Source organism: Phaethon aethereus, assembly GCF_964289735.1.
Source record: "Phaethon aethereus genome assembly, chromosome: 2".
Taxonomy (NCBI): Eukaryota; Metazoa; Chordata; class Aves; order Phaethontiformes; family Phaethontidae; genus Phaethon; species Phaethon aethereus.
Window position 1 is genome coordinate 165591825 of NC_138582.1, and position 72089 is coordinate 165663913.

Sequence of the window (72089 nt, forward strand, 5' to 3'; positions counted from 1 at the left end):
TTTGGGGAAGAAAGAGAATTTTTGGATACAGGGAACCACATTAATCATAGGATAACTATATTGGTATTTGCAAATTGAGAAACTGTTGTGTACTTTGAGCAAAAAGTAATTTAATCTGATTATATTAAAAATAATTCATTACCTTTTTAAATATACGGGAATGCTTTCTCATTAAATGATTTTTTTAAAGTTATGCTCATGTGGAAATTAAGATCTTTAATATATCAGGTATCAAGAACTTTCTTTAAAGAACAACAGGAAATGACTAATACAAATATACAATGAAACCATTTGGTCATTTACACAAAGGAATCTTCTTCAGCTCTTTAATGGACTAATGCATGCTGAATTGTAATGGGGCTAATTTGCTCAACACCTACTTAAGGAGAAAATGCCGGGGTGCCTGATTTTTCCCCTCTCTTGGGTCTGAAAAAGCAATATATTGCCTACATGAAAGCATCTGTGACACTTTGATAGATACAGTGATCTGCAGCCAATGCATAATTGGACGATGCTAAGAGAAGTGTCTGAAATTGCCTCTCAGAGGACATGCTTTAGAGATCTATCAAATTCAACAAACAGAATGGAAAAAATCTAGGATTTGTTTCATCACTCATCTCACCCTCATCTTTTAAAGCTAGAATTTAAATAAAACTAGAGCTTTATTTTTAACTAAAACTAGAGCTTTGAATCTGTGGAAATAAGAACACATGATTGGAAGGTCAAAGGGATCTTCTCCTGCTATTAAAATAAGTTATGTTCTAAGCATCTGCTCTTTGTCAGCCACAAGTATTTTTTTGTCATAATAATAAAAAGGTCAGAGGAAGTAATAATCTGAAATAACATTAATAACATCAATATCTCACCTGTGTTACTCATCCAAATATTTCTTGCAACATGTGAGTTTCATTATCCTCCAAAAGAGAAAAGTCAAGCAATCTGTCTACTGCAGTTGGTACTTGTAACATATCATAAACACACACGTGTATTTCCTCATATAAATGCATAAATTTGGTTGGTTTTTTTTCCAAGTAAATCAAATGTCCTGTAACTGGGGCCACACTTGTACGTTATTTTATAAGCACTTTCATTCTTACTTACAAGAATACACATTTTTTTCTAGGTACCAGACATAAAGCACATACAGCACAAGATTTTTAGACGCTGGTTTAATTCTCAGATCTCAACCGTAACATTTTTATCATGCAGTTTCTTGCGACACATAAAATATAAAGAAATTAAAGTTGAAAAGGAAAAAAGGTGGGAAGAGAAAAGGTGAGAGGGAAAAGGAAGGAAGTGCTTGTATTTATCTACAAGTTTCATACAGCATTCTACTCAGTTACTGCAACTGGATTCAGTTTCTGTTTTCAGTGAGGGAGGTTGACTTTTGACATAAAGGATCTTTTCCTTTGCAAACAGAATCATCAGTACATAATAGCAGAACTGGTGCATCCGGTAGAGATTACTTTTTAAGGTAGCAAAACCCAACATTTTTCACACAAAAAAAGGCCTTATAGCAACCATTACTTTGGTATGTTAAAGCTTTTGTTTGTGAGATGTTTGGCTATAAACACTCTTCAGCTTAAAATCCAAGAAAAAGCTAAAGAGATAGTATTAATAGCTGGGTTTGATTACGTCCGTAAATCTTAAAACCATTGGGATTTATGGGAACATGCGAGCATGCTTCCACTCTTCACTCACAACACTGGGCAACTGTAGGACTATCTTTGTTTCTTAGCTGGGGTACATACACACATATCGTCCCATTGCTAAGTGTCTGGGACGGGCAGACCTTCTGATAAGATTTCTGGGGATTTATTTCTCTTCCTGGAGCCTGAGGCCAGCCAGAGACTTTTATCTCTACTTCAACTTTGCATTGAGTAGGACTGGCAGCAGCAAAAGGCCGGTAGCATTATAAACCCATTAAATACCTTCCTGCTCTTCAACACCATAGAACGATGGAGTAAGACGAAAGCCTTACAAGAAGGATGGAATGACATCTGGTTACGTAGCAAAGAAGTTTTACTAAATCACCGTCAGAAGCCAGAACATGTCTTGTGAGGAAATACTCCACAGACATTTACAGTGACCCTCTTTGCTTAAATCTATGAAATAAGGGCACTGTTTAAGCAGTGGCCACAGTCAGCTTTGAACTGTTGCATTTTCTGGTGAGAAATGGCTCGTTGGACAGTGTGCACAGCTATAATGTCAGTGGGGCAATGATGTGGCACTTGGAACCGAAAGCCTCTGCCAATCAAGGCCAGTGTTTTCTCCGTTACTACAGCTGGATGTAGTATTCAAACCCACTGATCAGCATCATCAAACCAGGAAATACGGAGATAGACAGATTTCACTTCTTATATATTATTCATGGCATGCTATGAAGCATTATGAAGTTAATTTAATTGCACTGCAATTAAAATACCTGTTTTTGTATACATAGATAAACATACACAATTTATAACCTTAAATGAAGATGGCTGTTGTCACTGTCTCTGTAATCATTAAGATGAGCGAATAGGTTCTAAAATTGTCATTTTTTCTTTTACCAAAAGCCTTCCTCTAAATGTGTGCTAATTTATATTCCTGACTGCGGATAATAGCAGAAAGAAGAGCAGCCGTGCCTGGTTGGCAGGGTCCAATACTCTCTGACCAGATTCTTTTTGGGGGGCGTGATGTTTCATATAAAATTTACTTATTTGAGGATATTTGATGTTACATGGGATTTTTGATTTAGCAGCATACATAATATGCTGAAATCACAGTACTAATGTAAGGTTACACTTAGCAAAACATAGTAATTGCAATACACAGTTCAATCACGATACAGAATCACAGAATCACTAGGTTGGAAAGGACCTTTAAGATCATCAAGTCCAACCATTAATCCAGCGCCACCATGTCCTGGATCAGCGCCACCATGTCCAAGTAAATCAAATAAGTAGGGTGGACGTAATGAACGTAAGCACAAGTTTTATATTGAATGGCATGTCAGAGAGCCTGAGAAGTGAGTGATGGGCACTACATACGCGTAGGGAGGAACTGGGTGCCATTCTCCGAAGGTGCTGTGGTAGGGGCTTGTTGCTGCTGTTTGGATTAATACTTACTGTAATTTCATTGGAAAGGGGGAGAAATTTTCTACAAGTGCTGTTCAGAAGCGGGGGGAAGCAGCAGCTGGAAGTATTTTGGTGAATTTCTGTGTACAGGAAGTGGAGAATCTGTCTTCTTACACAAACAGGATTTCTGTCTGCAGCTGTTACAAGCTTCACTAGTAACAGCAGCAAAAACGTATCAAGTGAAGAACAAAAGGATAACTTTCTATTTGTTTCATTATGTCTGTGTTATTGCTCCAGCCATAGCCACACAAAAAAATAGGTAATTGAAGTAGTGGCGTGAAATCTTTGCTGGTAAATTCTGCGGAGAATGCTGAGACTGGTAGCATAGTAGGACCACTATTAAAATACTATATCCAGTTCTACTCTCTTCATTTCAATGAAGGGTATGAATATATAAAAGAAAATTTACATAAGAGCTGACCTTTCTAGTGACTACTTTAATTTATCTTTGGGGACAAGTTTTACCCAATGTTTGGGCATCAAGGTAGGGTGGCTGTTGTCTTAAGTCTACTTTGAATCTCTAACCTTCGAATGCTCCTGCGTAAGTCCATCTTCCCTGGAACCTGGCGAGAAAAGGAAACTGCACTGCATTCAACCTGCCCAGAACTCTAGGAGCTCTGCACTAAGGGAACGACTATTATCAAAATCAGCTTGGCCTGTCTTGCCTTAGCTCCATGGAAGCACGAAGCAGATAACTGCAACGGATTTGCCCAACAGCTATATTTTCCTGAGGGGTTGCCAAAACATCTCTATTGCTCTTTCAAAAGTCACTGTAGATCAATAAAACCACTTACTAAGTTGATGCCTTCACGTATTTTCCCTGGAATTGGCAAAGAGCCTAAACTTGTGCTACCCCATTCAGCTCAGTATCTTTATCCAAATATTTATAATGGATGGGGGTACTGAAGAAACTCTCAGAAAGACATCTGACATGATGTTGTAGAAGTTACAGAGGACTCATCATTTGGTTCCCAGGGGTGGACAGACAAGAAATCTCGTGTTAATTTGCACTAATTTGTCACTCTACTGTACAGACAGACTAGAACTGCATACCCAAAATAATACTGATTGGTATAGACTCAGACTCCCAGATAATACAAATGGCTGTTGATTAATGTGGATAGGTCCTGCTTAGCATAATATTTAAGTTTGAAAAGCATGTGGCTACTGTCATGGAGTCATAGAGTAATTTTGATTGGAAGGGACCTCTAAAGCTCAATTAACCCAACTCAAGGCAGATACACCCTCAAAGGTAGATTCAAGTTTGGAGCCAGACCAGTAATGTTCTGAATTTCTCCAAGTACAGAGATGCCATAACATCTCTTGGTGATTCATTCCAAAGTTTATCTACCCTCACTGTGGATTTTTTTCCTAATGTCTAATCAGAATTTCCCTTATTGGAACTTGTGCCTGTTGACTCCTACCTGTATCACTGTGTACATCTGAGTTTGGCTCACACTTCTCTACAACCACCCATTGGGTAGTTGAAGTCAAAAGTAAGTTCCACACTTTCACCTTTTCTTCTTAAGACTGAACAAATCAATCTTTCAGCTTTTCCTCATGTGTCACGTGCTCCAGCATCTTGATGGCTCTCTACTGCACTTCCTCCAATATGGGTCTTTTTTTGAGGAACCCAAAACTGGACAATACTCCAGTTGCATTAATTTGCAACAAACGTGCAATTTGATTCTTAATCATTTATAACTATTTATAACTACCACCACTCCAGTAGAGCACTGGAAAGCTGTGGTTGAATCAGTAAACCTGAGATAAACTGGGACAGTATGTGCCCATTTAAAGCAAAACTTAGACTATTTTGTTGCCAGATTGAGGAAGAAAGTAGAAATTTTCTTTCTATTCAAAGTATCAGAAATACTGGACATTTTGTTTTCTAGTGTAAATTGATCAAACAATTTGCTAGGAACTGCTTATGTATTTCTTAGAAATATAGACATCTTAAGGTACTGGTGGAGTCTTTTTTTATGATATAGTTTTCACTTCTGGAACTAAAACCTTCTGTTTGTTATGTGGGCAGGAAAAGCATAATGGGTGCTCTTTTCAACCTTCCTAGATTTAGCAGGCGATATGCGATTGCCAGTGATTCCTGAAGTGTGTATTCAATATACCAGAGTCTCCTTTCTCATCCACAGTTCATCTCTTCTCCCCATCCATTTCCATTCTCTTTTCCTGAACTCCTATTTCCTGTTCATGGTTTCTTTTGTACCAGTCGCTTGCAAACAATCAATCTGACGTTTTAGTTGTACCATTTCTTGTTCTTCTAATCTCTCTCATTTCAGGCTATCCTTTTCTTGCTAGAAATTGATGACACTTAGGGATACCAAGGGGAAGGATCGTTATGCTATAATTTGGTTAGTCATCACAGCTGTGTTTTCTTATTTTTATCTTGCATCCGTGATGAGATACTGTAATAAATGAATTGGCTAATGGGATTACTGATACTCCATTCCTAATTTCCTGTTAAGTTTCTGTATCATTGTTGGTACTGGTGAAATAAAAGCTGGGCAATGACTTTTTTATAATGCTACTAAAAATATTTATAATTATGAATTTGTGAATTCAGCAATTGTTGACCTACTAAAACTGAAAAGAGTTACCCAAACCTAGGAATAACTGAAGAAACCATCTGATTCATTCAGATAGAAGAAGAAAGAAGGGAGAGATGGCAGAAAGTCAAGTAGTTCCTTCCACACCATTATCTACACGTAAGAGCCAAGTTAGTTAACATGCACACAAGTTTTGGCTTGCACAGGCAGTTGTTGCATGGGCTTGCACACAGACTTAGTAGGCAATACGTTAAGCTCATGTTAAAAAGTAAAAAGGAAGAAGGCTGGGAAACCACAGAGAAGGCTCACTGGAGTGAGACCTGCCTAAAGCATGGTGATCTGACCAGCCAGGACAACCTGCCTATGAAGTAGGTCTTAGTAACTACAATATATCTATTCAGGTCTATCTCCAAGGCAACTCCAAAGCAGAAGGGAACCGATAGCTGAAATGGATGTTCCTGATAGGCGGATAATCTGGGGTAGGGTCTAGGTTGCTCATACTGAAGGCAGTCTGTGTTCTGAGGCGCAGAAGAGATGGGCAGCTCTGCATGTGCCAGGCCCATTTTATTGTTCATCTCTGAAGCAACTGGCAGAACCTTTCCTTGGCAGGTAAGACACAGAGAGCTCAGAAAGTAAGCCTGTAAAGTCTGCTGAAGCAAGTCTAAGTCAGACTTGCTATTAGCTGGTGGTAATTAACAATAGTATTTAAACACAGTTCCTCCATCTTTGTAACTTTTTCCATAAATATTGAAAAATTTGTTCTACTCAGCTTCAGCGTAATATGATAGATCTCCTCTCCATCACTTCTAGTAACAATCCTGGCCTCTGCCTAAAGCTGCTACAGTTGTTGGGTGTGCTATTCTTATGGGAACATTGACTCTAAATATGAGTTAGAAAAGCATATTTTGGCATGTCTTCTTGCATAATGTAAGTTGCTGGGCTTTCTCAAGTTGAGACAGAATGTTTGCCTCACTTTGGAAAGTGATACTGCAGATGACATACTTGTCAAGCACAATAACCTTTGGCAGGTTCAGGGAAAAGCTGCCATGATGAGATTCTTGATTTTGGTAAATTTCTTTTCTAATAACTTAACTACAAACCAGGCCTCTTTGAGTCCTGAGAAACACTATGGATAGGGCCAACATCGCCACCTTAGCAGTAACTGAAGAGCTCCAGAAGGTAAAAGGACAGTTTCCACAAGGCCATTACGGAGCCTGTTCTCAGGGCCACAGGGCTATCACAAAAGTAGGAGAAAACTCATAATTACCAGTGGTCAGTCGCTAACTATTTCTACACAGCAAAGTGATAAATGGAGTTCTGCACCACCACTAAGGAGGCAATGTTGCTGTGTATCATATTGCTGGTCCTCAGTTCACTAGTAGCTTTACATGCACAGTGTTTCCCAGCTGGGGGTGTGTGTGTGTCCAATATTCCTTTGGTTTTGCTGTTCTTTTCATAAAGAGGAATATTATTCCACTGTGTTCCAAGCATGCCTGCCCACTTCTCATGAAGTTCACATATGTCCAGGCAGTTTTACCTGGAGGATTCACAGTTCCAGATGCCAGAATTGTCAAAAACTCCCACCTGTTCACTGCTATTAACTCATCACCATATACAGTCTTCTTAAAGAAACCCTACATTGCCTCAATAGCTGCACTGGCCTTTAAGCAATCCCAGCATGAAGCAGCAGCAACAGTTGGATCTGACCATTCTCCTTTCAACCCTGCAGTAGTGTGCTAAGGCTATTTTAATTCTTAAGCAGTACTACAATATTGGTCAGAGTTTTAAATTTGCACTGTGGTGACTCCACATGCGTTTGTATGTTTCCGAGATAAAATAATCACTAAGGATGTCTTCATGCCAGGTGTGATTTTGTCCAAAATTGCTGCCCCTACAATGGAAATAAAGTGTTCACCGTTGAAGTATTTCTAATTATGGACCAGGGCACAGCACCTGCTGTTGCACTGAAAAAACATAATTTTAAATTGTAAAGATCATATTACTTTTTACTTAAATGGCATCTTGTTACATATTATTAGGGTTTAAAATTCTCTCATATGGCTTTTCCAGTCTTTCCTTCTTTTCCAACATGCAAGAACAAAGCACTCTTACCTCTTTCCTAATAAACATTTCCTGCAACAGTGCTGTAGAGATATGCTTGAAACTACCCCAGTGGAAGATCCGAGCACACAAGAGAACATTTTTTTTCCACAATCATTAAGGTGTGTCAATCTGTCGTGTAAAAAAACAGAACAAGTCAGTGAACGAGCACCAACTGAGAACTGTGGCTAGCTTGAGAGCCCAGGACAGAAAAAAGAGAGTTATGACATTATTTTCTAAGTTATTTACAATTAATGTAATACCTCCGTGACAAGTTCAACATCTGTTTCACTTAAGACCGGCCATATACTAAAACGCAGTAAATGCTGCCACCTAATGGTATCTGATCGTTGAATAAAAGTTGTCAGCTCATCCCAGCTCACACCGAACAGAATAAATAGTGTCACCTCAAAAGCACCACTAAGCACCGTAGGCACAAAAGCAACCCAAGCCGGACAGGAGGTCTCGGGCAGACCCACCAAGTATCTCTGCATCCCGCTGCCCGGTGCTGCCCACACCGAGTGCACATTTCCGAGTTATCCATCCCAAGGGGGCTGCAGACCTACTTTGTCAACCTTACGTGGAACAGGAGCTGGTTTTGGAAGTAATAAAGCTAGCTCAAACCACACTGTACCTGAACTCTAATTCTCAGTTTTCACGTGCCTTGATTTGTCCTACAAATAGCTTACATTTGACTATATCTGTCATATTTTAATAGTATTTAACAAGGGAAATGACAGTAAAAATTGAGTAATTACCTTATTGTTCCTGCTATTCTTGGCCTGAAAATGTTAAATCTTTTCTGATTCCCTGTAAAAGGTAAAACATTTTCAGGTTTCTTGTGCTAATAATAGGTAGCTGGTTTTGGAAAATTGTATTACTGTGGTTCTACCCCTCTAATAATAGATTATGTCTTGTAATAAACTGAAACTGAAGATACTTCTTACAAAACAGACAAAAATGCATTAAGCATCTGAACTCTTTATTGAAGAATCTAAAACAGTCCTATTTCAGTAGTAGTTCTGAGGCCACCGTGACGCTTCAAATGACCAACCTGAACTGCGAAAAACCCAAAAAAGTAACATTAATACACATTGATCATATTTTTTTTCAGAACCAATGAAATAAATACTTCCTCTAACTTTAATAAATGTTGTCTCATAAGATATACCATGGACTCCTTTTCACATTGCTAAGTAATACTTTCTATGACATTTGGATGAAGTACAATGACGAAATTTTATGTACAATAATTCTTATGATTTTCTGGAAACAATTCCTCTTGCATAACATCCTTTGATTTTGGTAACTATTATTATCACAATTTTCATACACTGAATGACACAAAGAACAGATTATATACAACCTTCAAGCACAGACACCTGAGGATGATGTGCTAAATCCATTTAGGTGCATGCGTAAAGACACTTCAACAGTTCTTAAACATAAACAAACCCATCCAAAGGCAGTAGGAGGAAAATAGTCCCCAAAAAACATAGAAATTAGTGGCTGATTATACTCAAGTGTCTCCAGTGAGTTCTTTTACAGAGAATGCAGTAATTATTTCATTTTGCTACAATAACCAATTTTTCAAAACCAGGCTTTTATACATTGTTCTACAGCCTTATGTGCTTATAAATCATATTACAGTTGAACTGATATTTTACAGATTTCCTCTATAAACACAGAAATGTGAAGTAATACAAAAAATGGCAGGTATAAATATTAACTCACCTACTCTAGTAGCTGAGGAAAAAAAATTCATGGTTTGATAATATTTATGACATCGTTGTTCAAATCTTAATTGTTTTAAGGAGCATTTGTAAAATTGAACAATCACAATACTTAGAGGCTGCCATCATTATTCTAAATTTAGGTTGTTATGCTCTGGAATCAAAATATTTTCTCCATGTGAAAATAATATCAGTTTAACTAAAAATTCTGCAGCCTGGGGCAACCTTAAGTGTCGATGTTATTGCTATCTGTTTCAGCAATGCCATCATAAAATAAAGGGAGAGACACGGAAGATGTAGTCCTAGTATCTAGCTTCCTACCATTATTTTCATTAAGCATTGATGCAATAAGACAATCCTTCTCATGTGTTCCTTCTTCAAAGACAGCACTGTTATGTTTATGACAGTATAGGAAAGATTTATTTTTAAAAGAACGCTGCATCAAATACCTCCTGAAGGCCCTTTGAATTATAAGAGCTGATACCTCCTCTTGTTTTCTTTTAAGGGTACTAGTAATTGGCTTGTAAGAAACTTTAGATGGATTGGCAACCATAAATTTTTCTTCCATTTGTAATTCAAGACCATCCAAATCTCCAGATTCTCCCAAGACCCTTTTAGTAAAAGCAAGCAAGATATCCAAGCAGTGGATCTTATCTCCACTAACTATAGGGAGGTCCATGGATATAAGCTGAATTTTATTAGGCTTTGGAATGCGTAAGGGTTCTGTCAGAGCATCTGCAAAGTCTGAAAGAGCAGAATATTCAATAAACTGTGTTGCTTGAGGATCAAATTTTCCCCAGGTCTCATAAAACATATCAAAGTCATCCTCACAAAGAGGATCTGTGCTTTCTTCAGTGGCAACACTAAAGTTCTCTAGAATGACAGCTATGTACATATTTACAACAATGAGAAATGATATAATTATATAGCTTACAAAAAATAAAATACCAACCTCCTTATTTGTGCAATTTTCTTTCTGTGTATCTGTTAAATTTAAGTTGGGAGCACATGAATCAGATCCTTTTAACAGAGGGACCAAAAGACCATCCCACCCAGCTGATGTTGTAATTTGGAAGAGACAGAGAATGCTACTATCAAAGGTTTGAAAGTTGAAAAGGTTATCAATCCCACCTTCCCAGCCAAGACAGGCAAAGTTTGTCATGCCCACAATGGCATAAATGAACATAACCAGAAAAAGCAAAAGACCAATGTTGAACAGTGCAGGAAGAGACATCAGTAATGCAAAAAGAAGAGTTCGAATTCCTCTAGCTTTTCGAATTAATCTCAGGATTCGGCCAATTCTTGCCAAACGAAAAATTCTCAGAAGTGTAGGAGAGATGAAAGTTCGAAAGCCTTCAGAAAGTCCAATACCTTTGAAATGAAAAAGAAAACAAAAAGTTGTTAAGCCATACCAGTGAAATTCTCTACTTATGTCCATTTTGTTATATTCTATGCTTCAGGTGTTGAAAGTAACATTGATCATGTTACATCACTTTCAACAAAAACATTATCATCAGTACTGTAACTGCTTACAAAAGAGCTTAGGAAAAGAAAGACAAATTGTAACATCTTTAAATACTAAAATGGTATCAAGATTATGTATAGTTTGGAAACTGCATTCTCCCAGATTTCTCTAATTTGGGATGAAATAATTACGCATTGCTCAAGTACTTAAAAAATCCTTTTAAATCCATTCAGCTCCTGTGCTGGAAGCTATGGGGCTTATCTCCTAGCTGTTGTCTGATTGTTGCTTCTTCTACAGCAGGAAGTCTCGCAGTAGCCACATGCTAAATGTGAGACTTCCATTAATGCTTGGTACTTGAATGAGATTAGAGAAGAGCAGGCAGAAAATAAAGAAAAACTGACTTCCAGTATCCACCATCCATCACACCTCATTCTATGATCCTACTGTCAGAGTAATGATACAGTAGTAATGTAAATTATTACAAACAGAAGACTTAAGAAGTTAGCATTGTTCTGGTTTGCATAGGCTAGCAAAGGGGTACTGTGCCTAGGGATGAATCAGAAAACACAGATCAGTTTTTCTTTCACGTCCTTTATTCTATGACATAACCTGAGCCTGAGTAGGAAGCACAGACCAAATAAAATGTATGAGAAACTAAAGCTATATATGAACCTTTGTAGAAGAAACAATAAGCATCTAGTCTTATTTGAAAAGCAAAACAAAACCAAGCCAGTTTTAATAAGACTTTTCACATTCACAAATAGTGGCCCAGATTTAGAATGGTGCTGAGCAATTAAATTTTCTTGAGCTTTCTAAATCAGCCCTCAGGATCTGCCTTCTTAGAATAAAAGCCTAGAAAATGACATAAATCTTTCCCATTTTTCATACAAATGTATTTTTATCCTGAGTTTACTTTTAGTGTGAAAACAACAATTAACATGATTACATTAAATCAAAAGCATAAAAATATTAAGACAACAGTTTAAGTACAATAACTTAGAAAAGATGTACTGCATTAAATTCCTATTCTGTTAATTACTCAATAAAACTCATACTTTAAAAAAATTTTGAAAAGTACCCATTTACCTTTTAGTACTCTGCAAAAATATAAGGGAGAACAGAAATACACCCTTTTAGAAGGAATCACTTAGCATATAGTTTGAAAAAGTACAATGGATCTGGAATGTGTTTGTAAGAAACTTCATACTGAAATTTGGCTTAGTATTGGTAAGACACATTACCTGCTCTAATAACGATTGATACTTACTAACTAGTGAAAGGACCATAACAGCTAAATCAAATATGTTCCAGCCACTGGTGAAGAAGTAATGTCTTAAGGCTAGTATTTTTATGACACATTCCCCAGTAAATATCGCCACAAAAAAGAAGTTGATTTTATTAAGGACATCCTTGATTCTGTTCTCACTACTTTCTGCCATCATAATGACCATATTTAGACAGATGAAAGTCACCACGGTAATGTCAAATGCTTTGTGTGATACTATATCAAACAGTAATCCTTGGAACACATTCTGTGGAGAGAATGAGAAGAACTGCTTAATGCTACTTCTAAGACCCAGGCTACATTCAAATATTCATCAGTAATTTGTGCTTGGAAAGAGAATTTAAGAGAATATAAATTATAAGCAGCAACTAGAAGCATTTTTAAGTGATTTCTTTAGACCGTCAAAGAAAACACTCAGTACTTGACTAAGTATTTTCAGGTATCATACAACCACATATCCTTCAAGCAAAATTATACAGCAGGAAAACATTCAGAGTTTTTGTGATTGCTCTTTTAATAGAAATACTTATTGAAGCAGACATTTTAGGATAAGCAATTCTAATTTAAATGTCATAAGCAAGAAAAACTCAGAACAGTTACTATGTGAAGCCAGGCCTGGAATTAAATTTAATAAACTATAAGAAATAAAGCATAAGGTTGTTTAAAAGTAAGTAACAGCCATGGGGCATGTACGACTCACTATGTATTCTCACCTGCAGTAATCCAATCTAGTTGCAGAAGCAGTATCATGCAGCTTAAGTAACCAACATCATGTTATGAATATCAAATACTTAACATGAACCTTTATAAATAGGTTGCACATTTGAATAGGTAATAAATAGGCTGTACATTTTCTTAATTAATACACATAAAGAAAGACTGCATTAGATGGAATTAAGAAAAAGAGAGTAAAATGTAAATACTATATTGAAAGAGGAAGATGATGGGCCCTAACAGGAAGTTTATTTCTAGATGCCTGGCTACTGAGTTTAAATATCGTCACCACCTTTATATTTTCTATCATATTCTACTTAGGATGGTCTCACCAATGGTCTTGGGATGGCTTTTTGAGGTTTCTTGGATCCAAGTTTTTTTAGGGCATTATAGTACTTTTTCTGTTCCTCAGTCAAAAACAGATCTTTTCCACCTAAGTAAAGGGAAAGAATACTGTTGCTCAGCTGAAGTTTAAGCAGTCAACTAAATAAACACCAGCAAGTTTATGTAAAAAAAAAAGTAAGTTAGAGCTGTCATGAGCGGTATCTAAGAGTGCAGAAACAAAATATGTCTTCACCATTTCTCCTTTTCCCCAGGTTCCTTGAAAAGATGTACTGCAAAATGCTGATCAGGGTTTGATTGTGAAAGCGTAGTCTAGGTAGTGTTCCCAAGTCAGCTTCCTCAACTGTGAGAGCCTTTCTGAAGTCTAACAAATCTACTTCATATTTTAAAAATGACATAAGACTCATAAACAAGTAAAATACTTTCCATTTACATTTTTGGGAAAGGTAGAAACAGAAGTATATTGCTGTAAATGGGGGATTATGAATAAGCACTTTGGAAGCACGTTCTAGGGGAGGATCCTGATAATGAATTTCTGGTGCTCATCTTATTACCATCTACACCACCTGTATTAGCAATCGCTTTGAACCAGGTATTCAGGAGAAGTCATTCATCATAAAAGCATTTTGTAAAACAAACCGGTAACAATGTTCAGTAGGGCATCTGCACTTTGAATCACTCAAACAACAGCTCTGAAAATTCAATTTAACTTCACTATATGGCATCTCAATGAAAATCCCCAAGAAGCAGCAAATGGAAAAAAAAGAAAAGCCTACTTACAGCATGTACTGAGAAACGAAAAAAGTGTTACATCCACATCAACTTCTAGTAAGTGTTCAGGCTCATAACCTACTTCACCAGTGTTGTTTCTGTCTGTTGGGGTTATTATAACTTGGACTTTGTTATAAAAGGAAATTATTATAATGAAGTTGGACTGTTGTTCCTCAACCCCTACATATCCCTTCTCTGTTCAAATGCAGAGAGGAGAAGAATTTCTTCTTGTGGGCCTTATTACTACCTGTCTCTACAAGGGCCGTAATTCTTTGACACGTTGTGTAGAAGTCAGCCTATGGAAATAATACATGGCTCCTGCAGAGATTCTGTCTTCCGAATGTGAATACTGCAATTGTTAACCTCTTGTCGGGGGTCTGCTTTTGTGGTGTTTTTTTAATGAGCAAGATGTTTATTTAAGACTTCCAAGTGGATTAATTGACTCAATTTCCCTTGATATTCTGGATGCTTTAAGCCCCTAAATGAATCAGGGAGAGAACTCAATTATAAGATTGGCACAAAGAACCTGAAGTATACCAGGGAAGGTTGACTTGATTTTTTGGGGTTGTTGAATTTTCCATTCTAAGAAATTTTCTCAGGAGAGTGGAATTCTTGTCTTCTGCTTTGAAGATTACTTTAGGTCAAAAGCATCCATTTTGCCTTCCATTTCTTACTGAATAAAAAGAACAGGGAATCTAACAACTATGAGGAGAAAAGTGGAAGCAGTCAGTGCTTCATGAGCTTTAAGAAGCCTTTAAATTTCTAGATGGCCTCTTCCTCGGGCCATGGCTTGGATCTCAATGCAGAAATTTTTAAAAAACCCAGTAAATTAATCTATAGGGTTACTTTATTGATAACAGGATTTTTCAAATGTAGATAGTTTTAGAAGAAGTTCTGAATAACAATATCTTTTCAAGTTTCTTTACCAGGAAAGTAGTGGTTACTTCTTCCATGAGCAGTAGTGCTCCTTGATTATCCTTATCACATTTGTTAGGTGTTTACTTTCAGCAAAAAGGGTTATTCTGTTCTCCAAAGTAAATCTTCAAAGCAGAGGAATATAATTCCACTCTCCTGTAGCAAAGTCTATGTAACTTTTTTTGGTTTCTCTTTTCTAGAGCTACCCAATCCTTCCTCCTCGTCCTCCTACTTAGAACAAATAAAGTGAAAATTACCATGAAAATAGATTTTTCAGGCAAATTACTAAAAGCTTTGAGGAAAAGGGGACTCCTGTTTTCAAAACTTGGTATCCAAATACTATTTTTTTATTTCTCTGGTCAAATAGTAATCTGAAAATGTTAGACGTCTGGATGTCAAACTAGCGTTCACTTAATCAAATTAGAATTACAAGGGACCCTGAATTAGCTCACACAGTACTTATCTTTTTCCTTTGTTGGTTAAAATTGCTGATAACCACTCCAATAAAAAGGTTCAGCATGAAGAAAGATCCAAAAATAATGAAAATCACAAAATACATGTACATGGCTAAGAATGCTTCAAACTTCGGCTGTTCATCTATCTGTTAAAAAAAAAAAAAACCCAGAAAAATAGCATCAGTAGAAATCAGATAAACACAGCCTTATAATTTCCTATTTACAATAGAAAATCATCTTATTGTCAGGAAGGATAAATGATTTCTACATATGTAAACGTTTATTTAGATGTACAGGTAGAACAACTGTCTTGTTCTGTCTTGTTATTGTTTGTAAAGATAATTACAAAGAAAGATGTAAAGCCAAATCCAGCTCTAGCAAATTCTTAAGTAAGAGATAAACAGTTCCAATCGGAAGTGATACTGTGAAAGCCTAGATTAGAAAAACAGCTCAGACTAAACGTAATGGTGAACTGCATCCCCTCGAATGCTATCCCAGACAAGAAGCAGTTTGAAAAAGCCAGCTCACTACGATCAGACCTACAAGGAACGATCTTTTTAATTAGCAGTTATTTCACTACATTCAAGAGTACAGCGCTTGAATGAATATGGAAAATGCAAATTAAATTAAACATAGAAAAGTTAAAACACACTGTACTAGTGAGAAAGTGAGAAACAGCACATGGAAATGGGGAAGAAATAGTAAGGATAAATACAGGGAAGAAAACCTCCAGAAAAAGCTGCTAAAGATGGATGCCATTTGAATGCTACTGTACACATTTAAAAAAGAAGGAAATTTGCTTCAGATGCACAGTCCCTCCCAGACCTTCTGAAGTCTGTTCCCAAAACAGACTTGTCCAAATCTTCCAACATCCTACCCTCTGCGTTCTTGATATACTAGTTTTTTATGTGGTGTCACTCTATTTTGACCAGTTTTCTTTTGTCTCTGCTGCAGATATTTGGTACTCCAAGGATTATTGTTTCACAGCGTAGTTTGATGCATTCTTCTGCTTGTATTTCTGACTTCATATTACAAAGATGAAAAACAAATTGTATGGATAGAAAAGGAAAGAAGGAAACGGAAAAGAACTAAAATTTCATTTTAATGACATACCTTACGTGAATCCACTGCTGCATACATAATATCCATCCAACCTTTAAAAGTTGCCTGCAAAAATGCATTATTAAGGTTATTATCACTAAAAAAAAAAAAAAAAAAGAATTAGGTAGAGCTAATATGTGTTAAGCGTTGTGGAAAAGTGAGCAGTGTGCTATAAAAATGTGCCATCACTTCTAAAGATCTGCTTGGAAGTATGATTCACTGAAGTTTAGTAAAGAGAAAAAAATCTCCTGAAAATAAAAATTGCCATGAATCCTGTGAAACGTGTTTTGATGTTAACTCTTGTTAAAATAAAACTTTTGTAAATTCTCTGTTTTTTGAAAAAGCGGTAAAAGCTTCAGCTTAGCTAACAAATATATCGGAAAAGGATAAAAACAATTTCTAAGAAAACAGCAGACAATTCCTTCCTGTAATTTTTAGCAACTCTGCAGAATCACAGAGCACTTAGGAGGATGCAGGGCAAAGAATTTCATTCAGAAAAGATAGAGGGATAACAGACACTTTGAAAAATGCCTTTCTCTTCAATAAATTAGCATCCCAATACTTCACGACTTACGCAATAAAAGAAAATACAGTAATAGAAATAAACTGCATCATGTTTTTTCTTTCACATCCACTCTGAACTAAGTTTTACTAAAGAAAATGAGAATAACTTTAAATCAGGTAACATGCAGACTATTTCAGGCTTGGTATGTTAATCAAAATCAAAACAAAATTGAAAAGCCATGAAACACAGTGCTTGATTTTAACACAATGTTGCATATGCTAAAGTGTCCTTTAGGAGGAACTGAGCAGCTTATGGATAAGAAAAATATTTATGTAAACTAAAAAAATCCCCAATTTCAGTGAGATAAACAGAAGCACAGTGGTGTCCCATGGTTGGGCTGCTCAACACATTTCCTTGAAGAAAACAAAACTGAGCTTGTTTTTATAGAACTTACCACTTGCAGAAGAGCCAAGTATCCCATCCCAACATTATCAAAGTTTACATCACTATTTGTCCATGTTCCATTATAGAAAGTACAATTATCTTTGTTATCAATTAGACTGATATTTCCTTTCTTGAGTATGCATTTTGAAAATTTTTTCCCAAGTAATTTTACCCCTGCAATGTTAAACAGGAGCCAGAAGACAATACAGACGAGCAAAACGTTCAAGATTGAGGGGATAGCTCCCAAGAGTGCATTCACAACAACCTTAAACAAATAAATGAAAAGAATGAATTATTCACATTCAATAGAACACCTTCCCAGAAAACAACTTATTTGTTGTTCTTCTGTACCTATTGCAGATTCTCATCCGTAAAACTAGTAGATGACAAATGTAAAGCCAGCCTTCAGCCCAACTTCAAGCTTATCTTAACATGTAATTCTGTGGTATCTATCTTGCCTTTTTGAGGAAGGAAGTAAAACAGATGGCAACAAGAATTATCCTTGGATAAAAGATGTATATAAAATAAAATTCTAAGTTTGCAGTAGCCTTGGGATCTAAAAATCAGGTATGGGGAAATGGTTGTATGATCTGCATTTACTACAATATCATAAATAACCCTCTTTATCTTGGAGGAGTTTTGTAAGAGAACAACAGCTTGCACTCCATAACAAAATGAACCTCACTCCATGACCCCGGGCAACTGACTGCACACAGTACATAAAGCAGAGGTCTGGCTTCCAGAAGACTGAGTTGTTTTGGTCAGCAGTCTTCCTTCATTTAGGCTTGCTTGAGGACAAGGTGAATGCAAACCCATGATGAGCGGTAAGCCTCTTCCAGAAATGGTACCAGTGAAAACAGGATTCCAGCTTTTGGTGCCTATGCTGGTAAAGTCAAGGGACCTGACACAAGCAGTGAAAAGAACTCTCTATTTGTGGATCCAGCACACTGATGCTGACAGGCAGGACCACACCTGTTGCCAGTGGGAATTTGAGGACTATTATTGATTTCTTTTCACCATATTTCACCACTCTGTGGTGGGACATAGTGAAAACCTCTCTGGAAATGATTCATTGCTATCATTATGAGAAAATTCAGAGCCTTTTAGCCTGGCCTTGGATAATATCTGTATACTAGAAACACAGAGAATGAAGCATGTTGGAAGGGACCTCTGAAGATCAGCTGTTCCAACACAGACCAAGTTGCTTGTTGTCTTGTCCAGTCAAGTTCTGAATTTTTCCAAGGGTGGATTCAATAACCTCACTGGACAATCTATTGCAATGCTGTACACCCACACTGTCATCTTTTTTTCCCAGGTAGCTAATTGCAACAGCCCTCACAGCCAACTCTCTCATTTTCTCACTGTGGGCCCACCAGAAAACATTAGTTCCATTTCTTGCATAAGGTCCCATTAAGTAAAGACAACAATTCGATCCCTTACCTAGTTAGAACCCAGTCAGATCCTCCCTTTAACCTTCTCTTCTCCAGACAGAACAAGTTCCATTCTCTCAACCTCTCCTCTCCAGTCCCCTGACCACCTTGGTGGCACTTTGCTGGACACTCTCCAGTATGTTAGTATCTCTCTTACACTGGGGAGTCCCAAACTAGACATAATGCTCCAGGTTCAGTCTCACAGGTGCCAGAAACAGAACAGTGAATTGCCTCAATGTGCTGGCCAGACTCATGCTAATACAGCCCAATATGTGGCAGATCTTCTTTATTGCTCTGCTGACTAATGCTTAACATGCTGTCCACCCCAGGTCCTTTTCTGCAAAGCTGCTCATTTCTCAGTGAGCCACAGTTATGTGTGGTTATTCTGGCTCAGGTGCAAGACTTTGCCTTTGCTTTTGCTGAACTTCCCGAGGTTTCTGCAGCCCGTATCTCCAGTCTATTAAGCTCTTATTGCAGAGCAGCCTTGCCCCCAGTGTATTAACTGCTCACCCCCAATTTCGTATAATCTGTAAACTTGCTGAGGACATTTCTACCGCGTTCTTCTGGTTGTTAATTAAGCCATTAAGCAGCACTGGTCCCAGGACTGACCTCTGAGCCACTAGTAACGAGCTGCCAGTAGAACTTCATCCTGATGATCTCTGCACATTGAACCTTGCAGTTCAGCCAATTTTCTGCCTAGCTTATAGTTCACCTATCCAAACCAGATAAAACCAGTATCTGAGACCACAGACGGCTCTTCCCTCCCTCAGCCATCTCATCACAGAAGACAATCAGGTTTGAGAGGCAAAAATTGCCCTTCCTACATTCATGCTGGCTGTTTCTAACTGATTCCTTCTTGTCCTTCATGGCTTCCAGGAGTATTTGCTCCATATCCATCCTGGGGCCTGAAGTTAGTGTCTCATCACATTCTGTGATCTAACACAGGTCAGATGATATGTATTATACAATTTTTTACTTCTCCCCACTGACTTTAAAGATTCCAGATAATTTTAAAAGCTGCTCTGAGACAACTGAGTTAGAAGAATCCCCTCTCCTATTAAGAAAATTCCACCCTATTTAAGTTTGAAAGGATTGTTATCCTTAAGATTGACCCTGGAGAATCCAAAATGTGGCACATGAGCCTATTTAGGTAACTGTCAAGATGAGTTGATATAAGCAAAGCAGTCTAAAGAAAGGGAATTATGAAAAGGAATTACAAAACATGAATAGCTTCCAATGGAACAATCAGTTAATGAATCTATTTTTCCAGGTCCCAATTTCTTCCCTCAGGCAATAAGAAAAAATTAAGGACGGACTGTGGTCATTACATTTCTTATGCCATGAAGATTGATAAACTACAGCTTTCACAGTACAGGTTTCTTCCTCACATTATATTTTGTTTTCTGTAATAACTATATATATAGCTTCTTTACTATTTACAAGTAATTAAAAATGGTTCCTATTTTTTTTCAAGCATATTCATTTTTTTCAGAAGAATTTGTCAAATACTGGATGAAATTTTTCCACATCTAAGATAGACCAAAGAATGGGTTTCACAAAAGTACAAGTCTAAAAAAAATCTTGTTTAGTTTGTTTTGCAAATTGCACTGAAACTGGAAACATGGAAAAATGTTCCAGGTTCACATTACTATACATAATAATTCCTTGTGGTAGCTCATTATAATTAAATTTCCTTATTTCATTTGTATTCATAAACTTCTGTGAAAGTGTTAGTTATTATTTCAAAATAACAACCATAAGATCTAAGTAGGCAATCTGAACCATCCTAATGCCATCAAGTCACATTGTGGCTATCAATGACTATATGTTCAGAAGGGACAGGTGAGGAAGGAAGGGCAGAGGCATTGCCCTCTACGTCAAGAAAGGGATAGAGTGAGAAGAGCTGTCTCTGAGGAATAGACAAAAGCAGGTCAAAAGCTTATGGGTAAGAATCAGGGACCAAGGCAACAAAGGGAACCTTGAGATTGGTGTCTACTGTAGGCCACCCAACCAAGGGGAGTTTATTGATGAAGCCGCCTCACTCCAGCTACAGGAAGCATCACACTTGCAGGCTCTTGTCCTGCTGGGGGACTTCAACCACCCCAACATCTGCTGGAAAAGTAGCACGGTGAGCTGTAGGCCATCCAGCAGACTCCTGGAGTGCATGGAGGATAACTTCCTATGCCAGGTAATAGACAGCCCTACCAGATGGGATGCCATACTGGACCTGTTGGTCACCAATGCATGTGAACTAATTGGTGACATCAAGATTGGAGGCAGCCTGGGCTGCAGTGTTCATGCACTGGTGGAGTTTGCAGTCCTGAAGGATATGAGGCAAGCAAAGAATAAAGTCAGGACCTTGAATTTTAGGAAAGCAAAATTCCAGCTCTTCAGGGAGTTAATCAATAGGACAACCTGGGAAACTGCCCTCGGGGACAAGGGAGGAGAACAGAGCCAGCAGATCTTTAAGGACACTTTCCACAGAGTGCAAGAGCTCTTGATCCCCAGGTGTAAAAAATCAGGAAAGGAAGGCAAGAGACCAGTATGACTGAGTGGAAACCTCGTAGGCAAACTAAAGGACAAGAAAGAAAGGCATAGGCAGTGGAAGCAAGGACAGGTATCCTAGGATGGGTACAGGGATGCTGCCCAGTTCTGTAGGGATAAGGTCAGGAAGGCCAAGAGGCAACTGGAACTAAACTTGGCAAGGCATGCAAAGAATAATAAGCAGGGCTTCTATAGGTATGTCAGCCAGAAAAGGAAGGCCATAGAAAGCATACCCGCCCTTGATGAGCAAAACTGGCAAACTGGTAACAACCAATGAGAAGGCTGAGAACTGAAAGACTTCTTTGCCTCAGCCTTCACTGGCAGTGTCCCTTCCCACACCTCTCAAGGGGATGGCCTGCAAGATGGGGGCCAGAGGAGCAAGTCCTTCCCACTGTAAGAGAAGATCAGTTTTGAGACCACCCAAGGAACCAGCACATGCACAAGTCTATGGGATCTGTAAGATGCATCCCAGAGTCCTGAGGAAATTGGCTGATGTAGTTTCCAAGCCACTCTCCATGATCTTTTAAAAGTCCTGGCAGTCAGGTGAAGTGCCCAGAGGCTGGAAAAAGGGAAACATTGCACCCATTTTTAAAAAGGGTAACAAGGAGGACCCTGGGAGCTACTGACCTGTCAGTCTTACCTCTGTGCCTGGGAAGATCATGGAACAGATCCTCCTAGAAGCTATGCTAAGGCACATGGAGGACAGAGAGGTGATTTGAAACAGACAGTGTGGCTTCACCAAGGGCATGTCCTGCCTGACCAAACTAGTGGCCTTCTATGACGGAGTGACCACATCAGTGGACAAGGGAAGAGCTACAGATGTCGTCTATCTGGACTTCTGTAAGGCCTTTGACACAGTCCCCCACAACATCCTTCTCTCTAAATTGGAGAGAGATGGATTTGATGGGTGGAGTGTTGAATGGATGAGGAATCGGTTGGATGGTGGCATCCAGAGGGTAGTAGTCAACGGTACAAAGTCCAAATGGAGACTGGTCATGAGTGGTGTCCCTCAGGAGTCTGTATTGGGACCAGTACTCTTTAATATCTTCATCAATTACATGGACAGTAGGATCGAGTGCACCCTCAGCAAGTTTGCAGATGACACCAAGCTGAGTGGTGTGGTTGACACGACTGAGGGACACGATGGCATCCAGAGGGACCTGGACAAGTTCAAGGAATGGGCCCATGTGAACCTCATGAGGTTCAACAAGGCCAAGTGCAGGGTCCTGCACCTGGGTCAGGGCAACCCCCAGTATCAATACAGTCTGGAGGATGAAGGGATGGAGAGCAGCCCTGCCGAGAAGGTCTTGGGGGCACTGGTGGATGAAAAGCTGGACATGAGCTGGCAATGTGTGCTCGCGGCCCAGAAGGCCAACCGTGTCCTGGGTTGCATCCAAAGCAGTGTGGTCAGCAGGTCGAGGGAGGGGATTCTGCCCCTCTGCCCCGCTCTGGGGAGACCCCCCTGCAGTGCTGCGTCCAGCTCTGGAACCCTCAGCACAGGAAAGACATAGACCTGTTGGAGAGGGTCCAGAGGAGGCCACAAAAATGATCAGATGGGTGGAATGCCTCTCCTCCAAGGACAGGCTGAGAGAGTTGGGGTTGTTCAGTTGGAAGAAGAGAAGGCTCTGGGGAGACCTTATTGCAGTTGGCCAGGACTTAAAGGGGGCTTATAGGAAAGACAGGGACAGACTTTTTAGCAGGGCCTGTTGCGATAGGACAAGGGGTAATGGTTTTAAACTAAAAGAGGGCAGATTTAGACTAGATACAAGGAAGACATTTTTGACAATGAAGGTGGTGAGACACTGGCCCAGGTTTCCCAGAGAGGTGGTAGATGCCCCATCCCTGGAAACATTCCAGGTCAGGTTCGACAGGGCTCTGAGCTACCTGCTCTACTTGAAGATGTCCCTGCTCATTGCAGGGGGGTTGGACTAGATGGCCTTTAAAGGTCCCTTCCAACCCAAAGATTCTATGATTCTAAGTCCCAAAATAGAGATTCAACTTGTAATTTTCACAAAAACTTCAAGTGCAGCTGTTACAAATAGGCACATACACCCCCAAAATCCTTACCTTTATTCCTTCAAATCTTGACAAGGCTCGTAGAGGCCTCAATGCTCTAAGAGTCCTGAGAGATTTCAGGGCACTCCCAGAAGAACAAGGTGATGTGTCTTTGGAAACAGTACTTAGTCCCCAGGAAACAAATGACAGCTGTGTTCATTGAATTGAAACTGAGATTATTAAATGGTATACAAATGTATTTTATTTGTGTCAGTAGACAATGACAGGCTGAATGTTACAGTATCTGTGACCAGTAAATCAAATGAAAATATACATTCACAGTTACCGTAATATAATTTTACTTAATTGTTTCCTAATATTTTTTAAATAATGGAATTCTTTCATTCTAATTTGAAACGTTTTCTTTTTTTTTTTTCAAAAACACTTCATATAATTTGAGTTTTTGAGTGCTGGTATAACAACCAAATTGGTAACTATGGTAATTTCATACACTACAAAACCAGAAATGATTATTCAAATAATATATTCCCATTTTCTGCATAGTTATTCTCAGAAGTGTATACAGTAATTCCTTATCATAACTTAAGATGGTGATGTTTAAACAAAAAGTATTTTTAAAAAGATACCCGGTCTTCATTTTAAATTTTGATGAAACAAAATTAAGTGAAAACATTGGAAAATTGTTTCAATAATTAGGGGTGTTTTTCACTGTTCATGATTTGCCTCTTCTTTCCTGTTTGATTTTATTGTTTCATTGCCTAGCCATTGTTATTTTCATGCTTTTGTTCTGTTCTTGACAGCACTGCTATTAATATCACAGAACCGTAATTGCTAAAGCCATGCTACATATTCTTCGTAAATAGTCATATTATCAGACTTTTCTGTTGAAACTTCCTAGTACTTCACAACTTTCAATGCTAACTATTCAGAGGCTATCAAACAGCTACTTTGACATTATCAGATGTTGGATATTTAGATATCCTTATTTTAAAGTATTTAACTTCAGTATCTACCTGGTGTATTGTTAACAAGCAAAAATATTTCATTTTTATACGGCAATATTATATTATTTAACTTTGTCTGAATTCAGAATAAATATATATATATTGAACACCACACTTCCTCCATGTCACTATTGATGATTTCAACATATTTCTTTATAGCTGTATAAAGGATTGCTAGGATTTCTTTGTTGCAAAGCAAAACATACTTTCCTGTGTCTTTAACTATCTGGTAAATGATTTTTCAACTCCATTTAAGGAAGCAACTCTACTTTTTTTCTGTTTCTAAATGGAGCTGCCAGCAGCCTCACATTTTTCTATCACCTTTATTAATTTATTTTAGTTTTATTTCTGATCACTAATTGCACTCTCTCTCTACACTCGAAAAGGTTTTTATAATCAACACAGTCCTCAATGACAATGATACCTAGTAAAATTTTCTTAAGCAACTTCTGATTACTACTTACAATTTCCATTTAAATTTGTCCTAAAGTCTCTCTTAATTGCAATTTTTTTCAGCTTTTGAAAACTGTCTTTTACACTTGTGTTTATTCATAATCAGATTTTACATGTAGTTCTCTGTATAGAAAATATCAAAATTTAAAATGTAAGACAAGCTGAATATAATACTTACACATACAATGATGAAGTCAAGCCAACACCAGGCATTTGTGAAATAACTGTGCAAACCATAAGCTACCCATTTCAGAAGCATCTCCATAAAAAAGATGTAGGTAAATATTTTATCAGCATACTCTAGGAGCATTTTCACTTTTTTTCTCTTCTGCAGGTGAATATCTTCAAATGCCTGGAATATCAGAATTTAGTTTTAAAACAGTTCAGTAGCTTTATGGAAAATTATTTTAAAATTGCACAAGAATATACAGTTTGGCTTGTTATAACCATTTCATATAAATTATGGGCAACCACCACTTAGTTTTATACTTAGAAGTAAAAACCTGAATTGTAAAATAAGTACAATCGCATTTTCAGGTTGGTTGAAAAACCACATACTTTCAGTTGTTTATGCTCAACACTTCTTCAGAAAAATATCTGATGAGGGTCAACTGTGGCTACCAAAAATCTTGGCTTCCCAAGTTAGTGGATAATTTTGAAGGTGTTAGTCTAAAATTCTTCATAATAAAGCTTGAATTAAACACATTAACCGCTGTCTTTCAGACCTAGAACTTCCAAAGGAGTAATCTTTAGTCAGTCTGCAGAGTTGTAAGACAGATATGAAAATACAGGACAAATACCTTATGTGGAACTGTTCATTCCTGGAGTTTCACATTTTTGCACCTAAACCTTGACATTACTTCGATGTCAGCAAGGGTTTAGGAAATGTTTTATTGATTGCTATAGTTTATGTCATTGTTAGCTTGTCTTTAAAATAAATTAGCAACGCAGCAAATATATTAAGTTTTTGATACTGCCAATCTATTCCCAATTCCTTTTAACACCTTGCATTATTTCCTCACCAATACCTTGACAGATATGGTAATATCTGGCAATATCTTTATTCTTCCTTTCATCCATCTCTCTCCTACCTTATAGCTCCATCTCCACTTAATTTCTCTTTTTCTGCCAACATTTCTAATGATCTATCCATTTTCACCACCACTATTTCCCCCTTACAAATCCATGTCTGTCATTACCTTTACTTAAAATTTTTGCTACTTATATAGATATATCAGAAGCCACCATATACCACACCCTTTCCAAAACCCTACGATTCCTAGATACAAATTACTCAATCTCCTCGTCTCCTTCTCTTTCACACTCTGTCTCAAGAGCTCAGTCTGTCTCTAGAGCACATCAGGGCATTTAACAACTTCCCTTTCTCTTATCCTCATTCAAACCTGTGTCCCCTTCTCTGACATGCTAACTTTCTGTCTGATTTCTTGCCATGAGATAAGTAAAAAAGTTGAAATGAGAAGTTTAAGAGTCTGTCCTCTCAAGAAGAATACACCATCTCACATTCTTGGGATGCTGGAACACAACATCTTCATTTTATAGAAGAGCAAATGAAGCACAGAGATATCAACTCATTTGCCCAAAGTCACATGGCTGTACTTTGTGACAAAGGTCAGGAACTGAACAGAGGGTGTCAAAACTTTAACCCATACCCAGTTTCAATCTAGATCAGCTCTTCACTTAACAGCTCCTTACCTGACTGTGAAATCTCATATTTTGCTATTATTTTTTAATAAGTTCATTAACAGTCAACACTTTCTAAAGAAATAGCAGGCTGTGTTACATGGGAGATTGACCCAGATGGCCCACAGACCTTTGGTTCAGGGGAGTATGGTAGCAAAGACACTTCAATGGTTTTGCAAGGATTAGCTCAGCTACAGTGGGCTTTAACAGTTACAAGTTACCACCAGTCACATTAAACCATTAAATGATTCTTACAGAAACACCTGTGTGCGTCTGCTATGTGTCTCCAGTGCTCGGGAGAAGATGTTTATTTAGGTATCATAGCAGACCTGATTTGCTCCCCTGTGTTTATGACATGCTAAAGCCAATCTAAAAGGCCACAGGTAAGGGAGAGCAGGATTATAACCAAGATCAAGATGATCTTGTGATCATCTTTAGATCAAGTGAGACCTGAAACAATAAACTCATGTAAAAATCATTGCTGTGTTTCTATTTCACATTCCCACTGAAAAAACACAGGGCAGAGATGCTCCTATTTATAGTTACCAACAATCTGGTAAAACTTATGCACTCCTGCTCTGCAGTGTACCTTGATTTCCATCTACTAGTCAAATCAGTCATTAGGAGTGATGCTTTTTCAAACTTCCAACTACTAACTCTTCCTTTGCTCTGAGCACTGAGCACTCATCACATACTTTTCTACGCATTCGTTCTATGATCACCACCTCATTTAATTTACTTTCAGGCCATAGACATGCCTGATGGTATGGTAACCCTTCATCGTAGCTGGTTCAGGAAATTTTGTATCAGCAAACAAACAAACAGAAAGAATGGACAAGTCCCTTTTTGCAAGAGGACAACAGTATCTTAGAAATGTGGCAGTTCTCAACACCACAATACATCTTTGACAAAAAGAAATTGTTATTTTTATTTTGCATCTGGATACCAACTAGTTTTGTGTTCAACTTAGCCAGATCCTACAGTACATTAAATAATAACTCAGTCTCCTTCCTTATTTCAGTTTGGTTCCACTTGAGTACAGAGAAGCCTTCATGGGAATCCCTTGGAGAATTTGCCACAGAAATTTTAAAGCAGACAGTTCATATCTATGGTTCAGTGGACAACCAAAACTTGATGCACACAGAACAGATTTTATCTGGAAAATTCTGACATCTACCAAATAGATCACTTTCACACATGGTTGGTTATGTTCCTTCTGCACTATATAATGTTTTGTTTAATAAATTACTTGCAGTAATATGGGAATATGTTTTCACAGTGAATATGCTTTCAATCAAATAAAACTTCCCTTATTATTCAGTAGAAATGGATATATTCAGAGTAGCAATGAACCATTAAGTCACTTACCAGTTTACAGCCATTTTCACTTTCAGATTCTGATCATCTTAATGTTTGGATGATTTTAAATCTAAATTTTTACTGAGCAGTTAGTCTGCTTTACAAATTTTGAAGTACTTTTATTTTTTTAAGCTTTCTTAAGTAATTTCAGACCCTGGTTTGGACTCCTAATTAGGCACACAAGTGCGTGAAGAACTATGTTCCATGAAGAACTATGAAGAAGACTATGTTTCCTTATATTTAAATATCTTATCCAAGTCAGGGAGAGCCTTATAACTTCTAAGGGATACATTTATTATACTCTTGTCTCTCCCTGGGAAAAGGAATGTGAAAGTAGAAGAAATAAATTAAATATAATAATACAATTATTTTCCTTTACTGACAACCATCAATACAAAATCTGAGAAATTAAATTCAACTTACCAGTGCTGCACTGCTCAATATTATCATAAAAATTATAAAATTTTCAAACCAGCTATGTTTAACAATTCTGTAGCAGGTTTTTCTAAATTTCCACCAAGTTCTGCCTGGAAACTTAGTGATATCCACTTCACAACATGGGAAACATTCAACACAACCTGAAAAGAGAAAGAACAACATATTGGTTCCATGGAAAATGTGGAGACATGAAATCTAAAAAGTGTAAGACATCTTAAAATAAGCTTCTACAGACTAATCAAAGAATGTGCTGTTTTATCTATGGGGTGATGCTGTGGCTGAAACTATCTAAATCTAAAGAAAAGACAAAATTCATAGGCCAAAATTATCTCTTTTAATAGAGCAACTCATACATGGAAAAAGCAGAAAAGCTTTTATGCCCGCAAGCCCTTCCACAGAATGTCTTGTGGACACAGAAAAGCCATTACATCTGTAAAAAATCTTTCTTATTTTATTTTCTGCTTTTATTCTTTTGTTTTTTAAAAGAGACATTACCTTACTAGTGGTTTAGTGAATTATTATTTTTACTGATTATTTCACTTGATTGCACTACAGAGATGTTACAGGTAGATTTTCTGATCACTGTTTTGCACCAGAAACACACTTCTTTATTAATCTGTAAAGGCAGTAGGATTGAACCACGAGAGCCAAACGGAGTCTAAGGTGCTGTTCAGGCAATCAAAGGTAGATGTCCATATGGGGATGAGCTGTACAGTCCTCTGAATTCCATTAGTTGTATTAACCAGATACTCATCCACATTACCGGGAGCTCAGACAAATTCAGTTGAAGTGTCATTTAAGATAGCAGGTACATATCCTAACTGATCTCCAGCTGCCCCTTCAGAAGTGCTTTGGGTGCCTTTGCTCATATACAGGTACCTACTGTCTGGTGCCTCAGTATAAGACTGAATCACACTCCAAAGTTGGCATTTTGCTACCGAAACACAGGTGTTTAGAACAATTTTAGGCCTCTTTGGATATTCTACAACTTCTGCGACAGTTCTGTCAGCTTCATGCTCTTGCATACCCTCAGGCATCTCATATGGTACTAAATGCCTGTGTTCAGGCATCCCAATCCTGCTTCAGTTCTGTGCTGGCTTCAGGTATATTTATTTTGAGTTTTTATGTTTATAAATGAGTGTCTCAGGCAAACAGTTTCTGCCAAGTTGTTAATGTTCCAAACTGATATATTTGAATACTGGTTCATTTGGAGTCACCACAATACATAGAAGATCCTTACTTTCTGCAAAACAGTCCTTAGGTAGGTGTGATTTTTTAGGCTGGCAAAACATCTCCAAAAGAATTACTGGATCCACAGTGCTGGCTTCAGAATAGCTACCAGCATCACATTTCTGCACAGGACAAGGGCAAAGAAGAGAATTTATTTGCTTTTCATTAATAAGGTTACCAGGTTTAAAATAAATGAAACTTTTCACACTCCCCCAAAATTTAAATTATTTAATGTTGTTGAACTACCAAAATAAAATTACAAATAGGACAGAAAAAGCTAATCTCTACTCTCTGTTTCCATGGCTTTAATTTAATAACTTGGTTTCTTCTAGTCATCTACACATTGGACTTGCAGGAAGGAAAATGTTTAGAAGAGATTATATTATACTACTACTAACTTTACTTTGAAGAAAACTCTGACTTCTTCATGCCAATCCAGTTCTCTTTTCATTTTCAGAGATACAAACCATGTCTCTAAAGGCTTGAAGATGGGAAGGCCTAGTAGGAAAGAAATGCACATATGGTCTACGCACCTCAAAGAATTGTAGTTATTGGTAGGTAACCTACACACCTCTAAAACTAAATATAATAAGGAAAACAAGTATAAAGAAAAAGGAATAAAGCAATCTATCAGTCATAAAGTGTAAGTGCCCTGTATGACATGGAAAGGGAAGGCATGAGGGTAGAGACAAGAATGAGAAGCCAGAAGAAGAGAGAACTGCCTCTGTTGACAGCCATGCTATATTAACTTAAGGTCCTAGGGAATCTTCAACATAGACAAAATGCAATTATTTAAATTCACAGCCATTTTAATATTTTAATATTATTTTTTAATATAAACACAATCAAATAACATATAACAAACAAAACTTATGGCAACTTTATCTAAAACCAAAAAACACTGAAGTGGTTTGACATTTGGAGGTAGTAGTCCAGGAAGCTGCTGAACTTCGGTTTAATTTTCTGGCTCACTGGATGCAAGCCATGATTCTTCATCTTTTTTGATGTGGAACTGTACTGTATCAGAATAAGCTAAGTTTCTAGACCAGAAAAAGTATAGTTGTTTTGGGAACCATTTCTAGAGAACAAATTTTTGCATCCCAGAATAAGAGCAAACAGAATTATTTATATAAATGAATAGTATGTACCAGATATGTTTAAAGTAATTGTGTTTCTTGATTAATTTCTGTTTACTTATTTTGTACAAAATAATATATGAAATTACACTGTTAGCCATGTCTGTTTATGAGAGACAAACTCCCATGCTTTAAACTATTATTACCTCTAGAGAGATGTATCATCTTCACAGGGATTATACTTGCTACTCTTTGGAAAATCCCTTGTCCTGTCATTGCTGAATGAGAGAACCGCTGTGACACTTTTCACCTCTAGCATATTCACAAGATGATAAAGTTAAAATTACCTCTTTTTGCTCTTTCTTTTGGTGTGTTCCTGAAAAATCACTTAGAGTTTCGGAAGTCCCAGAAATCTGACTGAAGCCACTTGAACTCCGGCACTGTTCTCTATGTCTTAATCTGTCTCCCTGCAATGAAATAATGCAAAACAGTTGATTTTCCACACTTTTCCTGACATCTACCAAATTTAGTATGTTTGTCTTTTTACAGATAATTAAATGATATCCCTAAAAGGCATGTAAAAGAATGGTTTCTTCCTTGATTTCAAGTACTGTGGTCCTGTGGTTATACTGTGGGAACATACCATTCCCCAAGATCTACATTTATCCCTCTGATGGATTCCTGCATTCAGTTCACTAAGTTCTGATAAACCTGCTCAGTAGTAACCTTTGCAGCTGGACCTCAACAGTCTCATGTTTCTAGTTACAGGCAGAAGAGCTAAGTGATCCCTATTGTCTCTCAGTCCCTTTGCCACTACAAATTCCAGGCAATACCAGATTTCTGTCATCAAACGCTTACGGACAACATTTTTCAAATAGCCCCTGATGATTCTAAGGTGATCAGCAATTTCTGTTTCTTTGAGAACTTGTACAAGATATCCCACTGACAATGCCTCCTCTTATAACCAAAAACACAGAAAACAGATCCCACGACTCCACCTAGACACTGTTCATATGATAATCATTCAAAAATAGTATCTGCTTTTGACATTTCTGCCATGGTATAACACTAGGCAACTGCACTTTGATCCCAAATACGTGTTCTGATAGCTTTAAAATATGGTGATATCACAATCATAATACAACTGACACTCATAAAATACAACCTTTAACAAGCTAATCTAGGTCCAGTATGGTCATCAAAGCCTGGTGTTCCACCTGAGCTTGCTGCTCACACATTTGAAAGTGTTTTTTACATGAGCTAAACCCCATATTGCCAAACGTTTACACCATCACTTTTACCTATGAAGAAAAAAAGCACAGTTGCAACATCTTAGAAAAGCTCGTTCCTACTTGAATGTGGTAGAGCTGGAGAAATAAGAAGAAATTAATAAAAAGACTTAAATGAAAATCATAAGCTACTTTCTGTTAGAGGCTTGCTACTTTGCTTTATGTGAAGAACCTGCAAAACAGCCCATTCTGTTGTGTAAGTCAGCTTCTGTTGGTACTTCCTTTAGTACAGGTCTGAGAAGTGTTAATATTTTTTTTGTTCACCTACTGACAAAAGTTTGCAAGGAAGGTGCATTGGAGTCTGCTGCTTCTTATAACTACTGCATGTGAATAACACAGGCTTCTAAAAGAAATCAACATGTGCTCCTTTGTGGGCTGAGCTGAAACTACTACTGGACATTTGATACATAGCTGCAGTACCGTCAATGGGCTAAAAGGTATCACCTTTACCTTCTATAGGCAAAAATATTTGTACGGCAAGAAAGAATCTCAGAGGATGACCCAATGATTCTGAACTAAAATGCATTAATGCACATCGCTCATCATACTCAAACCAGCATTCATATCCTTTCTAAGCAGCCACATCACATATAATAAAACTAATGATGCTGTCACAAACAGAATTTAATTAAGACACATCACCCTCCTCAAAGGAAAGTAATTGGGTAAATTCCATTTTATTGAAAGCATAACACATCATTAGAGAGAAGAAAAGAAAACAAAAATAAGGGGAAAAAAAGAAACAAAATGGGAGAAAACATCAAGTGCAATAGTGGGCAACATACAAGTAATACGGACATGCAGCAAGGGACACTATTGAATGCAGTGGGGACACGAAGGGTTTAATTCAGTTGCTTGCCCTAAACTGCTTAGTGTCTTTTAAGATACCTAAGGGTACCTAAGACATACACATGGCATAGTTAAATACAGCACAGGATTTACAGGAACTGACAAATACCTTTTTGGAGGTGCATTTAGAAGCCATATGAGATAATCTGGCACCTCAGATGGCACTTGACATCTATGAGGTGAGTAGCATGTGGAATCTTGAGATTCAGATATCTAAATGGAGTAATCTAATTGTGGCTAATACCTAGTGTCAGCTGAGGAGTTTCCACATACCCCTGGCTTCCAGATGCCAAAAAGAGTTCCTTTAGCTCCTGTGACTTATTTGTCAGTCCCATGTGGATGTGACAGACACCTGAAGTATCTCAAATATTCCTAAATGCCCACGTACAGGCAAATGAATTGCACCGTTATTGACTATTATGGCAGTATAAATGCCTCACATGCAGACAAACTTGCGCTTAATCCTACCCAACACAACAAAATCAAGAGATATAAAAGGGAGTCCAAACTATCATAGAGGCAAATAGGTGATTAAAAAAATTAAGAAATTATTTTTTTAATATTAAGCTTTTATTTGCATTCCCTACGGATTCCACGTAACTGAGAAGCAACATATAAGCAACACAAGAGGCCTGCCTTCCAAAAATTCCAGGTGCCATCTGTAAGGCAAAGGAGACAAAAAGAATGTCTGTCTTTATGAAACAGCATTTAGCAACTGACAGCAATAAACGGAAGAAAAACAGATAGAAGCAGAATTACAGCTATCAATGAGAAGAATGGTGAAAAAGTGGATATTCAAGATCTTATTGAGTAACTAAGACTATTTAGTAGCGCTTGCATTTTGAAGCTACTAGAAGAACAAAGAAAGTAAAATGGCAGAAATGACAGAAGGCATAACATTTACTGTTGAGTCTTCAAGATTACATTTACAAATTCAAGTTAAAATAATTTTTCAAATATTAATATACCTTACCTGTTTACTGTATTGTGTTTCTGTGCATACGCTGTGACTATCATCAGCTTCATCGGTGTAAGTCTCTGCTACTGCAATGGGAACACAGGTACTACGACTGGTTAAAAATTCTTCATATTTCCTTGTTGTTGAGGAACTCTCTTCAGTGTTATAATACCCAATGTCAAAGCAATTGTTCTCTATATTCTTTCTGACATCTGTCATGGCATAGTTATTCTCCTCTATGTCTGTGGCAGAAATTTTCACTAAAGTGTTCTTCTTGGCTGTTGTTTTGAAGTTTCGTTTCATTCTTTTGCCACAACGATCCAAAATTCTGTCTTTCACAGACTGCAGGCCCTTGTGAATCCGTGCAATGGCAATCTGACATTTAGTCATTTGTCCTGTTTCCTCTTGTCCCATTGAGGAGTCAGTACTGAACGAACTCAGTAGCAAGGCAATGAATAGGTTGAGGACCTTAAAATAGTTAAAGCAAGTTGGAGACACTACTGCTAACAAAAAAGACATTTCAGAAAACCCTCCTAAGATTAAAAAAAATCTCAATTTTGCTTTCAGCAATGACTGCAGTGAAATTATTTACTATTACACTGGAATATTAATATAGTATGATATGGCTCCTTCTGGAAGGAAAGGCAGGAGAAAAAGGAAGTAAGTCAGGGTTTGGGTATATCAAATATATTTTCACATGCTCTGATGTTCATAATGTACAAGGAGATAGATATGTTCAAAAACAGCAGGCAAAAATTTTAATAACATCACCATCAAAAAGGATCTGGTAAAGACCAACAAACCAAACAGATGAAAAAGATTTCATCTTCCAATATATATACATGAGATCTAGTATATGTCACACAGACCAGAAAGTCTGGGTACTGTAAACTTTTGATAATATAAGGGTAAGTTGGTAAGCATTAAAAGCACTGAACAATTTGGCTCTGTGAATCTATCAACACAAAAGATTAAGAAAACAGACATCAAATTATCAAAAGCACTGCACTTCTATACTCTGGGTAGAAGGAATAATTTTGTGTATTTTGCTTAGCAGCTACTTCTTGTGTGAGAAAGAGGAACACAGGGGAAAAGGAAAAAAAAGACAGAAGAAATTTTTTTATATTTATATATATAAACACATACATTAAGTAACATCTAGAAAAGAGAACAGTGTGAATACTCTTCAAATGATAAATTTTGCCTCAGAAAAAAAAATATGCCAATGTAATGGGATGCATTCAGTAGGGACTGAAAAATAGCTTGAAACTCACCACCAGGTTTCCTATCACCAGGACTAGCAAGAAAATGGGAAGACATCGCCCTTTTCCAGCCACTTCCATACATTCCCACATGGTTTCAATCCATTCTCCACATAATATTCGGAATATAATCAGGAATGAATGACAAAAATCCTTCATATGCCAGCGTAAATTCCTATCAGTGTTTATTTTACAGTAATTATCCTCATAATGATGGCCCAAAACCTGCTTTCCTACTACAGCAAAAATAAATACAGTGATAATCAAAACCAGAGTGAGGTTACCCAGAGCACCAACTGAATTTAGAATTATTTTCAAAAGAGTATTTAAGGCTGGCCAGGACTTTGCCAATTTGAAGATCCTGAGCTGTAAGTAAAACACAAGAAAACAATGTGAGTAGCAAACACTGCATAGGTAGCACAGCACACATAAAACCCAAACCCTGCATTTAGCATGCTGTCTTTACTTCAGTAATACCATCATAAATTTTTCCCCAAAGAAAGGGTTTTAATTGTTCAAATCCAAAAGTGCTGTGCTTAAGCTCAGATGGTTAATGTTAGCGAGAACAGAGAACTGCCAAAGCAAGCTTTCAAATTGTTTGTGCTAAGTTAGATATCAGCATGTGTAAGTCTATTAGTATTCATAGTAATAACAATAATAGTACTACTAATAATCAAGTAGCTTACAGGTACTTGGACAAGGCTTATGAAATGACTGCATTTTGGACTAAATCAAATGTAATCAGACAAAAATTGAAAAAAATGTTTTTCTACCTCTTGCCCAACAGACTTAAAATAGGATCTGAAAAGCCAGATGGTATATATTCTATGCACCCTCATGAATAAAGAGGACATTTTTAGTCAAATTAGCATTCAGAGCTGTTAAAATCCCTGTCATGATACACAAGATGAAGCAGAATTCAACTGAATTTCTATGTGCGATGACTCTGAAAAGCTACAAAGAATGTTAGAAATAATTAGTAAATTTAGTATTCTAAATACACAGTAAGGATGTAAGCAAAAAAGTAACATTACACATAGACATCTCAGAGCTACTCCTCCTTTTCCCTAAAATGGAGGAAAGCCTTGAGGAGACCTCAAGGCCAAGTCTAAGCCTTGAGGAAAGATAAATTATTTTACAAATCTCAAGTCAAAACGAAAAGCTATGAAGGAACCTCTGCTACCCTTAAGCTCATGAAAACACTCAGATAATCTCTTTTCCTAATTGAAGATCTGAAATGTAGTTGAGCAGTGCCACTGTACAGACCTAACAGGGAACCAGTGAACTCTCTGCTAGGTCAAATCTCCAAGAGGCCTCACTGTGCCAGAGGATTTGTAGTATCCAATATACACAGTATCATAATCATCTTGAATGTATTCTTTAATATTCATTTAATAGTCACTCTAGTTAAACATTCATGTTGGCTTACTATGTACTAACAAAGAAAATTGATTTAACAGATTCATCAGTAAAACAATTTTATTTTATACTTTATAAAAATACTTTATAATAATACTTTATAAAAGCATTTTACTCTAATCTTTTACAAATCTATACAACACATGTACTTTTAAAAAAGAATAAAGAAATAGTTACCAGCCTGAAAAATGACAGATTGTCTTTAACGTTTATTAGGCCAATCATAACAACTATGCTATCAAAAATATTCCATTTTTGCTGAAAATAGTTATAAGGATCTAGAGCGATGATTTTCAAGATCATTTCTGCTGTAAAAATCCGGGTGAAAACCTGGAAAGAGGAAAAAGAAATTCAGCAAAAAGCCACTGAAAAAGCATGCACCTTATGGGACTGTCCCAGTATAAAAGTGTTATATGTTATATAGTATGTTAGTCACTCTAACATAGACCTAACTTACCTTGTCACTTATAAAAATCATTTTTTGGCAATTTTGTGGCATGTCAGGGTGCTCCAGAGCCATGAATAAGGTATTCACGATAATGCAAACCATGATTAAGAGATCAACAAATGGATCCAAAATTACCAATTTCACCTTCTCTTTGACTACTCTCCAGAATGGACAACAATTCCAAATTAGATATTTTTGAGCAAAACGTTTCCACAATGAAGGGCATTTCAGTTTTGATTCTTGCAGTTCTAAATGACAAAGAGGGAAAGTGACACATGTGGAATTTTGTACTATGAAGGAAAAGACAATCAGTCATAGAAAAGGTTAAAAAGAAAAATCAATCTCATGTGAGCAGAATGCCATAATTGAAAAAAATTCTTTCAGTCATTCTACACAAACTGATCACAACTTATTTAAAGGTCTCCATCAACAAATCTCATAATTATAGAAACAGGTGATATGACCCACCTCTTCATATGTTTATTATACTATTGAAGGATCTGCTTTAAGGAGAAGTAACTCTCTCTGGGAAAACTGACAACTTGCTTTGAGAGTTGCATCTGCACAGTCACAGATGCAGCATGGTCTGAAAAAAGCCCAGGATAAATTGAAGAAGGGTGTCCTGCATATCTTGGTGTTCATAGTTGAGGGTAGGGTTATAAGGTAAGTCAAGCTGGAAGGGACCACAGAGGATCTCTACTGCAACTCCCTTCTCAAAGCAGGGTCAGCCATGAGGTCAGACTGCATAACCTGTTCCTCTGTCTGACTGTCCTCATGGTGAAAGCTTCTCCTTACACACGGTCTGAAGCTCTCTTATTTCAATTTATGCCTGTTGTTTCGTCTTTCCACTGTGCACCACTGTGAAGAGCGTGGCTCCATCTTCTTGATAATGTCTGGAAGGCTGGTATTAACTTCCCCTCAAAACTTCTCCAGGCTGAACCAGCCCAGCACTGGGCCAGTGCTCCAGCCCCCAACTTGGTGACCCTCTACTGAATTCTACAAGCAATATTGCTTGTACTGGGGGTGATGGAGGGCAAAGTGGGCATAGTATGTCATCTAGCAAGTGCTTAATAAAGGGTGATAATCACTCTTCTCCTGGCTATGCTCCTTTTAATATAGTCCAGGGTAGTGTTCGCCATTGCAGCTGCAAGGGCATGCTGCTGGCTCACGCTCAGCTCACTGCCCACAAGGGCCCACAGCGCCTTTCCTGCAGAGCTGCTTCCCAGCCAGCCAGCTCCCAGCCTGCATGTTGAAGACACGCAGAAGTTCACATTTGTTCTGACTGAATTTCATAAGGTTCCTGTTGGCTCCTTCCTCCAGCCTGTCTAAGTCCCTCTAGAAGGCAGACCTTACCTCCAGCGTATCAAGTGGTTTCCCCCCAGTTTGGTGTCACCTGCAAAATTCAAGAGCAAGCCCTCTGTTGCCTCCTTCAGGTCAAGACAAGACGTGTCCTAGGATACACTCCTGTTGTACTGTTACCTGCCTCCAGGTAGAATAAGACCTGTTCACCAGCCATTCGAAACCCAAACATCCAACCATTTTTTTGTCCAGCTGGCTATCCACCCATGCAGGCCCTAACACCCTAACTTGGATGAAAAAATACTGTGGGAGACAGTGTTGAAAGCCTTGCTAAAGTGAAAGTAAATGAAAACGTTGCTCTCCCCTCATCCACAAACCCCAGTGATTTTATTATACAGGGCAATCAAGTTGGTCAGGCATGATTTACTCTTGGTAATTGCAAGTTACAGTTACAGTTAGTGAGATATGAGAATATTCGTTTTACTGAAATTTACATTTGATTGCAGTATAATTTCCCCTAGTGATTTTTAAAATAATGCTGACTGTTTGTGACATTTTGATCTCTTAGGTCAAGTTACACAATCACCATAGGAAAAACGCTACAGAATGACTTACGCAAATTCTCTGTAATAACTGTGGCTGCACTCATTAACCTCTGTCTTCGAAAAGGATCATTAATAGACTCCACTGACAATTCATAGGACAGCAGTATCTGCCTCTTTGGTTAAAAAGACAACAGAAGACAATATAACAAGGGAATATGAATAAATGACAATATAAAATTTATGTCCAGCGTAAGATAAATATGCCTTTTTAAATACACATTGTAATGAAGCCTTACCCTGCTGAAAGAATGCAAAACAAAACAAAACAACAATATTATGTGTTTGTCTTTGAAGGTAAAGCACATTTCATCAAAACCAGTAATATTTTTCAGGAAGTTTTTTCCTTCTGAAAATATTTAACAACAATAATAATGCCATTATATAGTATATATAGAATCATTAACAGGGGAGCAAAGGTAAAAATAATTCCATCTCTCCAGTGACTGATAAAAAGTACATACAAAAAAGAACACTGATGATCAATTTGAATAAATAATTGGCTATTTAACTGTGCATTATTGATTATTAGTAATGCATAGTATTTATTATATTAAGAATAGTTATTTAGTGAATGAAGATTATAGGTTTTCCCAGCCCTATTAAGCCTATCAAGTTCTATACTAATATTGAACTGCCTAAAATTAGGAATGGGACTACTTTTGTTTTCATTAGAAGTTACAGAATGCTAAACTCAGTGTTCCTGATGTGCACTGAAGAACAGACAGGCAAAAACACCTGTATCCTATGAGACATGCCGAAAACTGAAAGCTTCAGTTCATGACACAGTAATACCACCACCACCATCCCCAACACACACACACTTTTTAAAGCCTAAGTAGACAATTGTAAAACACAGGCTGCCAAGAATAGACAGGTAAAGCTTTACTGTGAGGTTTTTGCTTTACCCTGAGGTAAAGCAAAACAGAAAGAAGGAAGATTCCAGTGTCGGGAAGGATGTAAGTAGAACTACCAGCTGACAGGGAGCTGTGACTGACCACATCATAATGTATAGTACTTTAGTATTCCCTTTCAGCACAACTTGATTTTTTTTCTTTTTTTTTTTGGGGGGGGGGGGGGGAGATATGTAAGTAAAGATATGTCATATCATTACTTCAAACTTTTATGCTGATATGATTTTCATTAACTTACTCTATAAAACCGTTATTCAAGGAATGAAACCAATATCTTTGGCCCAGGGGTTTAATAATAATTATTTCTTTTTGTCTCTCTGGTATTTTAATGACTTGAAAAGCTAAGCAAAACTTAGTTGATAGAACTGTCATAGAATAGACATATAAAATGAATTTATAATACAGTGCTAAAATGTTCATTTTTCTATCTGTATTTTTTCAGAATCTAAAGACTCGATTAGACTATTCTAATCATATCCCAGTTACCAGCGCAACTTGTCCTTTCATTCCTTTCTATAAAGTTTGGTGTCTCAGAGGAGAGAAACCTAGGAAAATTTGTGTGCCAGCCTGACTAAAGTCTTCAGTCTTCTTGTTGAAATTCACGTCTGTTCAGAAGCATTCAGAGTTAGTGTTTTTAGAAAGGTTAAGAGCATTCATTAACACTGAACAAGTTACTGCTGCTCATGTGTCTTTACTTGAACTAAACAACTGGTGATGAGAAGTCCTCTGACAAATTGGGGTTTAAAATAGGGATACGCACTACAGAAACAGGCCATTCAAGTTTTTATAGAACTGATTATGTCCTACCAAACAGTTTCTACCTAATACACTTTTTCCTCTTTGACTTAGCATCTTTAGCCACTTTTTGTGATTAAAGTAGAGAGTACATTGTTCGAAGAGTCCTCAGTTGCAGTACTACCAGTAGTTGCCACAACATGAAACAAACTGCCATGTTTGTTGCAGATTATATTTATTTGACTAATGGTAGAATTCTACATTGGAGCAGCTCACACTGCTTGGATCATGCTCTAGGCCTTCCTGGTTTTCTTTTTTTTTTTTCCATATGAAATTCCAATATTTGTAGGACAAAGTGAGAACTGTGACTGTAGGGGAGTGAGAGGAAGTGAGTGGATTGATGGACTATGCACCCTGAAGAACCCTCATGATTAATAAATCGCTTCTCCTGCTGTCAAATGATCATCCGTAAGTATGTGTAAGACAGCATAAGACTACAACCAGGATCTCACACAGTCTCAGCTACCTGGAGCTGGGTCCTCGAATTCTTCACGCAGATAGTGTAGAGGCATCTGTTAGCAAGCACAGCAATGTAGTTTAAACCCTGCAGAATATACTCCCGAAAAGTGGGTTCCACTTAACATTTCTTGTACCAGGTTCTAATGCAATCTATTATGTCTCCAAAAGTTTCTATACAGAGATATTCATCACTTTACCATTCTCTGCACATAGAGAGGGGAAGGGACCTTGGGAAGGGTCTGAAAATGTTATTTCTGAAATGTAAAAACACAGATTGCATTTGGCATGCAACCTGTGAAGATATTGCAGCCTTGGAGAAAGTAAGGTCTAGGAACTAAATCAAATTTATTTCCTATCTTAGTCATCTCCCGCAACACAGTCACAGACTTAGATGAAAAAAATTAAATATGGATAATCAGTCAAAAGAGGTGATTTTTCTATTTATACAAGATATGACACCAGCTATAGAAAAACATCTTTTTTCCTCAATAGGGATAATAATACACTACCACAGACTGTGACAGAGTGTTCCTTTTAAGTACAGCAGAACCAAATTAGGTCACAAAACGGCGTAATATTCTTAACATGGCAGACGAAACATTAATGACACTCTAAGGAGATGACAGATGGCAGTTGCTGTCAAGTGGATTATTTTGACTCCTTCAGCTCAGGCACGTGATTTAATATAGCTAGGATCATGGAATTTAGGAGAAATCCTGACGATGCTGACTGCTAGAGTGAAAAAACAATCCATTTTATCTAGGATGACATGTCTGATAAAAACTCCTCTACAGGGACACATTTCAAAAGGAAGGAAGTTGGGCCATTCCTCCTTTAGCTCTGCTACTGGAAAGTTTCCATTTTCTATGAGATGGGTGGGAACAATTCTGATGTTCTCCCAGAAGCATGAGAGAATCTGTCACGAGATGGAACAGACTATCATGGGTGGTCATAGAAAATATGTTGGGAGACAGAGGGGTGAGGGATAATATCAAAATGAACAGTTTATGTTTTGGTCATGATTCCCAGCTCTCCATATCTAGAGACCCTACTCAGTCACAGTAATTGATCACCAAAGAAATGGAAGGAAGAAACACATCCGAGAAGGTGAATGAAGACTGGTTTGAAAATCCAGACTGCATTATCAAAGGTGTGGCTGGGAAACGAGGTTTAAGTCAAGGTGTTTTTTGGACACAAATATCTACTTTTCAACCATCTGTTTTTCCAGTGGACCCTGTTTGGTCTAAGTCGCAAGCCTGTACTGGAGAACAGCTGTTGCTGAACCAGCATAAGGGCATTAAAAGCTTTCTTTTTAGATATTGTTGAAAATAACTCAGTAATGCGGATAATTGCCTGAGAATTATTTTGGAAGAATCAGCTTAAGATTAAAATATCTAAACATAGGCATCTAAGTATGGATGCCCACCTAGAGCCAGACAAAGATTAAAGTTGGGCAAGTCCTCTGGAAGCCCTCCCACTCCATTGCTCAAAGCAGGGCAAACTTCAGCTGTAGAGGCCTTTTCCAGCTATGTTCTGCATATCTCCAAAAATGAAGATCCAAAAAATTCTCTAGATGACCTGTTCTAATGTTTATCCTCTGCCAGAGTGTTTTTTTCCCCTCTTAATAGCTAATTGGAATTACTCTTGTTGCAGCTTGTTCCTCTTGACCTTTCAGTGTGCACCTCTAAGAAGCTCTTGGCTCCTTCCTCTTTATACACTCCCCATTAGATATTAGTAGACAGCACTAATCAGTTTCTTCCTTTTCCCTTTTCTTCTTCGGGGTGAACAAACCCAACCTCTCTACCACTCCTCACACATCAGTTGCTACAGCCCTGTAATAATCTTGGCAGCCTCAACTGTCTTTGCATGGTATCTCAACATAATCCTCCTGGAGAGCTCAAAACTTGACACTACCCCAGGTGCAGTCACACATGCCCTGGTCATGCCAAGTGAAGATACATACATGGACTAAGCATTGAAAAGGTAACAAATCTATATTCTACATGGATGCTGGACCATTGGTAACAGGATAATAAGGACTGTCCATTAGATGCACGGTATTTTGTCAGTGTCAAAAGTATTGTGAAAAAACTCTAATATTAAGAAAAGTAAGAATTACAACTCTTAATAGCAGTTTCTTAATGGATTTAGAAAGGAGTGATGAGCAGAGGAGCCGGAAGTCACTGTTATAATCAAGACATGAAATAGCACATGTGGGACTCAGTCTAATATTCAGACATCTGCATTTAATTTGTCCATGTGCACAATGCATCTAAAATCCCATTAGAACTGATCCATATATTTTTTTATAGCTTTGATTCACTTAAGCATAAGTGTCTGAAGCCATTTGAGATGGTCTACTGAGACATTTGGTATCCGAGACATCCATAGTTTCAGACTAAGCAGACATGACACATCAAACCTGTCTCCTTCTGTAGAGTAAATGGAGGCCAAGTAAGACACTCTAGAAACCCTCTAATGTCACTAGGTATCAATTTGTGACCAAAAAAGTTAAATCTCCATTCAACTCTGCGAGTTGAGTACCTAAATCACATGTATACCCCTGCAAAGAAAAACCTGAAGCACAATCCAGTTGTCTAAATCTAGGAATTTAGTAACATTTGAGATGTCATAATGTACTTGAGATATCCACACAGTGCTGGAAGACATGGCAAATATCCAGGATATCCATCCTGTCCAAGAACATCTAAAATGGTACTAGATGCTTAATAAATGGACAAGTGAATCTCACCCCTAACATTACAAATCTTCATATTGAACTAAATTCAACCCTAAATATTTAGGCCAAAGAATTAGCTGCGTGTACAAAAAAGGAAAGGTTAGGTCATTAGAGAAATTCTAAAACTTACAGGATTTTATATGTTTGTTTATGCAGCACAATAGAGATGTCTACAGATCTTACCACAGCTATAAGTGCAAAGGGCTATAATGTGTCGTAAGTATGCTACTGATGGCCATTTCGAACTTTCCTTTCAAGTCCACATAGTGCTGTCTCCCTCTGGTCCCCAAATCTAACTTTCTTATTGTTTTAAAAACCAAGTTAATCCAATGCATGCAAGAAAGAAAAAAAAAAAAAAAAAAAAGAGGGAAAAAATTGCAAATAAAGAAAGCTTTTCTACTCATCAAACTGTCATATCACATGCAAATCTGATGAATATATCTTCTATTTCCAATACTTACAAGTTTCTTGTGGCAGTGACCAGGCTGTGAATGAAATATATGCTCCTCTTTGTCAAGATCACCTAATACTAAGTTTTGTTTTACAATAGGATTTTCTTTCTTCATCTCTTTTTCTTTTGAATTTTTCAAGTCGGCAACTGACGTTTCAGATCTGACATGTAAGGCCTTATTACCTTCTCCCACAGCCAACATCTGTAGAAGAAACAGCAAAAGGTCTGTCTATTAATACAAGGCAAATGCCAATGCATGGACTAGGATCATATACAGTTTAATTATTATGCTATCTGAATGCTTCGCACTAACAATTCCTACCTTTCAAATATGAAACTACAATTGAAGATAGGAGTACAAAATGCTATCCACAATACTAAAAGATAAATCAGGGTTCCTTATCAGCTACTGTAATTAAAGTTTGTCCTTGCCACTTTAGATACCGTATTTTGTATCTGAATTACAGAATATTATGGTGTATCCTTTTACTCTCCTTTTCTTGCTTTGGAAAGGACCTTGAGCCCAAAGACAACAGAAGACTAAGGGCTCAAACTATATCCTAAAATGTCAAACCTTTCTTAACTACTAATCCTGTTGAAAGAAAAAGAGAAGGAAAGAAAGATAGTGTAAGTAAAGCTTGGCAAGCTGGAATTTCAGACACAGGAACATTACAGGCCTGTCGACAACTGTAGAGGAGGAATTTGGTAAACTGGTGATGCCTCTCACCTTAACGATGAAGTTGGATAGCTGCTAGAGGATAGTATGTCTTCTTACAAGTCTGACTCTTATGATTGTTAGCAGTAAATCAGAGGTATCTTTTACAAAAAGTTAGAAAATAAAATGTCTTACCAATAATTTTCAATCTATCTTGTTGCGTCAGCTCAGAGCTTCACTTCTCAGAAATAAAAACAAGGTGATCCCTGGTCCCATACAGGCCAAGGAATGAAAGAATCTAGGCAATACTGTACCAACAGAAAACACTGTAGAAATCTGATGTGTGTCTCTTAGCTCTCCAAACCAACAGCAAAGAAACTAACACAGTCTGTGGATGTGCTTCTACATTAATATGGAACTAACAGCATTAACCTGGCCAAAGACTATTCTTGCCCTTGTCAGCTGGTAGACCTTCTGCATGCAGTAACTCAAAAAGAAGCATGACACCCCTTAAATAGCTGAGCACAGTGGCTCTTGGAAAGCTTGGATTTTTCATCAATATTGAAATCTATCAGCATCAGAACTTCCAATGTCAAGGAACCGTAGAAATGACACCTTTTCTTATAGGTGCAATTTTATCTACTCATACTTCCTTCATCATACCATGCAGTAATAGCAAGAAGGAATATCCAGAGAAAGGAATTTTTCTACACAGCAATAGCGGTAGAGCACAAGAACGGGGCAAACCACAGAGCACAGGCCCCTGTGCAATACCATAAAAGCTATACACTTGCCAGCAAGTCATTCCTATACAATGTCAGGTCTGCAAATCCTAAAGCTTAATATGATTTAACTTGGACTCATGCTGTTAGTTTGTATCACAAAAATGTTTATATACAGTTAAATATATATATACACACATGTGTATTTATAAAGAGACAGAATGAAAGAGAAATGATATGAGAAAGTATTGTAAGAAGCACATGCTTAATCAAAATTCTTATTTCCCGAATTCACAAACAGAAGAAAACAAAAAGAACCACGTATTATATATTATATATAACAATCTACAAACCTGTTCTTTCTCTAGAATTTGTTTTGCATCCTGAAGTAATTTTTCCTTTTCCTCTGTCTCAGCAAGAGTAGCTCTATTTTGCTCTTCATAGGCCATAGTTACTACAGCCAAGATCAGATTGAAGAGATAAAATGAGCATAAAAATATGACCCCCAGGAAAAATAAAATGGAGTTCTTCCCAGATGTACGGATAGTCTGTGAGGAAAAGGTAAAGGCTGTAATAAACCTGTCTTAACAAACTAACATTTACAATAAAATTTCAACCTAACTTTAAACAATTTATTTTCCTATACAATACAAAAGGTCAACATACTGCACTGTCTTCATTAAACAACAGTAGGATCTACCTCTGGTCTAAGTGATACAGAAGGTCTAGAAATACATCTAGTCAGGAGCTCCCCTGGCCTTCAAGTAAATAAATTTTAGCTCTTACACACTTCTCTGTGATCATACAATGTTTTGGCTTTACATAACAGACCATCAAACATTTATAATGATGCCATGTACTGCAGAGAAGAATTAACAAAATCCATTCTTAAAATTAAATGAAATATCTCCCAGCAAATGAGGCAAATGATCAACCAAGTTTAAGTTATGAGAAGACAACTTCCATTTGTAGATATATACAGGTGAGTACAAAAAAAATTAATAAAACTCAGTAATAAGGAAGAAAGCTAGGATTATCTAAAATATCATGCTATAATTAGAGAATCAGAGGCAATATTTAAACTGATTGCTTATTCTTACATTCTTTAAACGGCAGCAGAGGAGATGGTTCAAAATTAAGCTCTAAGACATTAAAAACTAAAAACCACGTGACCTCCAAATGGCAAAAAGAAGATGTATCCATTTTTAAAACCTCTCAGTTAATAAAGGCTGCTGGAAAAAAGTTTAAATGGACCATATGAAAGTTACAGAACAAGGCGGAGGATAATTCCTTTCTAGCGAAGGCACTGCATAGATGTAAGGGATCCAGAGAGCTCTTTACATGCAATTTTTGTATCATTTTTGTCAAAAGATGGAATTTAGAAGTTACATTCAACTTTCTGAATCAAAACATAAATAATCTGATTTTTTTTGTACCAGTTGTCAAAAATGATCTGAAATGAAACTGTATATGTTGAGCCAAAAGGTTTGGTGAGGAGTTGGGACTTAAAAGGAAGAGAAAGAGTATGTAACAAGTCCTCATACCCCCTGCAGCAGCAGTGAGCTCACCAGCTGGATCTACTATATACCCCAATCCTTTGGTAGTTACAGATTAACATTTAAATATTAATCACTGTCCTAAGTGTGCTCTCCAACAAAACTATGAGCATTCATCGCAGGTTTGTCCCATCCAGTGTCACATGCAAAAGATGTTACAAATTAAGTCACTTGAAGCTACTTCCTCAATATTTACATTGACTTTAAAAGAAATTTGATATTAGTAATGTTAAAACAGGTGCAGTTTTTTCCAGTGGACATAAAGCTTTAAACTGCATGTCTAAAGTCATTCTAGCAGGTAATAAAAGTACCTACTTGTCTGTAGAGACGCTCCCAGTAATCCTGTGTCATCAGACGGAATAAAGAAAGGAAGGCCCAGCCAAAATGATCAAAACTTGTATAACCAAAGTCAGGATTCTTCCCAATCTTTTCGCAGCTATAGTTTTCTGGGCACTCTTCGCTTTACCACAAAAGAAATGTTAAACAACACTTACTTGCTGTATTAGCTTATACCTGAAAGCATCCAGCACACAACATCAAATATAGATTTGTTCAGTTTATCTGAAAGTCCGTTTCGTTATTCACCAATGTAATTCTGCCAGAAAGGATGATTTATATCAGACAATCCTTGAAAGCCATCTGTCTAGTCAAAGAAACTAGACAGAAACTCTCCATTGATGTAGGATACACGCAAACAAATACACAGAGAGGGGAAAAAGCGGAAATAAGTTTACTTTTAAATAATTCACCAAGATGAGGAGAGGAGAGTTTATTACTATCTCACAATCTTTTACTGATCTGTTCCCCTCCTCCTTTACATCATTCTACATTGCCATTATATTACCAATGGTTAGCAACAAAGCACATATATAATTGCTTGCATCCCAGTACTTCATTTTTTATGATGTTAAATTAAAAACCAGATGTTTCACAACACACACACACATTCCACCCTCCTGAAAAACCATCACCATTCCTTTATGCCAAAAATAAAACCACAGTACATCTGGAGGAAAAAATAAGAAAGTACTAAAACTGTTTTGTTCGCTTACTTAGGTTTTGAACTGAATCCACAGAGCAATATTTCAGAAGATTTATTCATTCTGTAGCAGATATCTAATGAAAAAAAATCAAGGAATCATAAAATCAGAAGTTGTCAGTTACTACAGCACTCTGACAGTAAACCATACATTAATGCACTTTAAAAAACAGCCTGTTGGACCAAATCTCTGCAGAAGACTCCTTTCACAACAAAGGTCAAACAGTTTCTCAGCAGATCTGTCCCTACAGCAATTTAAAAAAAAAAAAAATTAACTGCATAACTCACAATGTAAGATTTTATTTAATCTCCAGTAAAAATAAGAGCCTTGTGAGAAGTAGGCAAAATCCTTGAATGATATAGCTTAAGTGATGGAAGAAATAATTCTCTGTTCAGTACCTCTAAAAATAGGATCCCTGTGCAATGTGCAAGAAAATGCTGCCATAGTTTAACCTCAGCCAGCAAATAAGCCCCACGCAGCCGCTCGCTCACTCCCCCCCTGGTGGGACAGGGTAGAGAATCGGAAGGGTAAAAGTGAGAACACTCATGGTTTGAGATAAAGACAGCAAAAGCTGCACACGCAAGCAAAGCAAAACCAGGAATTCATTCCCCACTCCCCATGGGCAGGCAGGTGTTCAGCCATCTCTGAGGAAGCAGGGCTTCCATACCATAATGGTTTCCTGGGAAGACAGATGCCATAACTACGAACATTCCCCCACCCCTTCCTTCTTTTCCGTCCCAACTTCATATACTGATGTATGAGGTCATACGGTATGGAATATCTCTTTGGCCAGCCTGCATCAGCTCTCCCCGCTGTGTCCCCTCCCAGTTTCCCATGCACCCCCAAGCCTACTTGCTGGCAGGCCAGCATGAAAAGCCGGACAGTCATTGACTGCTTAGCAACAACCCAAAACATCAGTAGTTTATCAACATAGTCTCATCCCAAATCCAAAACACGGCCTCACACTAGCTTCTGTGAAGAAAATTAACCCTATCCCAGCTGAAACCAGGAAAAATGCTTACGGAAAACTCAGTCCCTTCCATCCTACAGACTGCTAATCTTTCTCCAAATCCCACATTCACTAATCTCACATTCAGTTGTCCCAGAGACTTCATGTTACTACTTGTGCAAACAGAAGGACATACTTTCTTATGAGAAATACATGCAACTATATTTTAACATTTCTGTGAAAAAACAAGACATACATAGGACAATACACAGATTATGTAAAGGGAGAAAAGTATAAAATTTACCTTCATCATTTGGTACATATGTCTTGGCATCCTTACATAATGTGTCATTGTATATAGTATTATTGAGGACACATTTGGATGTTAAATTGCCCATAAAAAGCTGGAGGCCTATTAGAGCAAATATACTCAAGCAAAAAACAGTCAGGATCAAGACATCAGTAAGTTTCTTAACAGAATCAATAAGTGAATTTACAATGACTTTCAGACCTAGAAAAACAAGATTCAATAATATGCAAAATGAGAAGAGGAATGCAGTAGCGTTCCCATATGACAATATACAACAGTTGCAAGTATGTTAAAAACAATCAGTGTAAATGGTTTTGTAACTTCAGAGTATTCAATGAGGTAAAATAAAGCACAGGAACGAGTAAAGTATTTTTCCTTAAATTTCCTAATCATAACTTATTTGGCTTTTACTTCCTTCTAAAGCTAATTTTGCTCATTTGAAAATTCTAAATTAAGATGGCATCTAAGCAAACTCTTAGGAGGCAGAAAAGGACCTGGGGGCTCTGGTGGACACCAAGTCGAACATGAGCCAGCAATGGGCCCTTGCCGCAAAGGCGGCAGATGGTATCCTGGGCTGCATAACCAGCAGATCAAGGGAGGTCATCCTTCCCTGCTGCTCAGCGCTGGTGGGGCCACACCTGGAGTACTGGGTCCAGTTCTGGGCTCCCCAGTACCAGACAGACATGTCCATACCGGAAAGAGTCCAACAAAGGGCCACAAAGGTGATTAAGGGACTAGAGCACCTCTGCCATGAGGAAAGGCTGAGAGAGCTGGGACTGATCAGCCTGGAGAAGAAAAGGGTCAGGGAGGATCTCATCAATGTGCATAGACACCTGAAGGGAGGATGCAGAGGGGATGGAGCCAGGCTCTTTCCAGTGGTGCCCAGTGACAGGACCAGAGGCCATGGGCACAGACTGAAACACAAGAGGTTCCCTCTGAACATCAGGAAACACCCTTCTACTGTGAGGGTGACTGAGCACTGGCACAGGTTGCCCAGGGAGGCTGTGGAGTCTGCCTCCCTGGAGATATTCAGGAGCTGTCTGAACATGGTCCTGGGCAATCAGCTTTAGGTATCTGGATTAGATGACCTCCAGAGGTCTCTTCCAACCTCAACCATTCTCTGATTCTGTGAAAATGGGTTATATATAAACTGAAGAACAATATTCTGTCAGAATAACTGAATTTGAAATATGACATAGGCAGAGAGTGATATCCAGGATTTTTCCAGAAGTCTTTCATAAGAAAAAAGTAAAGTAACATTTACTCTCTGTTCTCCATAGTGAATATGAAAGGAAAAGTACTGACAGGTAGTTTTGACATTAAAAATTAAACATGTCCTATGTTTAATTCCTGTTATAATTCCATAGCAAAATCACAAATATATTTGTAATTACATAGAAATCATGAAGTTAATATATATTATGACAATGGAATATATAGTCATTTATAGATTTTCAAATGAATTTTTGCAGTTAGATTCTGAAATCCATACTTTGGTATCCTAATTAGTGGCACAACTTACAAAAACATTGAATGTCTGGACAGCATAGGCAAAATGCTGTTGATGAAAGTATTATGCTCAATCCAGATAGTGGCTGTGGTCAGTGAACAAATAAACAGAATTCTGAAATATTGTGAAGTCAGCATTCTGGGAAATAAACCATAGAAGATAAAATACAGCATGAAACCGGAAATGTTGTGATATAGCCGTGATTATGTTATAAGACAACATATTGAATAGGGTGTGCTGCTCAGGAAAGACAATAGTAAAAAGACAAAGGCACTGGGCTAAGTAAAACCGAACATTAGTGATGGGATAGAAAAAGCAGAAAATAAAAAAAATTGCCTGCATCAAAATAATTTTGAGGAAAGATGATAAAGAATATTCTCTTAGGATGGTGCTGAGAGTTACTACAGACTGCAAAACAGCCACACCTTCGGATCCCATTAACCATCACAAAGAGTGACCAGAAAACTGAAGACAAGAACAGGAGAGGAATTCAAAATAGCATACTGCTGAAGCAGAGAGAAAATTAGTAAGATATGTTGTTCCTTACCTGGTATTACTGAAATAGCTTTCAAAGTCCTCAGTACTCTGAAAGTTCGAAGAGCTGAAAACTTGCCCACACTTTTACACATAGAAACATACCTATAAAATCAAACCACCATATAACTGAATGACAAAGATCTAGCTTTTCAGAGCATGTGCATATTAAGCACATAGTAATGAATAAGTTACAGAAAATAAATGGGTCAAATATCTCCTAAGGTAGATGTCTAAAGTTAGGAATCTAAGTCTATTTCTAGGTATTGATATAAAATAATGAGACTTTTGAATAGTGCCTATGAAAAGAAACACAGCAAGTTTTTACTTAGTGTGGATTTGGATGTTCAGCTTTTCAAGTGGTTATCCACCAAAATGTTAAATAAATATAAAACCGTCAATGTCATAACCACACCCTCTCATACTGAGGCTAATCCGATTTAGACCACATGAAAGTATATGTTGCAGCTATCTCAAAACTACTCAACATATACTTAAGGAGAAGGGATTTGAGGAAAACTAGGTTTATGATATGTTAATTCCATACCACACAGTTGTATTTTTGACTTTTATTTCACAGTCAGGTAAGAACTTCAGTATTGAAACTAGTCTCAATTTAATTGTTTAAACAATTTTAAAAATTTCAGAAAATGAGGTTTTAAGAGTTGCATATTCTATACAGCACTTTAATAGATTACCCCATATTTTCTAAGAATTCTTTCATGTCAGAATGGACATGAATTGTGACTTACCTGACAACAAGGTCATGACTGGTAACAGAATTCCTTAAAATAAAAAGTCTCAATAACAGAATCTGAGAAACATTGGTTGGAAAGGACCTTTGGAGGTGATTTAGGCGACCTCCCACTCAAAGCATGACTTTTGTCAGCAACAGATCAGAACACCATGGCTTTGCCTAGCCTGTAAGATTAAATAATTCTCAAGTACCTTAAGTAATAACTGCACTTGAGTTAACTGTTAATTTCCAAATAAATTAATTTGTTGCATGATAGGACCAAAAAAAAGGAGGAGATACTATATCACAAAGTATTTAGATCTGCTTGAACACAAATTAATTAGGAGTATGGGTAGGGAAGTAGGATCATAAAATGAAATTGTTCATACAGCTGTTGGACTACTTTAGAGTTGCTGATGATTAACAATGTGTAAGCCCCTTAGTGGTTTATAGATTACCATAAGAATACTTTGTTCATAAACATATATGAGTACATAACCTATTATTTACAAATACAGGGAAAAATAGTCAGGGCTATGACAGTTAATGACACCCTTTGCTACAGAGCCCATGAGACAGTGGAGTTTAAGACCCCCACCAAGAGAAGTAAGCAACATGAACAGCAGAATAAAAATCTTGGACTTCAGGACAGCAGATTTCAGTGTGTTCAGGGATCTGAAACTGCCCCAAAGGGAAAAGTCACCCCCCAGAACAACTCGTTGATCTTCAAGGGTATTTTCTTCAAAGCACAGGAACACACACTCTGCAGAAAGTCAAGCGGATGTGGCAGAAAACCGGCTTATCTAAACAGGCAGCTCCTGACTAATCTCATATTCAAAAAGGAATTGTGCAGATGGCTGAAGCTGAGATAGGTCTGGGAAGGGACACTAAGACATTGCCAAGCATGCAGGGATGAAGCAAGGAAGGACAAAGTTCAGTGGAAGTTGAAGCTAGCAAGCGATGTGAAGGGCAACAAGAAGGGCTACTTTAAGTACATCAGCAGTGAAAAGATGACTAAGGAAACTGTGGGCCTGTTACTCAACAAGGCAGGGAACCTAGTGACAAAGGACATGCAAAAGCTGAAATTACTCAACGCTGCCTTGATTTGGCCTTTACCAGTGAGGTCTCCTCTCAGTCTTCTCAGGTCCCTGAGTATAGTCAGTCTGTGAAAGTGAAATATTATCCATGCATCTATGTGCTGTGATCAAAGGGACAAAGTTCAGCTGGCAGCTTCTTACTAGTGGCATCCCTCACAGGTCAGTCTTGGGGCCAATATTGTTTAACAACTACATTAACATTCCGAAGAATGGAACTGAGTTTGCCTTCAACAAGTTCACAAATACTAAACTGAGGCGGGAGCAGTCAATACACTGGGTGGCAAGGCTGCTTTGCAGAGTGAGCTTAACAGACTGGAGTTATGGGCTGTAGAAACCTCAAGAAGTTCAGCAAAAGCAAAGGCAAAGTCTTGCAACTGAGTCAGCATGACCACAAGTAGGAGTTGAAGGCAGACTGGATAATGAGCAGCTTTGCAGAAAAGGACCTGGGGTCAGGGCAGACAAATTGAACATGAATGAGCAGAGCACCCTTGTGACAAGGAACGCCTATTACATATTGGGCTAGATGAGCATGAGTCTAGCTCATATGTTGAAGAGTCCAGCTCATACACTGAAGGATGTGATTTCTGAGACTGAATCTGGAGTACTGTGTCCAGCTATGGGCTCTCCAGGGCAAGAAAGTAATTTTACATACAGGAGCAGGTCCAGCCAGGGCTCTAAGGAGGACAGTAAGACAATTATATGGTTAAATTGTTAGGCTGGATTGGATTTGTTGAATCTGAAGAAGAGCAGGCTAATAGGGTGATGAAGCAGGAAACTTACTGCTCTCTTCAGCTGCCCAATATAAGGCCTTAGAGAAGATGAGCTAGACTGTTCTTGGAAGCTCACCAAGAAAGGACGAGAGGCAGCAGACGTAAGTTGCTACAAGAGACATTTCAAATAGAAATTTGGGAGAAAAAACCCCCACAATGTGGGTTGGAATGGGTTGCTCAGAGAGGTTGTTGAATCTCCATGCTTAGAGAAACTCAGAGCTTGACTGGACAAGGTCCTGAGCAACCTAATCTAAATTAGTCCTGCTTTTAGCATGGAGCTGCACCACATGATCTCCAGAGGTCCCTTCCAATCTAAATTATTCTATATTTCTAATGAATTAGAACAAGACAACTGAAAACTATTCAGAAATGCTAAATGACAGAGATTTGCTTCGAAAGCTCTGCAACTGGGCATGAGTGAATGTGTTCACTGCTGCAAGTAATACTATTTTGCTTTCAAGATTAACATTCTGTATCTGAGATGCAAATTCTGACTTGATTTCTTTCTCATTTTGTGTCTACTTAGCTAGTTGGTTTTGATACAAATTTAAAACTGACCACAGCAGTGATCCATCTGGCCTACTACCCTGTCTTCACGAATGTCCCACAACAGATGCTTACACAGGAGCTTAAAGACAGTGATGCCTCCCAAATTTAGTTCTTCCACCAAATTTATAGCTGACGGACTTTCTGAACAAGACATAGTATCTTTGTGTTAAAAATAACCCTTAATGTGTTTTCATCCAGGATTTTGTGCAGAAGCTTTCTGAATGCAACTGAGTTTTTTGCATCCAAAACCTCCTATGGGAATATGTCTACATGTAGTGTGAAAAACTACTTCCTTCTTTTTTACTCTGCCATCTGACAACTTCATTTGGTGCCTCTAGCTCTTGTCATAGGAAAAAAAAAAAATTATTTATTCTCTTTTTGGCTCTGTGCCACAGACTTTAACCATGTTCCTGCTCTGTATTTTTTTCCATGAGAGTTCTACCCTACTTAGTTTTGTATTATGTGGAATACAAGAAACAAATCTTCTCTATATCTTTTTTAATTCTGTCATCTTTTGAGATACCAGGAGCAAAACTACATATTGTCCTGATGAAAAATACAGGCCACACAGTGAAATAACTATGTGTTCTGTTTCTTACCCATAATGTCATCATTTTCTATTTCCTTCTCTCACCATGATTGCACATTGGAGTAGTGTTCTCACAAGATTTTATATTTTAACTCCAACATCACCTTCCCAACAAGTGAAAGGTATTTCAAAGCCCATAATTGTGTATGTAAAGCTAAGTTTGTTTTTCCTTGAGTGTCACTTTACATTTTTGGGGTTTCATCTCCTATTTATCACCATGTCATTCAACACCTTATGACCCACTTTAGATCCTTCTCAAATGAGTTTCATCTGATCCAGGCTACAACTCAGACAACAAAGAGGCATGCTTGGTTTTGGCCGTCTATGCAATTGCCGCTTAACAAAATTTAAATACGTATTAGATTGAGAACAAGTAAACAAATCTAAGATGAGCTTTGCACTTAGGCCATGCTTTAAGGTCTATGACTATTTTTCTCTTTGCAGATATGCAAAGGGTGATTCAACCACAGTAACTCTTAAGCAGGTAGGATGCCAATCACTCTAATAAACTTCAGCAATATCAACTAGCATTTTATTTGTGTGCTTATCCCTTGAGTGTAAAAGAAAAACTGAGTTTTACTTACGTTATGACAATAACAAAAAGATCCAAGCAGTTCCATGGATCTCGAAGAAAGGTAAATTCATTCCAAACAAATCCTCTTGCTAATATTTTTATCAATGTTTCACCAGTATATATGCCAGTAAAAAGATATCTGAGAAGGAAAGTGTATATTAAAGTTATATAAATGAGAATATTAATGAGATCAAGGCACATTCAGGCAGATTTCTACCTTTTCTATGATTTAGTCACTGGATGGAGATGAAGGTAGAAAATGTGAAAGGTTACATTACTTTCAGAAACATCATGGGTATAAGAAGATGCTTTCCTGAATTTTAGTAAGATTTACATGTAAATCTATAATCACAAATGTTCACATAACCATACGGTACTACTTCTGAATGAAGAATAGCTCACATTTCCTCATGAAAATTTTTTAAGACTGCGTTTATGTTCTAAAGCAGGCTGGAAAATTTCAAAGCCCAAACATTTCGGCAGAACAATAACAGCAAAGACATATTAGCCTGTAAAGTTTCCACATTATACACATTATTCTGACAAATACCCTATAACTGAAAGAAATCCTATATAAAATTAAGCTATCATTATTACCATGCTTACCCCAAAATAAAAGGAATTAAAATCACAGAACCTCTGAGGTCCCAGGCACATTTTCAAGATTTAATTCCAGAACATTAACTCAAGTTACACTGGATACCGCGCACAATTACAAAAGGTAACAAGACATTATAAATAGATGGCTTCCTAATATGAACAACTGAACTAGGGATGTCCACAGGAAACAGCAAGAAAGAATGGAATGAGTATTTATCCCTTTATACTTTTTGCATGAGCTGGCCACAACAGACATTCAGGTTATTGTGTTAGAATCCTGCTGCACAGCGTCTCTAAAAGGCTGAATACTTAAAAGGCAAAATGGGGCAACCTTCTACGTTACACCAGATGGCAAAATTAACCAACGTAGAGAAGAGAGCATATGGTGTAAGCCTCTAAGAAAAGGCACTGAAGCTCCACTGAAGACTGTGTGATATAATAATAATAATTCTAAATCTTCCTCAGAGGTTTGTCTGAAGATTTTCAAGCGCCAGAATTAGATGACCACATTAACTGAATTTTTCAGTCCAGCATGCTAGTAACCTTAGAAAAAGAGCGAACAAATAGCAACTGTGATACTTACTCGGTCCAGCTGAGTCCTTCTGGAAGCTTATTTACAGCCATGGAAGCACAATTGAGTATCACAGTACACGTAATAAAGCCAACAAATAATGTGAATAATAAGTTAAGGAAAAAGTGCTGTATTATTAAACAGTGAATTTCAGAAGAGTTGTGGATTTACACACAAAAAAACATATAGATATTCAAATAATTACTTTGGTTTTGAATATACTCAGGACTTCTCATGTTTTTTCCAAAGAATCTGATGTAAGATCAAACTTCTGCTCAGCTTGGTAAACTTTGTAATTTAAAAATAACTGAATTATCTGCATGTGAAGATAGTTTTGGAAGTTAGGATATTAGTGGGACATAGTACATTTGACAGAAAAGATGAGGAATGTAAATAAATGGAAAAAAAAAAACCCAACCCAAAACTGAGTCCTCTGTTGTCCACTGTTATTTGAAACTTCAGAAACTTCTGTTTCTTCCCAGCAGGAACCCATAAAGAGAAATGGGCCACAACCCCATAATAACTGGGGGTTTTTTTTAAGCCTAAGAAAACCAGATGAAAAAGTGAGTTCTTTGAAACTGAGAGTCTACATATACATTCTTACGAGAGACACCTATGCACTGTCACAAGTTCAGAAAACTTTCTCACTTTATGCGGCAGGCGATGAAAACATACATAGGAAAAAAATTTTTTAAACAAATGTTGGCCTTAAGTTTAGGGCTTATTTGAAACTGAACAGCAAATTTAGTAATTTCTAATTTCTAATGAATTCAAAGTCAGCCATAAATTCCCATAAAAGGACCTATTTCCACAAATTAATAATTCCAAATGAAAACAGATGTTTGGCAGAAAGAGCAAAAACTACTCTGCCTATGGTTTTGCACCTGCAATCCTTCACATTTTTATATTCTTCAAACGTTGTTTATATTTTTACAAAAATATAAAAAATGGGCACTCTTCAGAACTTTCTAAACTTGAGTGTGAAACACATTTCTTAGGATAACATCAGATTCTTTCAGCAAAGTATTGCTGTAAATCACATCCTTCATGTTTTAATGACTACAGAATCACTGTTTTGTTTTGTTAATTTAAGCTTCTCACCACAATAAACATTTAGAAAAAGTTCTGGAAAAGGGCTAAATTACCATACAGTAGCTCTTAAATGTTGTTTCATAACAATATCTGCAAATCTGACTTTAAATATGAGATTTTTGACATTTTTACTTGTACCAACACCATGTAAATATCTTAGCTGTTGTAAAACCAGATTCAGTATAACTTGTTAAAAATCTCTACCACAGCCACATGAGCTTACATTTACATTAATATGAACAGCACGACAGCAAATGGTACAGTATTTTAAAACCAAAATAAGTGAAACCAATAAAAGGATATGAATGGACCAGAATTTTAATTGCTGCTTTTCTGACTGGATTAAAAGGACCAACTATACACAAGGCAGGCGTGGCAGTAAACCGGAAAATAGTCCTCCTGTTATTTATCACCATAAAAGTCTAATAAAAAGAAAAGATTCATGGTATAAGAAGTATTTTAATGAAACAAGATTTTTCCCCAAAATTAAATGTTTAGGTTTTCAAATCTGCATCTAGAACTATATCTAACTGCAATTGTGAGTAAAGCTTTCCTGTATTCTTACTTGGAGCCGTGAACTACTGATGTTACATTTTGAAAGGAAGACATCAGCTATATAAAAGTTCATTATTGCCTGTGAGGAAGAAGTAGTAATAGGAATGAATTTGAAGAGCAAGTGATCATATTCACTTGGTCAATGTAATTAAAGGATACTATTCTGGGACTGCAACAATGGTGTTAATCATATTCAAAAGTATCTTATTCTTGGATAGTTTTATAGGCTACAAAATATTATTTACAAAATATATATTGTGTAGGACTGCCAGAATCCAGTTGAGTCAAAGGAAAAATTTTAATTTTGAAATATCTCTAAGTTATCAAGTAACACTGTAAATTCCTTCTAAGCTACCTTAAGGTCCATGCAGCTCAGTACTTTTGCCACATCAAGTAAAAATGAAATCTTTTAAATCAAAAACACAGTTCACTAACTTTGAAGTAAATTTCTTCAACAGAATCAGCCTTAGTTTCTCTTCATCAAGCATATCACTTTGATTACTTTGAGAAAAAAAAATCTCTGGAATAAAAAAGCTTTCTGCATGTTTCTGATTAAATTATTATATTCCAGTGACTTGCTGGTGTACATAAAAGGCAGCAACATAGGATCGGATGGAGCCTTCTGCTCTTCAGGTCAAGTCCCCCTCAGTTGTAAGCAATCATACAACAGACATTTCATTTAGAAGGGATTCCTAGAGCATTTACTTTACACATTCCTACAGGCAACATCACAAAACACTTTGCAATAACAGGGAATATATGCAATATAAATATGGTACAATAAACAAAGCTGATGAGACATAAAATAACAGAAAATTAATTTACTATCATTAAAATATATGGATTTGCTACACAGAGTACTGGAAATATCTCAAATAGGTCACCCCTAATTTGTATAATACTTGCAATTCAGCAAAAACATCTTGCAGTATGTCAGCAATTCCAGTGTGATCTACTGTTTTACAGGCACTGTTTATACAACAGTGAGTTCAGCCCCCACTGAAACTGCTCTGGAAAACAAAGCATCAATAGGTATCCCAGAATATCCTTCTGATCAAATTGTATCTATCAAGTGTACCATGTTTTCATAATTAATTCTGATTGCTGACTGCAACTTAAAATACCTTTTCGTTATAAAATGTGGAGCATACCTTAAGCACTCCTGCCCCCCAAAATGCTAGTAACGTTCAAAGATCTGTCTACAGAACAATGAAAAATCAGCATCTCCTGAATAGAGCTTCTACTATCTCCTAAGAGTGCAGTAGACAAAAATCAAAGAAAAAAACGCTTTTGAAAATTTTAACCTTGTGATCACTGTAGTATGGATCAAAATCTTCGAGGGGTTCCCCAATCAGCTCCACAGGAAGATCCCCATACAGGGATGGCAGTTTTTTGCAGGTTTTCAGATCAAGCTGAGGAGTAAGTTTATCTTCTTCAACTCCTTGGTCCTTACTCTCTCCATTAACTTTGGCTTGCTGCTTTTTTTTGTTAGCAATTCTTTCCTCAATTGCTGCCAAGGACTCAGGGGTGAAACGTCGAAAGCTGTTAGTTTCTGATGGCCAAAACAAGGGATCCATTTTTCCTTTGATATGTTTGTCTCCAGTGCTAGAAGTAACTTAAAAGAGAAAGCTACTGACAATTAGAAAATAACAGAAATAATATATAATTTAAAACTAATACCCATTAGATAAATTATTTCTTCCTTCTGTGAAACCTTGTATGAAAATGGAATGGAATGGAATATTTCAGTTGGAAGGGACCAGCAATGATCATCTAGCCCAACTGCCTGACCACGTCAGGGCTGACCCAAAGTTCAAGCATGTTATTAAGGGCATTGTCCAAATGCCTCTTAAACACCGACAGGCTTGGGGCATCGACCACCTCCCTGGGAAGCCTGTTCCAGTGTTTGACCACCCTCGCAGTGAAGAAATGCGTCCTAAAGTCCTGCCTAAACCTCCCCTGGAGCAGCTCTGAACCATTCCCACATGTCCTATCCCTGGATACCAGGCAGAAGACACCAGCACCTCCCTCTCCACGTCCCCTCCTCAGGAAGCTGCAGAGAGCAATGAGGTGGCTCCTCAGCCTCCTCTTCTCCAAACTAGATGAGCTCAGAGTCCTCAGCTGTTCCCCCAGGACATGCCTTCCAGCCCTGTCACAACAAACCTGTCAGCTTTGCTGCCCTCCTCTGGACACATTCAAGGACCTTCACATCCTTCTTAAACACATCCTGGGGCCCAGAACTGCACACAGCACTCCGGGGGAGGCCGCACCAGCCCTGAGTACAGCGGGATGATCACATCTTTTGACAGGCTAGTGAGGCTGTGCTTGATGTAGGCCAGGGTATAAAGCAAAACCAATTAGAAGCACATTCATTTAGAATAAAGGGTAATGTAAAACAAAACCAACAAAGACCAACAATTTCTTCCGGATCCACTCTGTATAATTCAGGTTGCAGAAGAGATACTTTGTTCGTTTGCCTTTCCAGCTAGGAAGTGACAAAATCACATCTGTCTCAGAACTCCGACAATCACCTAATTGTTTCTCTCCGTAGCAGCTTACAGTATCAGCAGCCTTTGTTACTATACCTGTTACAGCCTAGTTACTGTACCTCTGTACTTCCTGCAAACACAAGTTAGTTCTGTATCTACCACCCCTGCTGCTTACATGGGATCACAAAATGGTCTAATTGGAAAGGACCCTGAGGTTCGTCAGATCCATCCCCTCCTAAAAGTAAGGCCAACACTGAATTTGGCTCAAGTTTTTGTCCAGTTGGGTTTTGAGTACGTCCAAGGACATATTTATGGCTCGTAGTAAAAACAACACAAGAAATAGCCAGTTTTACATTCCTGGTCTTGAGCTTTGCTCTCCTCTGATTCTGCTGATTTGCTAGTCACGTTTGTGCTTTGCTCTTCCTCTTCTTCAGACTCTTAACTTTTTCCCTCGTGCCATTTTGTTATAGCTGAAAGCTCATGAGGCTTTTTTTCTTATTTTGTTGAGTAACAAACTGACAATGTGGCCACAACTAAGGCTTTACCATATGTGGTTTGATGAAAGAATAATTGCATTGACATTAAATAACAAAATTTATTACAAACTTTTATAAACCTAGGCCAAAACCAAGATGCAGTGTCTGGGAAGCATCTGAATTTCAAATATAGCTCCAGATTTCCTGAAGTTTTTATAAGACATCTGTTGACATGAATTTACCTTGACATGACTTACCACAAGTGTACAAAAGGTATGATGCATCACACTACAATGCGCAGAGTGCTGCTTGATTACAAATTTAATTACCATTAACTACTTGGATTTTGATCCAAGTCATTGACTTGTTTATTCATGCTGACAGGTATGGGTCAATTCTGCCTCCCATACTAGCCTGGGAAAAGGTAAATATGATGAAGCAACTTCACCTTCCCACATATTCACAACACTGCCATTCTTCTGAGGGTTAGCAGAGTACCTTCAGGAACTAATTTTCAATTATTCTGCTTGAGCTTAAATCACTGACAAAGGGGAAGGGTGCCAAGTTAACGAGAAGCACTGAAGTGATTTAAGGCAAATCACTGTAAGTAGTCTGTTTTTAATCACTTCCAGCATGAATTTACCACATTACTTGTAGATGACAGCAATTTACATGGCTGCAGTTCTCATCCACAAAAGATGAAGAATATTTTGACCCATTACAGGATGACTTTGTGACTCACATCAAAACCAACTGCTCCCTTCTAATAAACACTTTTGGTCACCAAGAAGTCTTTAAAACACTCTGCATTTTTGATTGCCTGAAGTCCAGCTGTGCTACTTCAGTTTTGTGAGCTCACACATGGACCATGACAGAGAATCAATACTCTCTTGTAATTATAGCTCTCTTCTTTAAATGCATAGATATATTTCTTTAAAAAGAATATGCAACTGCCTGGAGCCAGAAGAATTGTGCAATGACTTTGTTTTGGTTTAGGGGATTTTTGGTGGGTTTTTTTCCTTCTCTGAGACTTTACACACAAGTTCAGATCTGATGAGGGACCACAACTCAGAGATCAAAATTTACTATGGTATCAAATTGAAAGTATATAATCAAAGAACTATTACTTTGCAAAATCACACAGATCCATTTCCAATGGGAAGCTCAAAAGATAAAGTGAAAATCAAAATGCTTTTTTTCACCAATTTTTAATAATACCAAGAAGATCAATTTTATCTTCAAAGCAGTTTTAAGGACAGAGAGACTGAGCTCTTCGGTAACTACATTGACCGTAATAAATGAAGCAAAGAACATGGTTCTAGTTAATACAAACATTGTTTCAATAATAATTATTACAGACCTGATTTTTTTAAAAAATGAAGGCTGAATCTTTCAAAAGCAGAGATCAAGAGTAAAAAAAACCCTTCACATCCCCTTCAGCAGCAGTGACTAGAAGTCATAATTGGACAAGCAAATGGATAACGTGAGAATATTTCTTCAGAAGACCTGTACCAGCAATGTACTTGGGCTTACATGGAATAACAGACTTTTTGGCCTTTCATCAACTGCCAAATATTTATAGATTGTGACTTAGGCTAGGAAAAAGGAAGCTAAGAAGATGCGACTGAAAAAATCCTTGTGATACAAATGACTAAAAAATTTTGAAAAGACAGAGTGACTACTCACAATTCCTGAAGCTCAGCTAAACTCAGTCACCCCATCATATGCTGCTGAACTAGCTGAATTTTTAAGTCAAGACAATGAGGTAAAGTGTTACCCTTAGAAATAATTTCAGTCTTTGCATTGGATAGAAAATTCTGCCTAGTAAACAATTCTGGGAGGGAAGCTACAGAACAAGTGTTCTCAGAAGTAAGCTGAAGTACCACTGAATGCGATTTCTTCTAGAACCTGGGAGAACAAACTTGGGAGTATAAATACAAGTTAGTGTGGGGAAATCATAACAATATGCTACCTAAAGCATGCTGCTGAAGGCAAATACAAGGCTAGAGTCCATATTTGTTAATTTCCAGTACAGGATATATAAGAAAGTTCCATTTAAATTAAGAACTGCAAATCCTACGACAGGTTTTGATATCTCTGGTCCTATAGCAGAGAGCTGTCCATCAGTAACAGATACAAATGCACTGGTGGGACCTTCAGTTACTAAAGGATCTCTCTCTACAGGATCAGTGATACAAAAATATGTCTTCGAAGTCACCTTTTTTTTTAAAAATAAAATGGAATTTATTTATTTTTCTCATCTTGAGATAAACTGAATTCAGTGTACATAGCTAGCCACAGGAGAGCTTAGGTTTGTCTAACTGCCTTAAGGCTGACTTTGGGTACTGTGAAAATGACAGAGAATCTTTTTATTTCAAAACCCAAGGAATTCCAGATAAACTGGTGAAATTTACTGAACAAATGATCTGCAAAGTATTAGAAAGGGATGAAAAACAAGTCATTAAATGAAATGGACACATGGGCACTACTATAGTACAATTATCTATAAAAATTTCTTAAGATAAAAACTGTCCTTTGGGACAATTTTCTCTAGAGTAGCAAAGTACTGCCAAAAAATGAGTCTATTGATACAATGTTTCACAAAAACAAATTACAAAATGCTCACTGGGATAATGACTAATCACTAGAGACGATAACTAACAGATTTAGACATTTAGAATGAAAAAAAAAATATGAATTCAAGCCCTATACGCAACTCCTTAATTTGGTTCCATTTATGTGAATCTCAGAACTCCTTTCAGCTCCCTAAAAGCATGTAGCATTCATTTTATATGCAGCAAGGTAACAGCAATCAAACTATTGACCATAAAATACTCAATAGTCCATAAAAGAGAAATTTAAACTAATAGAACTGCTCTGTAAAACACTATCAAAGTCAGTAAGGGGCGTTTTTTCTGGAGCAGTTTCACAAGTATAAGATAGGAAAACTAGTAGGAACATAAATTGAAAAATGTACTTGTTTGCATTTCAATCTAATTCTAGCATGTATTATAACCCATTCTGAGTCTCAAATTATTTCTATCCGCTCCTTTGTCAATAGCCACCCACTGAACATTTCCTGTGAGCACCTGGATCTGAAAAAATAAAGGGTAAACTATGTGTTTAGTTTGTTTTTAGTAAGCATTTAGTAGATTATTTCACGTGGGAATAAAGAATAACAACATGTCCCTGTGGTAGGATTTTGTTTGAAAGGACAAAATCAAGTAACTATCTACCTAACATAGGTCAAGAAGTATCTTACCTTGTGTAGGTAAAGAAATTCCACTATCTCAAGATAAATACAGCTCAGATTAGATAGTACTAAAGCAAATTTGAGGACTACTGTGCATAAGCCAATATAACAAACCAATAGGACAAAAAGTAGCTAGTAATTAATATGAGAAATATATTAATGCTTAGTAAAATGTTACACTGCCACATGTAAACTAAAGGAAGATGTATGTTTACAGCAATTAGCAGTTCTACATTAAAGGCACATTTTCTTATGTACATGCTACCTGTACCTAAAAAACACCCACATCTAAGACCTAAAAATGTGTGCATGTATTTTTTTATATATATACACACACTTGTATACATACATCCCTGAATATTTTGATCAAACATACACAGATTTAAACTAAGAAAATTAGCAATTGAGATTACTCATAGTATACAAGCGTTTAGCAAAAACAAAATACTTACAACATCCCCTTCAAAATAAAAAACGTTCACATGGATTTCATAAGCCAATTTTGGCTAGCTTGTATCTTCAAAGAGACAGCAAGACTTCATTTTCTCACCTTCACCATTCTGTTCAAAAGAACATCGTATCTACCTAGTGAGCTCCCATGCAGAAAGTTTTCTTTTGTATTGGGATGCCTGGGGGAGGGATGCAGGGAGGAGCTTGGTTGCTCTTCTGACAGCAATAAGTGAAGTTTTGTCATCTCACTGGGATCACTGTAAAAAAGGAAAAAGTGCATGGGTGGTACTTTTGAAGAATAATCACTTAAACATTAATAAATTATTTTCTTTCTGCTGAAATCATAGTTACATTTATTAAAAGCAAAGAGGGGGTTTTGTTTGATGAGAAATAGATATGTAAATTCCTATGAAAGCAAAAGCTGTCCTGCTTCACATTTCATTATCAGGTTTTAACCAGATGAACTTTCCAGCATACATTAAATATTGGCACAAATTTTGCCCTTCATTAAAAGCTTCTGGTTAGAAATTCAAGTTACGTATTATTGTTTTTCATTCCTTAATTTCTATTTTTTTTATTATTCTCAGTCTATGATGTATGTTCATTGTACCTTATAAAGACAAAATCTCAAAGTCAAATATACTATCTCATATATATGGTATCACAGCCCAAAATACATTCAATATAACATTATGCCATAACTCCTGTTAAAACATAAAAACCTTGTTTGAGCAAAATAAAACCCACAACATTTATCCTCGTATGTGAAATTGCTTACATTTATTTAAATAGAAGTTATGTATAAAGCTTCCTAGCAACAGGTATTGGGTAGTAACAGGTATAAATTAATGATAAGCTCTACTGATAAGTACAGTTATTTCTCCTACAGTTACATCAACAGAACCCATTACTATCCAAAAATTTTTTTACTCTTTATTGGGTAGATTCTACATATTTCCTATCATCTTTCCTGTCATTAGGAGTTACTATGGGTTTTGCCGGAAGAATTCTACCGAAGGAACTATGCTGTCCTTAAAAGCCAGACAGCCCTAATGCATGCAAACAGAAAAACAATTGTGATCAAACACTTTGCTTGATAGGTATCATAAGCAAAGGAAACAACTAAAGATGGTTTTAAAGAAATAAAGACGCTAAGTGTTCTGTGATGCAAACAACAAGCCATTTTAAGTTCCAAGTGCAAGTTATTTTTCCAGAAAGCAATAGTATGTTCTCGAAACAAGTTCAATTAAGAGAGCAGAATTTTAAAGATCAGTAAAGGATCATTCTATAATGGCACCATATCTGCTACAGTCAAAAGCAGCCACATTTATAATGCTGTACCAGCTAGTATCGCTAAATAAAAAAAAAATCCTCACCTGGATGTATTTTTTTCTGCTGTAACTTCTTCATCAATCTGCCCCTGTGAAAAATGGGACACAGGGAGTAAAGACAGAAAAGAGTGAAAAGAGTTGCCCTCCTTCTGCCCTTTTTGCATGCTGTAATATCTATAATCAGAAAAGAGGAAGGCATGGAAAACAGTAAGATTTTTATCCGTAGCTGTTGAAAGGAAGCCTTAGGACTTGCAGCTAAGAGCAAAATATTTAGACAAGTAACTTTCCTTGTGTTACTATGTAAAATTTACTTTCTACTATTAGGAAGTCAGTTTCTTAAAAGGGAGGGGACAGAAAACTAGCTTCATAGTAGGAACATTGTTGTCTTCCCGGTTTCGTTCATTATTTCTCAGTATAATTGGAAAAAGAAAAAAAGAGATTAAGTTTAACAACAAAAAGATAATGTTCATTATGGAAATTACTAACTCTGTTAATTTAGTCATCATGTCCTTGACATGGATCTGTCTCTTCCATTAACTGCAAAGTATAGCACTCTTCTTTCTCCTTTTTATTGCCAGAGAACAAGAAAATTATTTTTTCTTGGTAGCATTAGTACACTACCATTAGTCTAATGACTAAGAGTGTGCAGATGTCAAGAGCTGAAAAAAAAATATTTTTGCATAATTAAATGTATCTTGTGACTGTGCCATAACTCTAAACACTAGATACTGCTTTAAATTACTGATCAAGTAAATATGGTCATTAAAGATATCAAGGCATTTGAAAGTTCATGCACATTGCATGACCCTCTTATCCTCCAATTCTACCCAGCCGCCTCATCTGCTAGCTTCTATCTACTGTGAAATACTCTGTGGTACAACTCTAGAAATCTGTCTCTCCTATATTCAGTGGGATAATAGACACAACAATGCATGCCTCTGTCTTAGAGGGAGAAGGGTTCATACAAGGTTTCTCTTCCTATTTTTCCCGTTTATAGGAATGGGATCGCTATTTAAGTTCCTAACAAATTCAGTACGCTTACTCTCCTTTTTCTGATTGGGACCTTCCCTCACTAACTCACTAACCAAGGACCTCCTACTATACGTGAGACATCTGAAATTCAGCTAACTGAAAACCTAATCCTTCTCACTACACCCCTTTTAAGATACATCTGTATCTTTAAAATACTACATCTATAATTGGCTAAAATTACAAGATTGACACAAGATATCAGATAAATACAAGAGGGAATGGAACTAAAATTTCAAACAAATAAGTCAGTATCGTCAACTGATGTATCTGTAAATCTAATTCTCAAGTTTGTTTACTGACCTATTCAATAGCCTCTCCATTATTCACACGACACTCATGCACAGAACGTTTGAGAAAAAGGTCTTTTACAGAGAAAACAAAAACATTTATCAAAAATTCTATGCAAAAATCAACATTACTTACATGCTAAAAACATCTAGTAACTTCTGTAATAATAGTTGGAAGGAAAATTACTTGAGCCTGAGAAAGACGTTTCATATTTTCAAGAAATGGATCCTGCAAAACAAAGTCATACAATACATAACTAGATTGTGTCATCCAATGGTAAAGGACTCTATTGAATTTGATATAAAGTATATTTTGACTGTTTTAATTTAGGTTAAGATTCTCACCGAGACAAATCGTAACTGCTAATGACAGAGTTTATTGCACCTTCTGGTTACAGTTCACTGCTCATTAGTCAACATCAGCCACAAGTGAGTCTAAGACAAACATGGGGATGCTGATGATCCTCCACTAGAGTCAGCAAATACAAACCAGTTTTGCACAGAAAACCCCACAAAAGACAGAAAATTCAACTGTGCACGTAACAGCAAATAGGTATGAATACAGACGTCAAAATACTCTCCTGAAGGCAAAATCTCAATCTCTGGAAAGCAGGGAATGGAAATCATGTCAGATGGAGCACAGGTATGGCATATTTTTTTAGTTTCTTAGAAGAGAGCAACACCACAGGAATAGGGGATGTCTCTTTTGGGCATAATAAAAATAAACACAACTCATAATCATAGCAAAAAGTTGGTATTAACAGAAATCAGCTGTTATTTTTGCCTCCCTACCACATGCAATGAAAAAAGTTTTGCAAGTAATTTAAACAGTTCCTCCTCATTAATGTAACCTTCTGAAATTTGGTAAACCGGCATATCATGACAGACAATTTCTCAAATCCTAGTTTTTCTACATTAAGAATCTGATTTTCTCTTAAATCCCTGCCATGGAGCAACAGAGTTATATACAAATTTTCTGAGTGCAAACCACATGGTTTCCTTGCCTCTGCTTGAAACAGAATTCTCACTGATCAGGGCCTGGGAAAGATTTTCTGCTTTTGGTACAACGGCTCTTCAGGTGACCTTTTGCGAGACAGCCACACGACAGCAACATGGGATTCACAGATATAATTGTACAAATTTGTTGCCCCTAATGACTGCATTTGTCAAGGCGCTGATGCCAAATAGAACAAAAAACTAAGTACACTTTCTATTCTGTGTATAGATCTTTAGACTCTTTTGGGGAAACAAGCTTGTGTGTTTAAAAGGAAGACAAGTTAATTAAAACCATCTTGGTTATGTCTTTCAGGTAAATATCCTTGAAAATGTGGTATAGGATAAAACAGCAAATTCAGCGATGGTTTCCATCGTACTCAATCATTCAAATGAGTAGAGACCTGACTTGATCACATCATAAGGACTTACAGCTGTGTGAGAGCTTTAATAGTGGATGGCTCTCCAGTCCAACAAACAAAAGCTGAAAGTTGAAACCAGTCAAATGTGGACCAAAAAAGGGCACACGTATTTAACAGAATGGCCAATTACGTAGCTAAACAATTTGTGAATACACGTGGCCTTCTCAAATACTCAAAATCATCAGTGTTTGATTAGATTAGTCCTTCATTTTCTAATCCCTACCTAGCTCTATACAAATACATACAGTTTGAGAATCGATAGCAGATTTTCATATTACAGTATTTCTTTATAACACAGTGTTATAAAGAGCAGTATAACAGTTATTAACCCTGATGCTTACAGCTCGTAAATGATATTTCTTACGAGTTTATGTAATGGAGGCAGTTCATTGCTCAGCAATAAAATTTCATATTCCTTGGTAATTCAAGCATTTGCATCGGATACAGTTGTAATGAAAATTATTTGCAGAGGTTTCTGTTTACTACAGCTGTAACTTCAGAGAATTTGTGATCCTCCCTCCTGCCTGTAACCTAAACTGGTGTACAGGGAGAGGCATGCCCACAATTTGGGAAATACTATAACCTCTGACATACCACATTAAGAGCTACCTTTAAATAATGCATACACATTTATTATAATGCAAACTCAAATGCATCCATCATGGGCTGAATTAATTCAGCTGCTGGCCAGAAGCTTCAAGATGAGACCTTGATGAGATTCCAGGAATGTCTCTCATAAAATGTCATACCCTGGGAACAAGAGTAATATGGCACAGAAGGCAAAAGAAACGTAGTGGGGAAATACATCATTGTTGTTATATCTGGAATGCAGAATAACTAAATATTAAGTATATAATAAAACCATAACTATTGCACACAGAGAAACTATTACATTATACAAAATATCTAAAGGCATGAGTCAGTCACTGAGAAAAATATAGGGGCTCTGGCTAGTAAGTATCTTTGAGATACAGTAAAGGTGTGCCCCAATCCCTCTTAGAAAAGAGTCCCAATGGTGTAAAGCACATGATGTATTTATCAAGATAATATGATTGCCATTTCCCTTTATTCATGCTGCACAATGAAATAAGAAAACACAGAGACATGAAATTTGGTATTTGGTAAATAGCTAATTGGCTTTACAGAATAACAGGAAATAGCTTTTATGGTAAGTACACTTAAACGCATTGTTACACAAAGTAGCTTTCTGCCTAATGACCTAATGTACACTGAAGAAGTCTGAAAATTAGCTCAGTGCCTGAAGTTCAAGTTATTCCACCTGTTTCTTCTTAGCATTCTGAAGAAAAGGTACTTTTGAAGCATTTTATGTTTCTCAGAAGATACTAAGAGCATGCAAAATATTGCTACTACAATCTCTGAAAAGATTTCCAGCATTGCTGATGCATTCTTACTAACACAGTTTATCCTTGAAGTCTCACCTTCTATTGCATGGCTCCAAACACAACCATAAAATGACAAATGCAGGAGCATTATCTAAGACTGAATCATTTGGTTTCAAACCTATTTCTTACTGTAGTTCCCTGTAAAATTAAAGTCTAAACTCCAACATGTCAAGAATGCAACTTGTAAAAATTAAAAACAAACCATATATTCTAGTGAACTAGAATACAGCATTTACTAGTTAGATTAATGCAAGAAAGCAAATTTAAAACAAAGTTAATGCTGAAATAATAATTGATCTCCTTTCTCCAAAGCCTCCTGGATTTCAGTTGTCTGTTTTTCCTCTCAGGCTAACTGGGGTATCTGATTTATCAAAATGGCTCGAAAATTTAGTTTCTTTCTTTGCTTCCAGTTGCCACCACACTGCTTCCATGTCTAATTACAACCGACAGTCATTAAAAATGCGTATGCAGTCACTGTTTTGCTACCATATCTGCAGAGCCCGTTGCTCATACGGGGCCCAGCTGTGATAGTTGCTCAGACATGCCAACTGCCTTAGTGACTCAAGGAACTCTCTCTCAGACACACAATAAAATTAAATGGGGTTTAAGATCACCACGTTTCACATCCTATAAAATACAGACTAAATACAGTAATCTCAAACAGTTACAACTGAGTCACGCCCATAAATTACATATAGGTTACAATACTTTTGGTTTCAAGCTATGTAGAATCTAGCATGTCCTTCGGGGATTTTTTTCAGTGATTAGCTGGTCTTAAAATGCATGTTGTCTTCATCTCTTGAATTTATGTAGCTCTTATCCCAACTACAGAAACTGTTACAGCTTTTCTTAGAGGATTAAAGAGGCCTTTGTTTATGAAAAACATTTTCTACTTGTAGTTGTATAATTACATTTTAAAAAATGGGGTTGGAAATGATGTCCTAAGGCCAACTAGTTCACGCTTTATCCCAAAACAGCAACAACTCTACAGATGTAATTCCTGGAGATATTTGTTTAGTCTCTTGTTACAACAGATGGGGATTCCAAAACCTTCATAATCAATGTATTCTAGTGCTTCACTATACTGACTGCTAAAAAAGGTTTTTCTTGTGCTTCATCTGAATTTCCTGAACTGCAATGTCAACCTGTTACTTCTTGTTTCACTCTTCACGGACATGAAGATGAGTTTATTCCACATTTCTTCTTAATTGTGTGAAAACTGCTATCAAGTTTCCTTTCATCTTCTCTTCTATGGACAAAATCCATCTGAACTTTACATCGTAATTCATACTGCTCAG

General features: G+C 37.2%; 1 protein-coding gene across 1 annotated transcript; it reads right to left on the reverse strand.

Moving 5' to 3' along the window:
• Nucleotides 1-9739: 9739 nt before the first annotated feature.
• LOC309402666 (sodium channel protein type 5 subunit alpha-like) lies at nt 9740-60232 on the reverse strand (the record flags this gene model as incomplete). The annotated part of the gene is made up of 25 exons (XM_081996527.1): nt 9740-10884; nt 12246-12510; nt 13310-13410; nt 15465-15606; nt 16574-16627; nt 17521-17775; nt 23552-23624; nt 25071-25309; nt 28441-28595; nt 29696-29807; nt 33873-34325; nt 35132-35485; nt 36716-36868; nt 36996-37234; nt 38901-39003; nt 44257-44448; nt 45977-46171; nt 47495-47639; nt 48232-48295; nt 49473-49679; nt 51536-51627; nt 55848-55976; nt 57021-57118; nt 58412-58522; nt 59960-60232. 25 exons carry the CDS (start codon nt 60230-60232, stop codon nt 9740-9742), a joined length of 5349 nt encoding a protein of 1782 aa, XP_081852653.1.
• Between the last annotated feature and the right edge of the window lie 11857 nt (nt 60233-72089).